General features: G+C 46.3%; 1 protein-coding gene across 2 annotated transcripts; it reads right to left on the bottom strand.

The window, feature by feature from the left end:
• Positions 1-3,192: 3,192 nt before the first annotated feature.
• DCAF7 (DDB1 and CUL4 associated factor 7) lies at positions 3,193-57,997 on the bottom strand. 2 transcript variants are annotated; one of them, XM_063960003.1, is made up of 8 exons: positions 57,728-57,997; positions 25,140-25,298; positions 24,921-25,032; positions 24,579-24,697; positions 16,689-16,898; positions 16,322-16,439; positions 5,935-6,101; positions 3,193-3,458 (listed from the first exon to the last, which is right to left on the bottom strand). In XM_063960003.1, exons 1-8 carry the CDS (start codon positions 57,863-57,865, stop codon positions 3,453-3,455), a joined length of 1,029 nt encoding a protein of 342 aa, XP_063816073.1. In that variant the 5' UTR covers positions 57,866-57,997; the 3' UTR covers positions 3,193-3,452. The 2 variants fall into 2 exon arrangements, with proteins under 2 accessions (XP_063816073.1, XP_063816072.1); XM_063960002.1 differs by lacking the exon at positions 3,193-3,458 and having other exon boundaries at positions 4,505-6,101; positions 57,728-57,996.
• Between the last annotated feature and the right edge of the window lie 14,092 nt (positions 57,998-72,089).

Consider the following 72,089-nt stretch of genomic DNA (forward strand, 5'->3'; position numbering starts at 1 on the left):
AGGTGACATCCTCATATTTGGCAATTGCTCCGCCTCCACACCAATAACGTCCTCATACATGTCGACACACACGTACCGACACACAGCAGACACACAGGGAATGCTCTATACGAAGACAGGACCCACTAGCCCTTTGGGGAGACAGAGGGAGAGTCTGCCAGCACACACCAAAAAGCGCTATATATGACAGGGATAGCCTTATGATTAAGTGCTCCCTTATAGCTGCTTTTATATTAATATATTGCCATTTATTTTGCCCCCCCTCTCTGTTATACCCTGTTTCTGTAGTGCAGTGCAGGGGAGAGACCTGGGAGCCTTCCTGACCAGCGGAGCTGTGACAGAAAATGGCGCCGTGTGCTGAGGAGATAGGCCCCGCCCCTTTTTCGGCGGGCTCGTCTCCCGCTATTTAGTACATTTAGGCAGGGGTAAATATCTCCATATAGCCTCTGGGGCTATATGTGAGGTATTTTTAGCCTTTTTAAAGGTTTTCATTTGCCTCCCAGGGCGCCCCCCCCCCAGCGCCCTGCACCCTCAGTGACTGCCGTGTGAAGTGTGCTGAGAGGAAAATGGCGCACAGCTGCAGTGCTGTGCGCTACCTTAAGAAGACTGCAGGAGTCTTCAGCCGCCGATTCAGGACCTCTTCTTGCTTCAGCATCTGTGAGGGGGCCGGCGGCGTGGCTCCGGTGACCATCCAGGCTGTACCTGTGATCGTCCCTCTGGAGCTTCATGTCCAGTAGCCAAGAAGCCAATCCATCCTGCACGCAGGTGAGTTCACTTCTTCTCCCCTCTGTCCCTCGTTGCAGTGATCCTGTTGCCAGCAGGAATCACTGTAAAATAAAAAACCTAAGCTAAACTCTCTAAGCAGCTCTTTATGAGAGCCACCTAGAATTGCACCCTTCTCGGCCGGGCACAAAAATCTAACTGGAGTCTGGAGGAGGGTCATAGGGGGAGGAGCCAGTACACACCACCTGACCTGTAAAAGCTTTACTTTTGTGCCCTGTCTCCTGCGGAGCCGCTATTCCCCATGGTCCTTTCAGGAACCCCAGCATCCACTTAGGACGATAGAGAAAAGGATTTACCGGTAGGTATTAAAATCCTATTTTTTCCTATCCTCCAGAGAAAAAGATGAGAGCAACCTTTTAGGGATCTGAAACTTCTTATCAGGATTAACCCATGGTTCTTTAAACAGGGTATTCAATTCCTTTGACACAGGAAGAATAACTGGACTTATTTTTTACATTAAAATAAGATTCCTCACACTCCTCTGACACCTTATCAGGAATATGCAGCCTCTATAAGAGCCTCTATTCCCTCTGACAGAGTTGCATCCCACCCCCCCCCCCCCCCACCCGAGTCCACCTCCCCCTCCTCCATGTCTGACCTGTCAGCGTCAGACTGCAGGATATGGGCCAGAAATCGCTTTTGCAGAAAAATGGGAGGGGATTGAAACGCCGTTTTGGGGACTGAGTCTCTGTTCATAAACTCATCCACAGTCTGGTTTAAGTATTGTGTCTCTTTCTCATTGCGGGACAATTTTGTAGAAAGAGTGATCATTCCTTTAAGAGAATTAACCCACTCCGGTTCAGCCCCGCTATGCTGTGAACCCCGAGTACCCAGTAGTGAGCCCCCTGGTGAAGAGGAACACTCTGCTGTACAAGAAACACACTCTGCCTGACAATGTAAATGTGACAGCACACACAGGAAAAGGTTAAGTACAAGCAACCTACAAAGAGCCCTTCAAGGAGACACAGAGTTGTTTGGAGCCAGCCCCAACCGTGCCCTTACCACTAATGTCAAGCTTAGCCAGGTTGCAGACTAAGTACCCTGATCGGGGACTTATACACTAATAGTTGTTCCCCCCCCCTGCCATGACCCCCCGCTACCGCTGAGGTCATTTGGAGTCACACCGGAGGAGCTGCGCGTCCGTCAGTTAGTGTCTGTGACCACTGCAGAGGGAAAATGGCACTGGTGAGCTGCTGGATCCTCTCATAGTGAAGCCCCGCCCCTTCAATGGCACGCAGTCTACCTGTTTTTTTTTATACTGGCTGAGGTAATTTTTGTGCTTAAAATGGAGAAGAACAGTTTTAAGGCTGTGCTTGCCAGTTTGGGTAGTGTACAGAGATACAGTTGTGTACTGCGTCTGGAGACTCATTCCGCCCATTTTAGAAGCTGTGCGTCTCCGTACCCTCGTGCCGCCATAATTGCCGGCGCAGTACTGGCCACTCTTCATTCTTCTGGCTGTTAGGGATGGCGGCGTGCTGCGGGAATGTACGCTCGCCGTGGAGGGGCTTGCGAATAGTTCCCCAAGGAGCTCAGGGTCATGTCAGCAGGGAACCGGGGAACGGGACCATTAACCCTTCAAGAGGTTGGGCCATTCCCCCCCTAAGTCCCACTTAGCAGGCAGGCTGGTGCCAACCAGCTCTGCCTGAAAATAACAAACAGAAAATAAATGCAGAAAACTCTTCAGGAGCTTCCTTCAGCATGACAGACACCTCCGGGCACATTTTCTAAACTGAGTCTGGTAGGAGGGGCATAGAGGGAGGAGCCAGCCCACACTATCAAATTCTTAAAGTGCCCATGGCTCATAGTGGACCCGTCTATACCCCATGGTACTAAATGGACCCCAGTATCCTCTAGGACGTAAGAGAAATTCTAGTAGATAAATAACATCAAACATGACTGGAGCCTACTTTTGTGGCCAAACTGGACATTGATCCTATTGCTGGACTTTTGTTCACAGTCAAGTTCAATGGTTGGTGACAAGAACTCAAACAAATCGGATCATAGATATTTACTGAGCTCTTTCAAGGCTGTACAGTTATTTATTTGCTGCACTGTCTAGATCCTAATAATACTAGTAGTAAGTAGGTAGAACAGTGGAGTTCTAAAAAAAGATCAATCCAGTCTGTTCAAGTTGTGGTCACTGACTCGAACACAGTTGAATGTAGATATAGGAAAACTTTCAAAGATTGCAGGCAGACCTCTAGTGAGCATGTGCCCCTTACTCTGACTGCAGTTACAAAAAATTAAACCACTATAGTGTAAACAGGCCTTTGATTATAACAACTAATAGCTGGCTGTGCATTCACACCAGGCAACTGGATCAAAGACTGATGACACAAAAAGGTTATATATACACAAGGATATACTAAGAAACACGCAGAGGAAAACCACAGAAAGTGAGACGCAGAATACAATTAAAACATTGAATTTTATTTAGAAGTGAGGTTTCTGCATAAAAGTTCTGTAAATCAGGATCAGAACATTCTGGAACCAGTCATGTTTCTTGCTTGGCAAAAGTAAGGTAATTTGTGAAAGCAACACAATTGCCTCCAAAGACTAAATGTTTTTTTTTACATCTTCTTAAAAGGGGAAATCCACTTATTTTTGAATCCATATCCTTCAGTCGATAAGATAATTTGCAAACATTCTTTATTCATTTGTTTGCAGTCTTATAGCTGGAAAAGAAAAAAAAACATTTGAAGTAATTAGTTTTAGTAGCATTTATTATCTTGGCCGTTGGCCAAGTTCTACTGTAGTGAATAAGGGAGGGAGGGGAAAGTGAGCTCAGACTACTGTCTTATTAAACTAAATAAATGTAAGCTAAACATTTCCAGCTCACAATTAAATATGTTGGAAGGAACAGTTTATTCTTCCACCAGATGGCAGCAATTAAGAAATCTCGTCAAACATTGAATGTAAATATATAAAATAAATAAAATTGTGGAGTTACCTTTTAATACCAAGCAAACGTTAGCAATAACCGATGGACGTGTATAAATATGTACACCAACCTATGCCCACAAGGGACACTTTTCCCCTATCCAAGGAACAATAGGCTCTAATAGTTTGCCCTGTCCCAACTCAGTGTCTATTATTGACTCTGCAAAATGTGTACATGAAACAGACACACTGGAGGTCTTTGTGTGGGCTAAACAAATATTCAGAAATAAGGACACTCAATATCCTAGTAACTTCACTTAGAGTAAGATACAGGAGTCGTGTTCCTGACAGTTGCAATTTTTACATCCTCTTAGCACCGTAACAAAGGATTATTGACCAGTAATGGGCAACTGGAATCTACAAATTAAGTCCCAGTAGACCTCATAATGAGTGTAACTATCCCCTTTTAATTCTCATGTGGTAAAGTGAGTGCGGGTCAGTCACACAGTTTATGTAGCAGGTTAATCTGTGATTGGATGGTGATATCAGACACAGGCCAGTCATATAGATGATGCAGAAGGTTACACAGAGCGGCTGGTGAGGTTTCATTCCAGCTTCACTAATCAGCCATCATTTACCTATTGCTCAAGAACATGTTTTTTATGCTTCTCCGCAGAGGTAAGGCCCATGGAAAAGGTCATTTAGTTGCATTATTGCAAGTTGGTTACTTGCAATTTGCAATATCACAGAATCATGCTCATAAATATTTGGCCCTAAAGCTGGCGCTTATGAGGGCAGGTATCAGACAGTAATGAACAAAATTGTAAAACTGTACTGAGACTTCAGATAAGTATATTACTTTTATTTCACATTTCAATAAGTCCATGTTTATATTCATTTTAGGTTTAAAAAAAAAAAAAAAAAAAAAAAAAAGTCCATCAGATTTAGAGGCTTGTGGAACTTTTACTAAATGCATTACTTATTCTAGCTCCCCTCTGTGGTTTTGTGTAATCAGTCAGTTGTTTATCTTCATTGTCCTTAGACACAAAGGGGGTATTCAATTGTTTGCAAAGTCAGTTGGGCGTCTTTTTTTTTTCTCATCTAGTAGACAGAAAAAAAAAAAAACAGACACCCAACCGACTTTTCAAACAATTGAATTCCCCCCAAAGTGGTTCTCTGATTCTATCCAGTGCAGAGTACAGAAATACACCGTGCCATATTCCAGGGCAAAAGAAATGAACAACTCTGCTAATATAAATCTGAAGCTAAAAAAAAAAACCCCATTGAATGACGAATATACCTTCCAGAATAAAAGCAAAAGTTTTGAATACATAACATTTAGCAATAACAGAACACAGCCCCCCCCCCCCCAAAAAAAAGTATTATGAAACAATATAGCAGGGAGCACGCATGTACTTCGCTTATATTGTTTTTCGATAAAAATCCATGGGTACTCCCATTGCCGGAATACATAACTCAAATGTAGGCTTTTGCTGCTATTTACATTGTGTGGTGTAGAGCTTTTACATAGGACGGTGACTTCAAACCTGTTGTGACACTACAAGGTACAGCATGCACTACACTTGTAGTTCCACAACAGATTATATACACTGCAGTTGGTAAAGTAACTTATTTTGTATTTGTATTGTGTATATGTCTGTCAGACACCTTGTTCCAACCAACAAAATTGTATACAGTGGAGATCAAATAAAATAATCACACACTTATCTTATTATATAGCCCACTGAAAAGGGCTCCATTTAAGAAAAGAAATGTATAGCCACAGGCATCACTTGATAACAATATATCAAGTCTACAAACACAAATATTAATGTGTTTACATAAGCATTATTACAGATGAGATGTTGCAAAAATGGCCCTTACCCTCAAGATAGTAACATTAAAACACAGCAAGAAGATACGTAACATCTAACAAGTTGTCTACACAGAGTAAAATAAAATACAGACTCCAGAAGGGGGAGTGTAATAAGAAATATCTTCTCACACCTCCTGTTTCAGGCTGGAGAGAAAAGCCTGATTTATTAAGCAGAGCTAATTCATTACAATATTTGGGATGAGTCACAAGGTGCCAATTTATGTAACTACATGAGCCTCTCTTGCACCTATGCATTAGCATTGCTTATAGATGGAAGACTCACAAACCAACAGGAATATATTGAACACTAATACTAAATATGTAAAAAAAAAATCCCAGACAATGGGATGGGATGGGTATGGGGTAAGGGGAGGTTGGAATAAATAAAGTCAGACTCGGAGGATCTCCAGGCAGTTGTTGTAACAGATGGCGATCCAGTCGGGTTGGGTGCTTGCCCACTGCACATTGTTGATTTCTCCCTCTGCTGTGTACGCCAGGATTGGATCCTCAATGGCACGTGGCATCTGTTGAATATCCCAAATTAGGGCCTGGTGATCATCAGCTGTGGGAGGAAATAAATACAAATAAAACCAGTTATGTCCCAAAGGTCTATGGGAGCATACAAATTTCAAGTGCAGCTCGGTTAGTAGCAAAGTATGAGATCAAGAGCTAATTTTTTCTAACTAGATCATAGGTATTAAAACACCTCTCTCATTTCTCTCTTTCTTTCTATAATATATATACAGATGTGTCCTTTTTTTACTGTGACTTCAGCTGCACCAAACAGCCTCTCTAGGCATACCAGGCTGTGGTGCACACAACAGAGGATGGGGGGGGGGGGGGGTGTCTGAGTACCCAGAACCCCCCTGACAATTTTTTTATTTTATTTTTGCATTAGCTGCTATATTGTTAAGTCAATACAACATTATTCCAAAGGAATCATGTGTTATTGGCTCCGTACCCTCCCAGAAGACCCACAAATAGAGGCATTTTGCCGCACGGGGGCAGGGCCTAATCAATGGTACCCGGTCCTTCCTGTAGCTGCTGCTTGGTGAGTGAGGTGGGGAAGGGGAGTGTGCGTGACATACAGTATACGTGTGTGATGAATGTGACATGTGTGTGTGTGTGTGTGTGTGTGTGTGTGTGTGTGTGTGTGTGTGAGTGTGAGTGTGAGTGTGAGAGAGAGAGAGAGAGAGAGAAATATATGTGTGTTTTTTTTATGGAAGCCCCCCCGCACCCCCCCCCCCCCCCAATATAAAATCCTGCGTTTGCTCCTACCAGGTACCCTGAAATCAGGCCATGTAAAGCCCCTTTTTGGTCACAATGGGGTATATTCAATTAGCAGCGATAACGGACTTTTCGCGTGAAACGCAATTACAGCCTATTCAATTTCTCTGACGTCCTAAGTGGATGCTGGGGACTCCGTAAGGACCATGGGGAATAGCAGCTCCGCAGGAGACAGGGCACAAAAGTAAAAGCTTTAGGATCAGGTGGTGTGCACTGGCTCCTCCCCCTATGACCCTCCTCCAAGCCCCAGTTAGGTTTTTGTGCCCGGCCGAGAAGGGTGCAATCTAGGTGGCTCTCCTAAAGAGCTGCTTAGAGTAAAAGTTTTGTTAGGTTTTTTATTTTCAGTGAGTCCTGCTGGCAACAGGCTCACTGCAACGTGGGACTTAGGGGAGAAGAAGTGAACTCACCTGCGTGCAGGATGGATTGGCTTCTTAGGCTACTGGACACTAGCTCCAGAGGGACGATCACAGGTACAGCCTGGATGGGTCACCGGAGCCGCGCCGCCGACCCCCTTGCAGATGCTGAAGAGAGAAGAGGTCCAGAAATCGGCGGCTAAAGACTTCCCAGTCTTCTTAAGGTAGCGCACAGCACGGCAGCTGTGCGCCATTGCTCTCAGCACACTTCACACCAACGGTCACTGAGGGTGCAGGGCGCTGGGGGGGGGGGCGCCCTGGGCAGCAATGAAAGTACCTATGCTGGCTAAAAATACATCACATATAGCCCCTGAGGCTATATGGATGTATTTAACCCCTGCCAGGTTGTCAGAAAAACCGGGAGAAGAGCCCGCCGGAAAGTGGGCGGGGCCTATTCTCCTCAGCACACAGCGCCATTTTCCTACACAGCTCCGCTGCTAGGAAGGCTCCCAGGCTCTCCCCTGCACTGCACTACAGAAACAGGGTTAAAACAGAGAGGGGGGGCATTTTGTGTGGCGATATTATAATATATTAAGATGCTATAAGGGAAAACACTTATTATAAGGTTGTCCCTGTATAATTATAGCGTTTTGGTGTGTGCTGGCAAACTCTCCCTCTGTCTCCCCAAAGGGCTAGTGGGGTCCTGTCCTCTATCAGAGCATTCCCTGTGTGTGTGCTGTGTGTCGGTACGTGTGTGTCGACATGTATGAGGACGATGTTGGTGTGGAGGCGGAGAAATTGCCTGTAATGGTGATGTCACCCCCTAGGGAGTCGACACCGGAATGGATGGCTTATTTATGGAATTACGTGATAATGTCAACACGCTGCAAGGTCGGTTGACGACATGAGACGGCCGGCAAACCAATTAGTACCTGTCCAGGCGTCTCAAACACCGTCAGGGGCTTTAAAACGGCCATTACCTCAGTCGGTCGACACAGACACAGACACTGACTCCAGTGTCGACGGTGAAGAAACCGACGTATTTTCCAGTAGGGCCACACGTTACATGATAAGGGCAATGAAGGAGGTGTTACATATTTCTGATACTACAAGTACCACAAAAAAGGGTATTATGTGGGGTGTGAAAAAACTACCTGTAATTTTTCCTGAATCAGATGAATTAAAAATTGCTAATATCTAAGAAATTATTGGCGTTATACCCTTTCCCGCCAGAAGTTAGGGCGCGTTGGGAAACACCTCCTAGGGTGGATAAGGCATTCACACGCTTATCAAAACAAGTGGCGTTACCGTCTCCAGATACGGCCGCCCTCAAGGAACCAGCTGATAGGAGGCTGGAAAATATCCTAAAAAAGTATATACACACATACTGGTGTTATACTACGACCAGCGATCGCCTCAGCCTGGATGTGCAGTGCTGGGGTGGCTTGGTCGGTTTCCCTGACTGAAAATATTGATACCCTTGACAGGGACAGTATTTTATTGACTATAGAGCATTTAAAGGATGCATTTCTATATATGCGAGATGCACAGAGGGATATTTGCACTCTGGCATCAAGAGTAAGTGCGATGTCCATTTCTGCCAGAAGATGTTTATGGACACGACAGTGGTCAGGTGATGCGGATTCCAAACGGCACATGGAAGTATTGCCGTATAAAGGGGAGGAGTTATTTGGGGTAGGTCTATCGGACCTGGTGGCCACGGCAACAGCTGGAAAATCCACCTTTATACCCCAAGTCACCTCTCAGCAGAAAAAGACACCGTCTTTTCAGCCTCAGTCCTTTCGTCCCCATAAGGGCAAGCGGGCAAAAGGCCAGTCATATCTGCCCAGGAATAGAGGAAAGGAAAAAAGACTGCAGCAGGCAGCCCCTTCCCAGGAACAGAAGCCCTCCACCGCTTCTGCCAAGTCCTCAGCATGACGCTGGGGCCTTACAAGCGGACTCAGGTGCGGTGGGGGGTCGTCTCAAGAGTTTCAGCGCGCAGTGGGCTCACTCGCAAGTGGACCCCTGGATCCTACAGGTAGTATCTCAGGGGTACAGATTGGAATTCGAGACGTCGCCTCCTCGCAGGTTCCTGAAGTCTGCTTTACCAACGTCTCCCTCCGACAGGGAGGCAGTATTGGAAGCAATTCACCAGCAGGTGATAATCAAAGTACGCCTCCTACAACAAGGAAAGGGGTATTATTCCACACTATTTGTGGTACCGAAGCCAGACGGCTCGGTGAGACCTATTATAAATCTGAAATCTTTGAACACTTACATACAAAGGTTCAAATCAAGATGGAGTCACTCAGAGCAGTGATAGCGAACCTGGAAGAGGGGACTATATGGTGTCCTTGGACATCAAGGATGCTTACCTCCATGTCCCAATTTGCCCTTCTCACCAAGGGTACCTCAGGTTCGTGGTACTGAACTGTCACTATCAGTTCAGACGCTGCCGTTTGGATTGTCCACGGCACCCCGGGTCTTTACCAAGGTAAGGGCCGAAATGATGATTCTTCTTCGAAGAAAAGACGTCTTAATTATCCCTTACTTGGGCGATCTCCTGATAAGGACAAAGTCCAGGGAACAGTTGGAGGTCGGAGTAGCACTATCTCGGGTACTGCTACAACAGCACGGGTGGATTCTAAATATTCCAAAATCGCAGCTGATCCCAACGACACGTCTGCTGTTCCTAGGGATAATTCTGGACACAGGGGCAGATGTATTAAGCTCAGTGAAGTGATAAAGTGGAAGGTAATAAAGGACCAGCCAATCAGCTCCTAACTGCCATGTCACAGGCTGGGTTTGAAAAATGACAGTTAGGAGCTGACTGGCTGGTGCGTTATCACCTTCCACTTTATCACTTCACCGAGCTTAATACATCTGCCCCACAGTCCAGAAAAAGGTGTTTCTCCCGGAGGAGAAAGCCAGGGAGTTATCCGAGCTAGTCAGGAACCTCCTAAAACCAGGAAAAGTGTCAGTGCATCATTGCACAAGGGTCCTGGGAAAAATGGTGGCTTCTTACGAAGCGATTCCATTCGGCAGATTTCACGCAAGAACTTTTCAGTGGGATCTGCTGGAAAAATGGTCCGGATCGCATCTTCAGATGCATCAGCGGATAACCCTGTCTCCAAGGACAAGGGTGTCTCTTCTGTGGTGGCTGCAGAGTGCTCATCTACTAGAGGGCCGCAGATTCGGCATTCAGGACTGGGTCCTGGTGACCACGGATGCCAGCCTGAGAGGCTGGGGAGCAGTCACACAGGGAAAAAATTTCCAGGGAGTGTGGTCAAGTCTGGAGACTTCTCTCCACATAAATATACTGGAGCTAAGGGCAATTTACAATGCTCTAAGCTTAGCAAGACCTCTGCTTCAAGGTCAGCCGGTATTGATCCAGTCGGACAACATCACGGCAGTCGCCCACGTAAACAGACAGGGCGGCACAAGAAGCAGGAGGGCAATGGCAGAAACTGCAAGGATTCTTCGCTGGGCGGAAAATCATGTGATAGCAGTGTTCATTCCGGGAGTGGACAACTGGGAAGCAGACTTCCTCAGCAGGCACGACCTCCACCCGGGAGAGTGGGAACTTCATCTGGAAGTCTTCCACATGATTGTGAACCGTTGGGAAAGACCAAAGGTGGACATGATGGCGTCCCGCCTGAACAAAAAACTGGACAGGTATTGCGCCAGGTCAAGAGACCCTCAGGCAATAGCTGTGGACGTTCTGGTAACACCGTGGGTGTACCAGTCGGTGTATGTGTTCCCTCCTCTGCTTCTCATACCCAAGGTACTGAGAATTATAAGACGTAGAGGAGTAAGAACTATACTCGTGGCTCCGGATTGGCCAAGAAGGACTTGGTACCCGGAACTTCAAGAGATGCTCACAGAGGACCCATGGCCTCTGCCGCTAAGAAGGGACTTGCTTCAGCAAGTACCATGTCTGTTCCAAGACTTACCGCGGCTGCGTTTGACGGCATGGCGGTTGAACGCCGGATCCTAAGGGAAAAAGGCATTCCGGAAGAGGTCATCCCTACCCTGGTCAAAGCCAGGAAGGAGGTGACCGCACAACATTATCACCACAGGTGGCGAAAATATGTTGCGTGGTGTGAGGCCAGGAAGGCCCCCACGAAGAAATTTCAACTCGGTCGATTCCTGCATTTCCTGCAAACAGGAGTGTCTATGGGCCTAAAATTGGGGTCCATTAAGGTTCAAATTTCGGCCCTGTCGTTTTTCTTCCAGAAAGAATTGGCTTCAGTTCCTGAAGTCCAGACGTTTGTCAAGGGAGTACTGCATATACAACCCCCTTTTGTGCCTCCAGTGGCACCGTGGGATCTCAACGTAGTTCTGGGATTCCTCAAATCACATTGGTTTGAACCGCTCAAATCTGTGGATTTGAAATATCTTACATGGAAAGTGACCATGCGGTTGGCCCTGGCCTCGGCCAGGCGAGTGTCAGAATTGGCGGCTTTGTCTCACAAAAGCCCATATCTCTTTTTCCATTCGGACAGGGCAGAACTGCGGACTCGTCCCCAGTTTTTCCCTAAGGTGGTGTCAGCGTTTCACCTGAACCAGCCTATTGTGGTACCTGCGGCTAATAGGGACTTGGAGGACTCCAAGTTGCTAGATGTTGTCAGGGCCCTGAAAATATATGTTTCCAGGACGGCTGGAGTCAGGAAAACTGACTCGCTGTTTATCCTGTATGCACCCAACAAACTGGGTGCTCCTGCTTCTAAGCAGACGATTGCTCGTTGGATTTGTAGTACAATTCAGCTTGCACATTCTGTGGCAGGCCTGCCACAGCCAAAATCTGTAAATGCCCATTCCACAAGGAAGGTGGGCTCATCTTGGGCGACTGCCCAAGGGGTCTCGGCTTTACAACTTTGCCGAGCTGCTACTTGGTCAGGGGCAAACACGTTTGCAAAATTCTACAAATTTGATACCCTGGCTGAGGAGGACCTGGAGTTCTCTCATTCGGTGTTGCAGAGTCATCCGCACTCTCCCGCCCGTTTGGGAGCTTTGGTATAATCCCCATGGTCCTTACGGAGTCCCCAGCATCCACTTAGGACGTCAGAGAAAATAAGAATTTACTTACCGATAATTCTATTTCTCGTAGTCCGTAGTGGATGCTGGGCGCCCATCCCAAGTGCGGATTGTCTGCAATACTTGTACATAGTTATTGTTACAAAAATCGGGTTATTATTGTTGTGAGCCATCTTTTCAGAGGCTCCGCTGTTATCATGCTGTTAACTGGGTTCAGATCACAGGTTGTACAGTGTGATTGGTGTGGCTGGTATGAGTCTTACCCGGGATTCAAGATCCTTCCTTATTGTGTACGCTCGTCCGGGCACAGTATCCTAACTGAGGCTTGGAGGAGGGTCATAGGGGGAGGAGCCAGTGCACACCACCTGATCCTAAAGCTTTTACTTTTGTGCCCTGTCTCCTGCGGAGCCGCTATTCCCCATGGTCCTTACGGAGTCCCCAGCATCCACTACGGACTACGAGAAATAGAATTATCGGTAAGTAAATTCTTATTTTTCCTGGAAAATTTATTGGTGATCATTTTTTCACTAATTTCACTTCACCTACACTGAAGCAGGTGAAAAAAGTTGGGAAAAGTCACTATTTTAAGGTAAAAATGTTTGGATATGGTACAGAACTCCTGGGACACCCCCCTTAATGACTAATTAGGCACGTTGAGGTTTTTATTTTTAATTGGCCAATAAGGACATGTAATTTTTGGGGTGAAAAAGTACAAAGTAAAGGAAATTGGGGTTCAAGGTATGGAACAGGTATATTGGGGTGCTTTATGAGTGGGACAGGTGTTTTTAGGCTTGCAGATGGGAGTAATCGGTCTGTTTCCACTTTTTTTTTTAAAGTACCCTAAAATGACCCAAATATATACTTATACCCATTTTCATGTACCCCAAATTTAATGAGCATTTATTTTGCTAAAAAAATAAATAAAAAAAAACTTGCTTTCTATCATTTTTTTTAATTTTTTAAAAAATGCATATAACAGCCATTTCACACAATTTAAGTCCCCAAAAACTCTCTAATGTGATCTCGAATACACTTCTCTTCTGTTTTCTTATGTTAGTTTAGCATTTTTTGGGGTACAGGCTGATTTCCCCATTTTCACCTGCACTTTTCACTGCAAGAATTTTCAGGTGAAACCAGTTTGGAATTAAATAGGTCGAAAAACGGAGCGTTTTCGCGGCAATTTTCGCCCGATTGCCGCAAAAAATTTTCGGGTGGAAAATTGCCGCCAATTTGCGGATAATTGAATACCCTAGAATGTGTCTTATTCGCATAGACAGCCACAGCTTTACTTGAGCCAAGCTCCATTGTGCTTTATCTGTGACTATTTACATGTGTAAAACCAATGCCTGTGCAGTTAAAGTTGTAACCTAGCATATTTGGTACACTTGGCTGGCTTTTGTTGCATCTATAATGTGCCGAGGATGCAAAATTTTAAGAAAAATAATAGAATACACTACATAAGAGTGTCCCTATATTTTAGATATATATTTTAAAATGATAGAGATATATATATATATATATATATATATATATATATATATATATATATATAAAAAATGATATACCGTATATACTCGAGTATAAGCTGACTTTTTCAGCACTTTTTTTTTTTTGTGCTGAAAAAGCCACCTCGGCTTATACTCGAGTCAGTGGCAGTGCAGTGTGACAGGCAGGTCAGTGGGAAGGAGGGACACGGAGCGCACAGCGCGCGCCTCTCCTGTGTCCTTCCTGCATCTCCGGCGGCAGCAGCGGGTCTATTAAAGGAAGTACCCGTTCGTGACCTCTGATCACGAACCGGCACTTCCTTTAATAGACCCGCCGCGGCCGCCGGAGATGCAGGAGGGACACAGGAGAGGCATGCGCTGTGCGCTCCGTGTCCCTCCATCAGAAGACAGCGCGGGATCGACGGAGGGGTAAGTAACAGGCACTGAGGGGGCATATGTGGCAGCATGAGGGGCATATCTGGCAGCATGAGGGGCATATCTGGCAGCATGAGGGCATATCTGGCACTGAGGGCTGTGTACGGCTAGAGCTGCATTTCCCACCCTAGGCTTATACTCTAGTCAATAAGTTTTCCCAGGTTTTTGTGGTAGAATTAGGTGCCTCGGCTTATATTCGGGTCGACTTATACTCGAGTATATACGGTATATATATATATATATATATATATATATATATATATATATATATATATATATATATATATATATATATATATATATATATATATATATATATATATAAAGCAGGGGAGTCCCGCACTCTCACCCAACACAGGTAGTTGCTGGGGTGCCAATCAAAGCCTGGCCCATACGGGGTCAGACTAATAGTACAATACAGAGTACATCCACCAAAGTGGATGACAGATAGCACTCTCCAGACTTGCTTAATTTCTCAAAAAAAAAAAAATTTATTCAAAAATAATAATGGTTCCTTAGTCCATAATATACAGAGATGGAAAGGGCTCACCAGCGTTTCGGTCCTCGGCTGGGACCTTCTTCAAGGTAATTGCACATTACCAGATAATCCAACAAAGTCACAATATCAGCAAAGTTAATCAAGGAACCAGGAGCACTGCAATATGCCTCCCAGGTCCCCTATAAATGCCCATATGCAAATTAGTCAATTCCATACACCGGACGCGTCAGATTACGTCACTTCCGGTCCGCACGTTCTGATATTAGGACTGTTACCATAATCTATGCGTTTAGCATGCTTAGACGAATACACCATTGTATAAACATTGTGTTTATTCGAATAACTTGTTGCCGTTGGGACAGCCATGATTAATTACCAGGTCTCCGTTATGCCCATCATATGCAGGACTATATGTTACCTGCATATTGTTTTTGTCTTTAATTACACACAGCACCACTACCACTTATGAATATAATCACCTATGAATCATTTTCCTTATCACTTAAAAAGTGTGGATTGCGACATTTTGAGTGCACTAATGTGGTCTGTGTCACGGTCTAAGTATCCCGATTGTTACTATAATCTATGCTAATACCATGCTTACTCTGTTTAAGTTTGAATACACCTGGTCTGTATTGTGTGTATTCTAATGATGTGTTGCCGTTGGGGACAGTTATGATTAATTACCAGGTCTCCGTTATGCCCATCAGTATGCAGGATTATATTTAACCTGCACATTGTTTCTGTTTATAATTACATACAGTACCGTCCCTATGACCACTTCCGGCAAACGGGAGTATTGAGCAGAGACGAGACGTTGCTATGGTTACCACTGATAACATTATGTGACTGATGCGGCATGAGCCGGCGCGTGCGGCGTCACCATGGTTACCGCTACTTCCGGTAAACCGGGTGTGACGTAGCGGTCTCTAACATTTGGCCACGATATCCCTATGTAACTGCCATTTGTTTTCAACATCACCGTGACCATGTTAACCACATTGCACCCACTGATTTACTATGGTTGTTTATGTTTTGTATATTCACGATCGGACGCCGACGCGACGTCACTTCCGGTGCGGACCGGAAGTGACGTAATCTGACGCGTCCGGTGTATGGAATTGACTAATTTGCATATGGGCATTTATAGGGGACCTGGGAGGCATATTGCAGTGCTCCTGGTTCCTTGATTAACTTTGCTGATATTGTGACTTTGTTGGATTATCTGCTAATGTGCAATTACCTTGAAGAAGGTCCCAGCCGAGGACCGAAACGTTGGTGAGCCCTTTCCATCTCTGTATATTATGGACTAAGGAACCATTATTATTTTTGAATAAATTTTTTTTTTTTTTTTTTGAGAAATTAAGCAAGTCTGGAGAGTGCTATCTGTCATCCACTTTGGTGGATGTACTCTGTATTGTGTGTATATATATATATATGTATATATATATATATATATATATATATATATATATATATATATATATATATATATATATATAAAATTATACATATATTTTCTTATTTTTAAGTTACATAAATACCAACACTGAAGAAAAAAAATAAAAAATACTACTAGATTTTAATTAACATCCAGTGACTAGGGCACATCTATCCTGTGTGTCACATCTACGACAACTATAGGAAGGATCCTGCCTAACAATTACAGTTTTACTTCGATACTTACCTGCAGTACAGATGTGACATGAGGAATGCGGGGCCCAGGCAATACCGTTCACACAGGCACGGTGGTTATTTAGCCTGGCCACTGGGGTACAGGGCACTCGCACATCCAGAATCACTACCTGTTGATGAATAAAAGGAATATAATAAATAAACCTCAAACAGAGGGCTGTAAACTATTCCAATCAATCTTGGTATAGATTCAAAATTGGTAGATTTTATTTCTGTAATACTGTAGATTAAAGCCTTCAAATTCATCTTAAATGATTTTATTTCAACTACACACTTTAGAACATGGATATATCCTACTGTAGCTTTTTCCTCATATATCCTTACTGTCTGCACCCTTGAGGTGGTCATGTGACTCTTACCTCCATTCCATCCATGGCCATGGTTGCAAGATAATTGGGGTCCTGCTTGTTCCAGCACAGTCTGAGCAGAGGGTGATGTTGGGGGTCTTCATAGATAATGGTGCTGTGCTCCAGATGGCGCAGGTCAAACATACGTACAGAGCCATCAGCTCCGACTGAGGCAAACATGTCCCGACCACCTCCCGCCCGACTAAATGCAATGTCATACACCTGTAACACACAATGCACATTGAAAATGAAGTTTTTCAAACAAACCAATTGTGACTGCCAGGACAGGGCAAATACCAGATATCAGGAAGCCCATGAACAGTATATGGGGTGACAGTCACAGTTCATACTACCAAGTTATCCGTTAACTCCTCTAGCAAATATGATTCTATGGTGTTCCTTACCTGGCATGGACAGAAAGCAGTAAAAATAATATCCAAGCAACTGGACATCTCACGTGTTGCAAACCCCATACACCTCATCTTCTCTCCATACTAGTTAAAAAGGACTTTAGAATGCTTAATTTTAAAATTAGAATGTTACAAAAAAATGAAAAAAATAAAAATAAAAAAAATAGGATTTTAGTACCTACCAGTAAATCCTTTTCTCCTAGTCCGTAGAGGATGCTGGGGACTCCAAAAGGACCATGGGGTATAGACGGATCCGCAGGAGCTTGGGCACACTATAAAGACTTAAACTGGGTGTGAACTGGCTCCTCCCTCTATGCCCCTCCTCCAGACCTAAGTTAGAAAACTGTGCCCATAAGAGACGGACATTTCGAGGAAAGAATTTATCATTTAAACAGAGTGAGTGTAATACCAGCTCACACCACGAACATACCGCAAGACATGGCCTTCAACAGAATACCAGCCCACGGTATGAAAACCATACAGCCATATGCTGAGAGAATATGTAACACAACCCGTGTGTCAACCCAACCAATAATAAGAAACCACATGCCAAGGCATGAACAACGTCAGCAATAGCCTGAACAAAGTGCCACCAAAATCAATAACTGCAGAGACAGTACGCACTGGGACAGGCGCCCAGCATCCTCTACGGACTAGGAGAAAAGGATTTACTGGTAGGTACTAAAATCCTATTTTCTCTTACGTCCTAGAGGATGCTGGGGACTCCAAAAGGACCATGGGGTCTATACCAAAGCTCCAGAACGGGCGGGAGAGTGCGGACGACTCTGCAGCACCGATTGAGCAAACATGAGGTCCCCATCATCCAGGGTATCAAACTTGTAGAGCTTAGCAAAGGTGTTTGAAACCCAATCAAGTAGCCGCTCGGCAAACTTAACCCGCCGAGACACCTCGGGCATCCGCCCAATAAGAGTCCAACTACCTAGTAGAATGGGTCTCCCCCAACTTTGGTCATGGCAATGAAGCCGTAGAGCTAGCACGCCGAATCGTATCACAGATCCAGCATGTAACAGACTGCAGAGACGCAGGCGCCCCAAGCACGCTGGGAGCATACCGGACAACCAGAGCCTCTGTTACACCAAACTGAGCCCAATTGGCGACATAAATCTTTAAAGCCCTGACTACATCGAGAGACTTTGAATCAGCCAATGCTGAAGTTACCACAGGCATCAAAATAGGCAGGTTTTTGATAAACACCGAAAACCCTTTTCGGCAGAACTACTATCCGAGTTCTCAATTCTATCCACTTGGAAGATCAAACAGGGGCTCTTGTGAGACAAAGCCGCTACTTCCGACAACCGCCTCGCAGTCGCCCAAAGTGGAAAAGCATGACCACTCTCCAAGAGAGAAAATTTTACACAACCATTAATAAAGGTTCCAATCAGTAAGACACAAGAAACTCAACCCCACGTCAAGATCCCACTGTGCCAATGGGGGCACAAATGTAGGTTGGATGTGCAGTACTCTTCACGAAAGTCTGAACTTCAAGAAAGGTGGCCAACTCTTTTTTTTTTTTTTAAGAATATTTTTAAGACCAAAACTGCCCTGAAACCCAAATATGGTGGCAAGGCTATACAGTTACTTCTTTTCTAGCCTGAAGTGTGGAAATGAGCTCACTGGGAATACCCATTCGGACTAGGATAAGGCGTTCAACCGCCACGCCGTCAAACGCAGCCGCGGTAAGTCCTGATACACGCCCGGATATTATTGTAACAGTTCCTCCCGTAGAGGAAAAAGGCCAGGGATCTTATATGAACAAATCTTGAAGAACTGGATACCAAGCCCTCCTTGGCCAGACCGGAACAATGAAGATCGCCTGAACCTCTGTTCTTCTTACGTTTATCACCTTCAGCAGAGTGAAAGCGGAGGGGACACATATACTGAAAACACCCAAGGTGTCACGAGGTCGTCCACTGCTATCGCTTGAGTGACCCTTGACCTGGAATCCTATTCCTGAGGTCTCTCGTTGAGGCGAGACGCCAACATGCCCAATTGAGACACTCCTCAAAGACTTGTCACATCTGTGAAACTTCTCGATGACGACAGTCTCTCTCCCGGATGGAGAGCGCGTCTGCAGAGGAAATCTATTTCTCCTTCGTTTACGTCCGGAACGAAGACTGCTAATATAACGTTTACCAGTCTTTCCACTCAGCGGAAACTATTTCAGCTTCTGCCATTGCCGCTCTGTTCCTTGTTCCGCCCTAGCGACTTACTTACGCCACTGCTGTCAAGTCGTCCGACAGAATTAACACGGGCAGATCACGAAGAATATGTTCGTTGAAAACCGCTCTTAATTCAAGAAAGCTTATTGTAGACCAGCTTCGCAGCTTGACCTTTTCCTCTGGAAATACTTCCCATGTAAGGACTGCTCCCCAGCCTCGGAGATCTGCATACATGGACACCAGAATCTAATCCTGGATCCGGAACCTTTGTCCCTCTAGGAGGTGAGAACTGAGCAGACACCACAGGAGTGATATCCTGGCCATTAGAACTATATTCCGGCGCATGTGCCGGTGAGACCCGGACCACATTCCCAACAGGTCCCATGAAAACCACTCTGGCATTCGACCTGCTCACCGAAAAGGCCTCTTAGGCCGCACCCAACTTCCTCATTGACGGAACATATTGGAGTGGCACCACAAATCTGATCCGACTCAGGATCCTCAGACCTCTTTTCCACAGGAAAACACAGAACCTCAACCGTTCAGTATCTACCCAGATACTACCTCCGACATCTGCGTCGTTGGGAACAACAGCCCTTCCCTGTGTTGAAGAACAATCAGAGAGAAACAACGATTTGCACCACTTGTTTCTTGACCTCGCCTCAATCAGGCGAACATCTCAGTACAGAATAACAATGGCTCTTACTATTGAAAGAAAACCATCATACTACCATCACTCCAGTGAAATGGCCAAGACAATCCTGGCCATCCCTCCAGGTAATCTGAATGCGTAGGACACCACATGTAATCTTTTTTTTTTTATTTTTTTTTAATAACCGGTACAGGAGGACAAGGCCCTGAACCTGACGCCCCCCCTGGTATGGCGTCGCGTACTACCTCCCCTTCCAGAGGGGAAACGGCAATATCCATTAGAAAATCAGTGAGGGGAAACATCTGTAACTCCAGAATGTCCCCCTTTGGATTCTATAAGTAACTCACCGGTCCTAGTCTATCCCCAGACTAACGGATAGTAGTAACTGAGTCCTCACCGGAGCGGGGTCCCGCCATACAGACTCTGCGACCTGTGGTAGAAACAGAAACGACATCCTCTTCTGCAAACCTAACAAGGCTGCAGAACTCTTACCTTTCACAGGCTGTACGGAAAGGGAAAAAACAAAAAACTGTATTTAACCGATTAAAATGACTGCATCACCCAAAAGAATGCGTCACCAACTGTTGCCAGGGAATCTAACTCCCGAAGTTAGACTTACCAGGAATATCCACCGAGATTGGCTGAACTGAGGCATCCCCCACAACCAGCGGTACACCGTCCCAGGGAAAAACTCATGTAACTCTCAGAGTCAGCCTCAGCAGTCCCCACTACCTGTATACGTACGGCAGTCTGCCGCAAATTTATAGAGAAGATCCAACATAAGGAACCTCCCCTCTCTCTTTAGGGTAAATCTATTTTATGACTTACCGAACACAAACACTCCCTCACGTGCCTGTAATGCAAAAAACCCCACAGCATAGAAAAATAATCATAGGTTCGCTTCTTCTCCCCTTAGTCCCTCGCTGCAGTGAGTCTGTTGCCAGCAGATCTCACTGTAAAATAAAAAACCTAAATATACTTTCTTTCTAGGAGCTCAGGAGAGCCCCTAGTGTGCATCCAGCTCAGCCGGGCACAAGAATCTAACTGAGGTCTGGAGGAGGGTCATAGTGGGAGGAGCCAGTGCACACCAGGTAGTCCTAAAGCTTTCTGTAGTTGTGCCCAGTCTCCTGCGGAGCCGCTATTCCCCATGGTCCTTACGGAGTCCCAGCATCCACTTAGGACATCAGAGAAAAGAATAACCCTTCGGACTTCTGGAGAAGGTGCGAGTCACGGCCAACCTAGAGCTTTATCAACAGAGCGACCAGCACATGAGAAGGAATACTATTACTTCAGTATTCATTATAAATCATAATATGAATTTACATATTGTAATACACATATAGCCACATATCCTAAATATATATATAACATACATATAAATCGGATTGTTCCGAGCCTTCTGGTCCCCAGTGACAATGTGTTCTGAACGTGTATGACCATGTACTGAAAAGCCCCAGTTGTGGATCTACCAGAAAACATTAGTGTCGACAGAAAACCCCAGTATTCGTCGACAGCAGAGATTAGTAACCAGGCAAAATTACCGTCTTGCTACCCCAAGCGGTCCGAGGGAAGCAACGTACAACTGTACATACACAGGTATAAGACAGATACAGCATGTACAGTTACCCCCGGTGACAACAGTTGGTGCCGACAGGGTCACCCACATACCATTGTGCCTCCCATATAATATTTACTTTTTATGTTGTAGCAAGTACCCACGTGCGTCGGCAATGCCGACAGTGAACCCCATAGATGTTTATAACAGAACACTCACGCCTGTCGACACAAGTGTACTAAAATGCGTATATCTGACAGGGGGCACACAGAAAATCCACACAAGAATGATTTTATGGTCATTCCTAACTCAACTAGTGTTATATAAGTGTAACATAACACTAAAACACTGTGCCCCCCGCCCTTGTTTGTGCATTACATACTTCTTGGCGGGGACAGAGAGAAAATGGCGCTGACCCTGTATGTGAGAGAGCTAAGCCCCGCACCCCTCGGCGCGCTATAGCTCCAATATATTATATATAGACAGGTCGGGCACCGTATATAGTGTAAAGACACTATATACTATCAGAAACTAATGCTGCTCAGGGCAACCCCCCGTGCGCCCTGCACCCAAGATAACCGTCGGCGTGTGGGAGCACCCGCAGCTATCAAATGGCGGGGTTATCGCGTGGGGCGCCCGGGACCCATAAATTATATATATATATATATATATATATATATATATATATATATATACACACACATATATATATACATATACATATATACATATACAGGTCGAGTCTCCCTTATCCAAAAAATGCTTGGGACCAGAGGTATTTTGGATATGGGATTTTTCCGTATTTTGGAATAATTGCATACCATAATGAGATATCATGGCAATGGGACCTAAATCTAAGCACAGAATGCATTTATGTTACATATACACCATATACACACAGCCTGAAGGTCATTTTAGCCAATATTTTTTATAACTTTGTGCATTAAACAAAGTGTGTCTACATTCACACAATTCATTTATGTTTCATATACACCTTATACACACAGCCTGAAGGTCATTTAATACAATATTTTTAATAACTTTGTGTATTAAACAAAGTTTGTGTATATTGAGCCATCAAAAAACAAAGGTTTCACTATCTCACTCTCACTCAAAAAAGTCCGTATTTCGGAATCTTACGTATTTCGGAATATTTGGATATGGGATACTCAACCTGTATATATACATATATATACACACACACAAATGGAAGAAGAGGACTGCGGCACTCAGGGACGTTTTGAAAAATCACTGTATTAGATTCAATACATCATTGCATCGACGTTTCTGGGATTTTAACCCCTTCCTCAAGATGTGGTAGAGACAAATATATATATATATATATATATATATATATATATATATATATATATATATATATATATATATATATATATATATATATATATATATATATATATATATATACACACACACACACATATACATACACCAGGGAAGTCCCGCACTCTCACCCAACACAGGTAACTGCTGGGGTGCCAATCAAAGCCTGGCCCTGTATGGGGTCAGACTCATAGTACAATACAGAGTACATCCACAAAGAGTGGAAGACAGATAGCACTCTCCAGACTTGCGTGATTAATACCAGAAAAATTTATTCAAAAAAATGGTTCCTTATGCTTCCATAACAAACAGAAAATGAAAGGGCTATATATAAACTGTTATCTATATATATGCTGCCCAGGGCGCGCCCCCCCCCCCGCTCCTGTGTAAGCCGGCGGCGGGGTATCAAAGGCGCGTAGCGCGCTATAACATGCTGGCGGGGGAATGAGACACGGTGCCCACCGAAAATGCTTTCAAGGCCAGTCTTAAGAAATCAGTAAACTGCCGCCCAAGGCGCTCCCCCCCCCCCCCCCCTGCGAGCCGTTGGTTTGTGGGTGCATGGAGCGCAGCGCGACCGCTGTACCTCCGTTACTGAAGTCTTCTGATCTTCACATACTCACCCGGCTTCTTTCTTCTGGCTTCTGTGAGGGGGTTGACGGCGCGGCTCCGGGAACAAGCAGCTAGGCGAACCAAGTGATCGAACCCTCTGGAGCTAATGGTGTCCAGTAGCCAAGAAGCACAGCCCTTGTACTAAGAAGTAGGTCCTGCTTCTCTCCCCTCACTCCCACGCTGCAGGGAGCCTGTAGCCAGCAGGTTTACCTGAAAATAAAAAACCTAACAAAGTCTTTTAGAGAAACTCAGGAGAGCTCCCCTAGTGTGTGTCCATTCACTCCTGGGCACAAAGTCTAACTGAGGTCTGGAGGAGGGGCATAGAGGGAGGAGCCAGTTCACACCCAGTTTAAGTCTTTATAGTGTGCCCAAGCTCCTGCGGATCCGTCTATACCCCATGGTCCTTTTGGAGTCCCCAGCATCCTCTAGGACGTAAGAGAAAGAAGAAAAAAAAGGAAAAAAAAAAAGATAAGAGGTCACTGCTTTGTCTTTCTTCTCCATGTTCTAGAATCTAGATAATGTAATGTAGGAATAAAATTACAATTATGGATGTAATTCCCTCTCTTCTCCCTTGTCTGTGTACGTCTACCCAGGCTCTTCCACTGATGTTAGAATAGTCAGCACTTAAGGTCACCAATTTATGCAAACAACATTATTGGAGATGAAAACAATTCCTAAACAGTGGCTACAGCATACAGCAGCCAATCCCGCACCAACATTTATTTAGCTCAGGTTTGAACATGAAAGCAAACATCTGATTTTCTGCTAAATCAGTCTGTTTTGCACACCATACAATATTCACTATCGTCCACACATACATCAACACATTAAGTAAGCCACAGAAATCACCAGGAATAGATAAAAGATGCTTGAGCTTCTGTCTAAATACTTAAATCAAACCAACAGATTACATGTGATGCAATAGCGAATGAAAACCCCACTTATATAATCTGACTTCAAGAAGTCACCTCTCATGTTGATTCTGAAAATACGGACGGATATTAATAGCATGGAAACTCAGTAAGGAACACACCTTTATTTCTTATGTTATGTGAACTGTAAAATGTAGAGAAAAAAAACACTTCATCAATAGGATCCACTCATATATACACGGCTAGCACCATTTCTATATAAATAGCAAGGTCTTCTCACCTCTTTGTCGTGAGCAATAAGCTGTGTTTTCACATGACCAGATACCAAGTTCACCCTGCCCAGGACTTGCCCAGTCTCCAAACCCCAGATGGTGCAAGTTGTGTCAATGCTGGAAGTTCCTGTGAACAGGAAAAGTATTTTAGCATTCTGCAACCTGCCGACAATAATGAGGTTTAAACTTGAACTGTGCTAAAAACTAGTGTTGGAATATTATTTTCATACGCCATCACAAAAAAGCTTTTTGGTCTCCTTTATCTTAACCATTATAAGACATTTTGATGAAGCTCCAAAACACAACAAATACCAGTCTTACACAGTTGCCCAAACCTACAGAATTCTTACCCAATAAATTGGGGTCCACCTCATTCCAATCAAATGAAGTTAGGGGGGCACAAAAATCTGAGTTTTTGTTATTGTTGAGCAAGCATTCCAGGCGCGTCTCTGTCTCTCCGACCTACATCAAAAACAAACAAAAACAGGGCATAAATGCACAATTTCACAACTCTGTTTTAGACCGAATTAAAATAAATAAATAAAAATCTTTATGTCAGATTTAATCACCCTCCAGACACGCAGATAATCCCCACTCGTAGCCAGCAGGTCAGGGTACACCCCCTTGGTGTCAGGAATCCACATAAGCTTTGTGGTGGGGTATGGGTGATCAAAGGTGTTCCTGCAGATAAACTCCGAGCTCTCCTCATCCAGACCGACCAACTGCACCTGTGCAGAAAGATACAACACTTGCTTACCACTTGCCAGCTTTTTTTTTTTTTTACATAAAACAAAAACAAACAAAAAACCCCAAAACTTTTCATTGTCTAATTGTTAAAAAATAAAAGCTAAAAAAATGGCAACAATCTTTAACAGAGTGAAAAATACCATTTGCATTTCCTTTTCAGAAAAAAAGATACCTTAAAGTTATATATACAGGTCTAATATGCTAAATCCGGAATGCTCAGGACTAGGAGCATTCCAGATATGGGGATTTTCCGGATAACAGAATACCTGTTATCCGACAAGTCCGGCACGTCAGCGGTGGGTCTTGGGTTTAGTGATGGTGAGGGAATGACTGCAAAGCCACTCCCCCACCTGTCTGTGATTGGCCCCGGACTCCAGTGACGTCATGACATCACTACTGGGCCGAAATATTACAGTTTACAGAATATTTTGCGTAACGGGTATTCGAATAACGGATACCCGACCTGTACTTTAAATTCGTCTCACCATTTCAGGTGGACAGTGGTGTGACAGTAACAGCAGCTCCGGGAAAATGATACATCAATAGAGATGTCCAGGTAGACGTCAAAGCCACAGATGATTCAAGTGGAAATAGTAAGGAATGCTAATTTAGGCTTGTTTAACATTACAGCTGCTGTTTGCACTCCATAAATTAAAGCTACCTATCTTCGGTAACTTTGAAAATCCGTCAGATTGTAAAACCATTACAGTGATCGCGCTGATCCAAAAAAAAAAAAAAAAAAAGTGGGTCCCAGGGACCTCTCACTTTCAAATATTGGGGTCCTACCGGTCTTTTTCTGGGTCCCATTGGAATGAAGGTTTTTATTAATCTTAATCTTGTTTAGACACTACAAAAGTGTTGCAAGGTGGGGGGATGGGGTGACAGTGCTGCTGGGCTGTGTAGCATGCAGAACACCCTGCACCAGAGCTGTAACTAGACATTTTGGTGCCCTTAGGCAAAAAGTGAATTGGTGTTCCACCTTACTAGACCGTAAAGGCAGTGCGCCGCAAAATTTGATGGGCGTGGCTTCATGGGGAAGGGGCGTGACCACATAATAGTGCCAATTGACATTACACCACACAGTAGTGCCGCTTATACAGATTGCACCAGGTAGAACTTCCTATACACACTGCGCTAGGTAGAGCACGTTATACATCTTGCACCAGGTACAGCACATTATACACTTTGCTCCAGGTACAGCTCGCTATACACTTTGCTCCAAGTAGAGCACATTATACACGTTGCGCCAGGTAGAACACGTTATACACATTGCACCAGGTAGAGCACTTTATACACATTGCGCCAGGCAGAGCACTTTATACACATTGCGCCAGGCAGAGCACTTTATACACATTGCGCCAGGCAGAGCACTTTATACACATTGCGCCAGGCAGAGCACTTTATACACATTGCGCCAGGCAGAGCACTTTATACACATTGCGCCAGGCAGAGCACTTTATACACATTGCACCAGGCAGAGCACTTTATACACATTGCACCAGGCAGAGCACTTTATACACATTGCACCAGGTAGAGCACTTCATACACATTGCGCCAGGCAGAGCACGTTATACACATTACGCCAGGCAGAGCACTTTATACACATTGCGCCAGGCAGAGCACGTTATACACATGACGCCAGGTAGAGCACTTCATACACATTGCGCCAGGCAGAGCACATTATACACATTACGCCAGGCAGAGCACTTCATACACATTGCACCAGGCAGAGCACGTTATACACATTACGCCAGGTAGAACACTTCATACACATTGTGCAAGGCAGAGCACGTTATACACATTACGCCAGGTAGAGCACTTCATATACATTGCGCCAGTTAGAGCGCATTATTATACACATTGCGCCCATTAGAGCTCATTATACAGAATGCGCCCGGTAGAGCACGTTATATACATTGCACCAGGTAGAGCACGTTACATACATTGCACCAGGTAGAACACTTAAGACACATTGCACCAGGTAAAGCACGTTATACACAATGCGCCCGGTAGAGCATGTTACACACAGTGCGCCAAGCAGAGCACGTTACACAGGTTGCGCCAGGCAGAGCACGTTACACAGGTTGCGCCAGGCAGAGCACGTTACACAGGTTGCGCCAGGCAGAGCACGTTACACAGGTTGCGCCAGGCAGAGCACGTTACACACTATAGCCACCATTTCGGACCCCCAGTTGTCGTCCCCAGACACCGTGATCACGGTTGTCAGTGGAGGGGGTATCAGATGGGTGTGTGTATAATGGGCACTGTGAACACGTTGTGGGGAGTGCGTATGATTGGCAGTGTGTGTGTGTGTAATGGGCAATGTGTGGATATTGGGTGTGTGTATAATTGGCACTGTGTGAGTGTGTATAATGGCCAATGTGTGGGTAATGGGGGGGTGTAATGGGCACTGTGTGGTTGGTGGGGTGCATGTGATGGCACTGTGTGGCTTTGGAGGGTGTGGGTATATAGGGGTGGGGTAACTATGCTGGTTAATGTGTGAATTTGTGTTGGTGTATGCTGGGCACTGCCCTCACCCCCAGTGTTTTAATCGTTAGCTGTTGCCATCCCTCTCAAACCCCTCCAATAGCCGGGCTTCCGGGAGGACTGTTAGACGGGGAGGAGGAGCTGTTGGTGCCTTTCACTCCCGTATGCAGCTGCGGCACCCGGCATACTCAGGCGGACCGAACTGCAGCGTTAACAAGCTTTCTCGGCGGCTACCTGTCTCCTCCCCATCCCGGCGTTGCTATGCACTTCTCCCCCTCACCGCCGTGGCCACTCAGGATGCTGGGGCATGCGCCGGTGAATTCCAAGGCTAGGCGCGGCATCCGCAACGCCGAGTTCTGAGTGGCCGCGGCGGTGAGGGGTAGAAGTGAATAGCAGCGCCGGGATGGGGAGGAGACAGTTGGCCGCTGAGAGAGCTTGTTAACGCTGCAGTTTGGTCCGCCTTCTGAGTATGCCGGGTGCCGCAGCTGCATACGGGAGTGAAAGGCACCAACAGCTCCTCCTCCCTGTCTAACAGTCCTCCCAGAAGCCCGGCTATTGGAGGGGTTTGAGAGGAAGACTATTGTGATTGGCCGCTGGACCTGAAGACCTAAAAGGCACCACAGGATTGGCCGCTGGACCCAGAGACTTCAAAGAAGCCACAAGATTGGCAGCGGGACCCGGCGGAGAGATCAAAGGAGCTACAGGACTGCCTACAACGGAGCGCGTCCCCAGGGACGCACTCATTTTGTAAAAGCGAGTCCCCGATCCTCATTATGGGGTAAAATATGCGCTATAGCGCGTTTTTGCGATCACTACATTATGACCCGGGGATAGATTTACTAACTCTACAGAACCTTCAAAAGAAGAATAGGGCCCATCAGATCACAGTTATCCCTAAAGAGGAGAATACTGCTATGGGCACCTTCTCCAACCATCTTTACTCTGCTTAATACATCTCCCTCTAAGGCTGTGTACACATGGTGCAATATTGCTTTTGATTTTGACTATATAGTCAAAATTGTAAGAAAATAATTTGCATATCGCGCCGTGTGTATAGTTCTTGCGATGCCGATGCGCGGTCGCGCAGGATCGGCATCGCAAGGAAAACTAGACTGCGCAGGCAGCCCAATATTGATTATAGCGGCCGGGCTCCGGCCACGTCGAATAGTCAATGTCGGGCTTACAGCGCATCGCGCCGCGTGTACACAGTTTTAGACTGTGAACTACACTGGAGCAGTAACGGATATAGAACATTTATCTCTGTATTAAAGTTTACACAAGTTTTACACTGTCCTCAAGACACCCCAATGGTCCAGGCTTTAAGTCCGTGCTTGGCTACACGTTGCTTAATTAGCACCTCAGTCAATTTGATTTAACCATCTGTGCCGAGTCATGGATATACCTAAAACATGGACCATTGGGGTGCCTTGAGGACCGCATTTGAGAACCTCTGACAGAGGAAAAAGTATTCAAACAAGCGCATAACATTTTGGGGGGAAAAATAGAAGTGGTATGACCCATATCAATCAATTAGATGCTGCCTTGCCTAGAGAGCATATCAAATTAAAGTAAACAGAGTGGTTAAAGCTCCTTTTTCTGTGCAACCATTTTCATTAATGCCACTTAAAAATATTGTTTTAGATCTGCAAAAAAGGTCCAAAATGTACAATACTGTGTATCAAGAGTTTGGCTATACCTCACCTAGTTTTAAGCCTCCTGCACAGCTGTTTTTTTTTTTTCCAGTTAATGACTATTTCAGGCTACATAGCAAAATGATGATCGTCACTACCTGTTTGGTATGATTAGTTATTCATACACCTGACCATAATCCTGACTTTGTGCAAGTGTACCTAGAAGAATTGATGCGGTTTTGAAATCAAAGAGTGGTCACACAAAATATTGATACAATTTAGATTTCTCTTCTGTTCATTCACTTTGCATTTTGTTAACTGAGAAAAATAAACTATTAACACTTCTATTTTTTTAAAGCAATCTAACGTTGCAGCATTTATCTATGCCTGCCTAAAACTTTTGCACAGTACTGTATCTTTTTTTTCTTATAGCTTGCAGAGAAAAAGGAGTTCATTGGGCCCCATACACTAGTACGATTTTACATGATTTCATACAATTCCGATATATCCGTCTGATATATTGTATGAAATTGTGTACAATCGTATGTGTTTTAGAGCGTATCCAATCTGATGTGCGTCCCCGTGGCTGTCAGATAGGATCCCCTAGGTCGTTGGTGCTGCACTAATGATATATCGGAATTGGATGGAATCGGATGAAAAGTGTGTTTTTTTGTGCATGTGATGTATCGCATGCGGTGTTATCACAGGGAAGTTTGACTGGCGTTCTCAGGACACTCCCAGCCCCCGCAGCCCTCTATCCAGCCCATCAGATATATCTCATGGTACAATTGTATGCCGTACGATATATTGCATGCGATGTATAGCGGCTTCATCAATCGCATGCGATATATCTTATGCAAAAATAGCACAAAAGTACCAAATCGTATGGAATCACTCCCGGGAAGCTCCCAGGGGAGTTCAAGGGAAATTACATCCGACTTCAGCCTCAGACATATCGTTGTAGTGTATGGGGCCCTTAATACTTTCCTAGCAGAATTGTAAGGAAAATATGTATAACTTGAATTCCTTTTTCATTATTAAACAAACTTTTTTTTTAGAAAGTTTGGTTTAGCAAAATATTAAAAACTGTAGTAAACAATACGGAAAAATAAGAAAAAAAAATACGCAATTTAAGATCTATAAAAGACCTTCGAAAGTGAATTTGTTTCATGAAACTTGCATACTGTGCACAATTGCACACACCCTGGAAACGTGAGATTCAGATTAGAACTGCCAGTTTGCAGTACTCTAGTACATGAAAAAGTAGGAAACCATCTGGTCCCAAAAAAGGGCCAACTGAGATAGCAAGGTCATACAGAAAGCTGCTTATGGTCAAAAGGACTGGAGGTTTTTAAAAGGTGTCAAACGGCTTATTTTTGTACTTTTTATTAATGGTTAAAAAATTATAGAAAACCTTTTCTTCATCTATTTAAAGTCTTTCCAGAATTTTGGCGGTAGGCTACAGAAAAGGTCTATAGTAATTTTTCTGTGCCTTTATTTACATTTGTAAAAAAGCTGGAGTAAACGCTTTTAGATCTTACCTGTCAGCTCAACCCCCCCCCCCCCCCCCAAAAAAAAAAAAACCCTCTTCCATCAATACAAACACCTCCACCAATCTGTCCCTCATCATATAAACCCATTTACTGAGCTTTTCAAGAAAAAAAAAATTCACCTGAGAACTAAATTTATTGGCCAAAATATGCTATTAAAATCCCTTCAGTTGCATAATACAGGTTGAGTCTCCCTTATCCAAAATGCTTGGGACCAGAGGTATTTTGGATATAGGATTTTTCCGTATTTTGGAATAATTGCCTACCATAATGAGATATCATGGTGATGGGACCTAAATATAAGCACACAATTCATTTATGTTTCATATACACCTTATACACACAGCCTGAAGGACATTTAATACAATATTTTTAATAAATTTGTGTATTAAACAAAGTTTGTGTACATTGAGCCATCAGAAAACAAAGGTTTCACTATCTCAGTTAACTCAAAAAAGTCTGTATTTCGGAATATTCCGTATTTCGGAATATTTGGATATGGGATACTCAACCTGTACTTCATTAGGATGGGGTGCTCCAGAGGTTCTGCACTGTGTCCTGACATTTTTACCTTGAATAAAGATTTTCCTTAACTTTTCACCTGCTCAGGAGGCTGTGCACAAAAAATAAGATTTTACTTACCGGTAAATCTATTTCTCGTAGTCCGTAGTGGATGCTGGGGACTCCATAAGGACCATGGGGAATAGACTGGCTCCGCAGGAGACAGGGCACTTTAAGAAAGAATTAGGATACTGGTGTGCACTGGCTCCTCCATCTATGTCCCTCCTCCAGACCTCAGTTAAGGAAACTGTGCCCGGAAGAGCTGACCGTACAAGGAAAGGATTTTGGAATCCATGGTAAGACTCATACCAGCCACACCGTATAACTCGTGATAAACTTACCCAGTTAACAGTATGAACAACAACAGAGCATCAAATAACCTGATGCAACCAAACATAACCCTTATTTAAGCAATAATAAGAATTTACTTACCGATAATTCTATTTCTCGGAGTCCGTAGTGGATGCTGGGGTTCCTGAAAGGACCATGGGGAATAGCGGCTCCGCAGGAGACAGGGCACAAAAGTAAAGCTTTCCGATCAGGTGGTGTGCACTGGCTCCTCCCCCTATGACCCTCCTCCAAGCCAGTTAGGTACTGTGCCCGGACGAGCGTACACAATAAGGGAGGAATTTTGAATCCCGGGTAAGACTCATACCAGCCACACCAATCACACCGTACAACTTGTGATCTAAACCCAGTTAACAGTATGATAACAGCGGAGCCTCTGAAAAGATGGCTCACAACAATAATAACCCGATTTTTGTAACTATGTACAAGTATTGCAGATAATCCGCACTTGGGATGGGCGCCCAGCATCCACTACGGACTCCGAGAAATAGAATTATCGGTAAGTAAATTCTTATTTTCTCTATCGTCCTAGTGGATGCTGGGGTTCCTGAAAGGACCATGGGGATTATACCAAAGCTCCCAAACGGGCGGGAGAGTGCGGATGACTCTGCAGCACCGAATGAGAGAACTCCAGGTCCTCCTTAGCCAGGGTATCAAATTTGTAGAATTTAGCAAACGTGTTTGCCCCTGACCAAGTAGCTGCTCGGCAAGGTTGTAAAGCCGAGACCCCTCGGGCAGCCGCCCAAGATGAGCCCACCTTCCTTGTGGAATGGGCATTTACATATTTTGGCTGTGGCAGGCCTGCCACAGAATGTGCAAGCTGAATTGTATTACACATCCAACTAGCAATAGTCTGCTTAGAAGCAAGAGCACCCAGTTTGTTGGGTGCATACAGGATAACAGCAAGTCAGTTTTCCTGACTCCAGCCGTCCTGGAACATATTTTCAGGGCCCTGACAACATCTAGCAACTTGGAGTCCTCCAAGTCCCTAATAGGTGCAAGGCACCACAATAAGCTGGTTCAGGTGAAACACTGACACCACCTTAGGGAGAGAACTGGGGACGAGTCCGCAGCTCTGCCCTGTCCGAATGGACAAACAGATATGGGCTTTTTTGAGAAAAAACCACCAATTTGACACTCGCCTGGTCCAGGCCAGGGCCAAGAGCATGGTCACTTTTCATGTGAGATGCTTCAAATCCACAGATTTGACTGGTTTTAAACCAATGTGATTTGAGGAATCCCAGAACTACGTTGAGATCCCACAGTGCCACTGGAGGCACAAAAGGGGGTTGTATATGCAATACTCCCTTGACAAACTTCTGGACTTCAGGAACTGAAGCCAATTCTTTCTGGAAGAAAATCGACAGGGCCGAAATTTGAACCTTAATGGATCCCAATTTGAGGCCCATAGACACTCCTGTTTGCAGGAAATGCAGGAAACGACCGAGTTGAAATTTCTTTGTGGGGCCTTCCTGGCCTCACACCACGCAACATATTTTCGCCACATGTGGTGATAATGTTGTGCGGTCACCTCCTTTCTGGCTTTGACCAGGGTAGGAATGACCTCTTCCGGAATGCCTTTTTCCCTTAGGATCCGGCTTTCCACCGCCATGCCGACAAACGCAGCTGCGGTAAGTCTTGGAACAGACATGGTACTTGCTGAAGCAAGTCCCTTCTTAGCGGCAGAGGCCATAAGACCTCTGTAAGCATCTCTTGAAGTTCCGGGTACCAAGTCCTTCTTGGCCAATCCGGAGCCATGAGTATAGTTCTTACTCCTCTACGTCTTATAATTCTCAGCACCTTAGGTATGAGAAGCAGAGGAGGGAACACATACACCGACTGGTACACCCACGGTGTTACCAGAACGTCCACAGCTATTGCCTGAGGGTCTCTTGACCTGGCGCAATACCTGTCCCGTTTTTTGTTCAGACGGGACGCCATCATGTCCACCTTTGGTATTTCCCAACGGTTTACAATCATGTGGAAAAAACTTCCCGATGAAGTTTCCACTCTCCCGGGTGGAGGTCGTGCCTGCTGAGGAAGTCTGCTTCCCAGTTTCCATTCCCGGGATGAAACACTGCTGACAGTGCTATCACATGATTTTCCGCCCAGCGAAAAGTCCTTGCAGTTTTTGCCATTGCCCTCCTGCTTCTTGTGTCGCCCTGTCTGTTTACGTGGGCGACTGCCGTGATGTTTTTCCCACTGGATCAATACCGGCTGACCTTGAAGCAGAGGTCTTGCTAAGCTTAGAGCATTATAAATTTACCCTTAGCTCCAGTATATTTATGTGGAGAAAAGTCTCCAGACTTGATCACATTCCCTGGAAATTTTTTCCTTGTGTGACTGCTCCCCAGCCTCTCGGGCTGGGCTCCGTGGTCACCAGCATCCAATCCTGAATGCCGAATCTGCGGCCCTCTAGAAGATGAGCACTCTATAACCACCACAGGAGAGACACCCTTGTCCTTGGATATAGGGTTATCCGCTGATGCATCTGAAGATGCGATCCGGACCATTTGTCCAGCAGATCCCACTGAAAAGTTCTTGCGTGAAATCTGCCGAATGGAATTGCTTCGTAGGAAGCCACCATTTTTACCAGGACCCTTGTGCAATGATGCACTGTTTTTAGGAGGTTCCTGACTAGCTCGGATAACTCCCTGGCTTTCTCTTCCGGGAGAAACACCTTTTTCTGGACTGTGTCCAGAATCATCCCTAGGCACAGCAGACGTGTCGTCGGGATCAGCTGCGATTTTGGAATATTTAGAATCCACCCGTGCTGTTGTAGCAGTATCCGAGATAGTGCTACTCCGACCTCCAACTGTTCCCTGGACTATGCCCTTATCAGGAGATCGTCCAAGTAAGGGATAATTAAGACGCCTTTTCTTCGAAGAAGAATCATCATTTCGGCCATTACCTTGGTAAAGACCCGGGGTGCCGTGGACAATCCAAACGGCAGCGTCTGAAACTGATAGTGACAGTTCTGCACCACGAACCTGAGGTACCCTTAGTGAGAAGGGCAAATTTGGGACATAGAGGTAAGCATCCCTGATGTCCCGGGACACTATATAGTCCCCTTCTTCCTGGTTCGTTATCACTGCTCTGAGTGACTCCATCTTGATTTGAACCTTTGTAAGTGTTCAAATTTTTTTTTAGAATAAGTCTCACCTAGCCTTCTGGCTTCAGTACCACAATATAGTGTGGAATAATACCCCTTTTCTTGTAGTAGGAGGGGTAATTTAATTATCACCTGCTGGGAATACAGCTTGTGAATTTTTTCCCATACTGCCTCCTTGTCGGAGGGAGACCTTGGTAAAACAGACTTCAGGAGCCTGCGAAGGGGAAACGTCTCGACATTCCAATCTGTACCCCTGGGATACTACTTGTAGGATCCAGGGGTCCTGTACGGTCTCAGCGCCATGCTGAGAACTTGTCAGAAGCGGTGGAACGCTTCTGTTCCTGGGAATGGGCTGCCTGCTGCAGTCTTCTTCCCTTTCCTCTATCCCTGGGCAGATATGATCTTATAGGGACGAAAGGACTGAGGCTGAAAAGACGGTGTCTTTTTCTGCAGAGATGTGACTTAGGGTAAAAACGGCGGATTTTCCAGCAGTTGCCGTGGCCACCAGGTCCGATGGACCGACCCCAAATAACTCCTCTTCCTTTATACGGCAATACACCTTTGTGCCGTTTGGAATCTGCATCACCTGACCACTGTCGTGTCCATAACATCTTCTGGCAGATATGGACATCGCATTTACTCTTGATGCCAGAGTGCAAATATCCCTCTGTGCATCTCGCATATATAGAAATGCATCCTTTAAATCAGGGGTGTCAAACTCATGGCCCTCCAGCTGTTGTGGAACTACACATTCCAGCATGCTCTGCCACAGTTGCAGCCATCCCTAATACAAAATAGATGGCAAGGCATGCTGGGATGTGTAGTTCCACAACAGCTGGAGGGCCGCGAGTTTGACACCCCTGCTTTAAATGCTCTATAGTCAATAAAATACTGTCCCTGTCAAGGGTATCAATATTTTTAGTCAGGGAATCCGACCAAGCCACCCCAGCTCTGCACATCCAGGCTGAGGCGATCGCTGGTCGCAGTATAACACCAGTATGTGTGTATATACTTTTTATGATATTTTCCAGCCTCCTGTCAGCTGGTCCTTGAGGACGGCCCTATCTATAGACGGTACCGCCACTTGTTTTGATAAGCGTGTGAGCGCCTTATCCACCCTAAGGGGTGTTTCCCAACGCGCCCTAACTTCTGGCGGGAAAGGGTATACCGCCCATAATTTTCTATCGGGGGGAACCCACGCATCATCACACACTTTATTTAATTTATCTGATTCAGGAAAAACTACGGTAGTTTTTTCACATCCCACATAATACCCTCTTTTGTGGTACTTGTAGTATCAGAAATATGTAACACCTCCTTCATTGCCTTTAACGTGTGGCCCTAATAAGGAATACGTTTGTTTATTCACCGTCGACACTGGATTCAGTGTCCCTGTCTGTGTCTGTGTCGACCGACTAAAGTAAACGGGCGTTTTAAAACCCCTGACGGTGTTTTTGAGACGTCTGGACCGGTACTAATTGTTTGTCGGCCGTCTCATGTCGTCAACCGACCTTGCAGCGTGTTGACATTATCACGTAATTCCCTAAATAAGCCATCCATTCCGGTGTCGACTCCCTAGAGAGTGACATCACCATTACAGGCAATTGCTCCGCCTCCTCACCAACATCGTCCTCATACATGTCGACACACACGTACCGACACACAGCACACACACAGGGAATGCTCTGATAGAGGACAGGACCCCACTAGCCCTTTGGAGAGACAGAGGGAGAGTTTACCAGCACACACCAAAAACGCTATAATTATATAGGGACAACCTTATATAAGTGTTTTCCCTTATAGCATCTTTTTTATATATTTCTAACGCCAAATTAGTGCCCCCCCTCTCTGTTTTAACCCTGTTTCTGTAGTGCAGTGCAGGGGAGAGCCTGGGAGCCTTCCCTCCAGCCTTTCTGTGAGGGAAAATGGCGGTGTGCTGAGGAGATAGGCCCCGCCCCTTTTTCGGCGGCCTCGTCTCCCGCTCTTAACGGATTCTGGCAGGGGTTAAATATCTCCATATAGCCTCCGGAGGCTATATGTGAGGTATTTTTAGCCAAAATAGGTATTCATTTGCCTCCCAGGGCGCCCCCCTCCCAGCGCCCTGCACCCTCAGTGACTGCCGTGTGAAGTGTGCTGAGAGGAAAATGGCGCACAGCTGCAGTGCTGTGCGCTACCTTTAGAAGACTGAGGAGTCTTCTGCCGCCGATTCTGGACCTCTTCTTACTTCAGCATCTGCAAGGGGGCCGGCGGCAAGGCTCCGGTGACCATCCAGGCTGTACCTGTGATCGTCCCTCTGGAGCTGATGTCCAGTAGCCAAGAAGCCAATCCATCCTGCACGCAGGTGAGTTCACTTCTTCTCCCCTAAGTCCCTCGTTGCAGTGATCCTGTTGCCAGCAGGACTCACTGTAAAATAAAAAACCTAAGCTAAACTTTTCTAAGCAGCTCTTTAGGAGAGCCACCTAGATTGCACCCTTCTCGGCCGGGCACAAAAATCTAACTGGCTTGGAGGAGGGTCATAGGGGGAGGAGCCAGTGCACACCACCTGATCGGAAAGCTTTACTTTTGTGCCCTGTCTCCTGCGGAGCCGCTATTCCCCATGGTCCTTTCAGGAACCCCAGCATCCACTAGGACGATAGAGAAAACTATATACAAGTATTGCAGAAGAAGTCTGCACTTGGGACGGGCGCCCAGCATCCACTACGGACTAGGAGAAATAGATTTACCGGTAAGTAAAATCTTATTTTCTCTAACGTCCTAGTGGATGCTGGGGACTCCGTAAGGACCATGGGGATTGTATCAAAGCTCCCAAACGGGCGGGAGAGTGCGGATGACTCTGCAGCACCGAATGAGCAAACACAAGGTCCTCCTCAGCCAGGGTATCAAACTTGTAGAACTTGGCAAAAGTGTTTGAACCTGACCAAGTAGCCGCTCGGCAAAGCTGTAATGCCGAGACCCCTCAGGCAGCCGCCCAAGAAGAGCCCACCTTCCTTGTGGAGTGGGCTTTTACTGATTTTGGAAGCGGCAATCCAGCCGCAGAATGAGCCTGCTGAATCGTGTTACAGATCCAGCGAGCAATAGTTTGCTTTGAAGCAGGAGCACCCAGCTTGTTGGATGCATACAGGATAAACAGCGACTCAGTTTTCCTGACTCTAGCCGTTCTGGCTACATAAACCTTCAAAGCCCTGACCACATCCAGCAACTCGGAATCCTCCAAGTCACGAGTAGCCACAGGCACCACAATAGGTTGGTTCATATAAAAAGATGACACCACTTTTGGCAGAAATTGCGGACGAGTCCGCAATTCTGCCCTGTCCATATGGAAAACCAGATAGGGGCTTTTATGTGACAAAGCCGCTAATTCTGACGCACGCCTAGCCGAAGCCAAGGCTAATAGCATGACCACCTTCCACGTGAGATATTTTAACTCCACGGTTTTAAGTGGCTCAAACCAGTGTGATTTCAGGAAACTCAACACCACGTTAAGATCCCAAGGTGCCACTGGAGGCACAAACAGGGGCTGAATATGTAGCACTCCCTTTACAAACGTCTGAACTTCAGGAAGAGAGGCCAGTTCTTTTTGAAAGAAAATGGATAGGGCCGAAATCTGGACCTTAATGGACCCCAATTTTAGGCCCAAAGTCACTCCCGACTGTAGGAAGTGAAGGAAACGGCCCAGCTGGAATTCCTCTGTAGGGGCATTCCTGGCCTCACACCAAGCAACATATTTTCGCCATATACGGTGATAATGTTAAGCCGCCACGTCCTTCCTAGCCTTTATCAGCGTAGGAATAACCTCATCCGGAATGCGTTTTTCTGCTAGGATCCGGCGTTCAACCGCCATGCCGTCAAACGCAGCCGCGGTAAGTCTTGGAACAGACAGGGCCCCTGTTGCAACAGATCCTGTCTTAGAGGCAGAGGCCATGGGTCCTCTGTGAGCATTTCTTGTAGCTCTGGATACCAAGTCCTTCTTGGCCAATCCGGAACAATGAGTATTGTTCTCACTCCTTTTTTTTTATGATTCTCAGCACCTTGGGTATGAGAGGAAGAGGAGGAAACACATAAACCGACTGGAACACCCACGGTGTCACTAGTGCGTCTACAGCTATCGCCTGAGGGTCTCTTGACCTGGCGCAATACCTCTGTAGCTTTTTGTTGAGGCGGGATGCCATCATGTCCACCAGTGGCAGTTCCCATCGCCTTGCAATCTGCGTGAAGACTTCCTGATGAAGTCCCCACTCCCCCGGGTGGAGGTCGTGCCTGCTGAGGAAGTCTGCTTCCCAGTTGTCCACTCCCGGAATGAACACTGCTGACAGTGCTCGTACGTGATTCTCCGCCCATCGAAGAATTCTGGTGGCTTCCGCCATCGCCACCCTGCTCCTTGTGCCGCCTTAGCGGTTTACATGAGCCACTGAGGTGATGTTGTCTGATTGAATCAGCACCGATTGGTTGCGAAGCAGGGTCTCCGCTTGACTTAGGGCGTTGTATATTGCCCTTAGTTCCAGGATATTGATGTGAAGGCAAGTCTCCTGACTTGACCACAGACCCTGGAAATTTCTTCCCTGTGTAACTGCCCCCCACCCTCGGAGGCTTGCATCCGTGGTCACCAGGACCCAGACCTGAATGCCGAATCTGCGGCCCTCGAGAAGGTGAGCACTCTGCAGCCACCACAGAAGAGACACCCTGGCCCTGGGGGATAGGGTGATCAGCCGATGCATCTGTAGATGCGATCCGGACCACTTGTCCAACAGATCCCATTGAAAGGTCCTCGCATGGAACCTGCCGAAGGGAATGGCCTCGTATGACGCCACCATCTTTCCCAGGACTCGCGTGCAGTGATGCACCGACACCTGTTTGGTTTTAAGAGGTCTCTGACCAGTGTCATGAGTTCCTGAGCCTTCTCCGTCGGGAGAAAAACCTTCTTCTGGTCTGTGTCCAGAATCATGCCCAGGAAGGGCAGACGCGTCGTAGGAATCAGCTGCGACTTTGGAATATTCAGAATCCAGCCGTGCTGTTGTAACACTTCCCGAGAGCGTGCTACGCTGATCAGCAACTGCTCTCTGGACCTCGCCTTTATGAGGAGATCGTCCAAGTATGGGATAATTGTGACTCCTTGCTTTCGCAGGAGCACCATCATTTCTGCCATTACCTTGGTAAATATTCTCGGTGCCGTGGACAGACCAAACGGCAACGTCTGGAATTGGTAATGACAATCCTGTACCACAAATCTGAGGTACTCCTGATGAGGTGGATAAATGGGGACATGAAGGTAAGCATCCTTTATGTCCAAAGACACCATAAAATCCCCTTCCTCCAGACTTGCGATGACCGCTCTGAGCGATTCCATCTTGAAACTTTTCAGGTATATGTTCAGGGATTTTAAATTCAATATGGGTCTGACCGAACCGTCCGGTTTCGGTACCACAAACATTGTCGAATAGTAACCCCTTCCCTGTTGAAGGAGGGGAACCTTTACCACCACCTGCTGGAGATACAATTTGTGAATTGCAGCTAACACTATTTTCCTCTCTATGGGGGAAGCTGGCAGGGCCGATTTGAGGTAACGGTGAGGGGGCATCACTTCGAATTCCAGCTTGTATCCCTGAGACACAATCTCTATAGCCCAGGGATCCACCTGTGAGTGAACCCACTTGTGGCTGAAATTTCGGAGACGCGCCCCCACCGGGCCTGGCTCCGCCTGTGGAGCCCCAGCGTCATGCGGTGGATTTAGTGGAACCCGGGGAGGACTTCTGTTCCTGGGAACTAGCTGTATTGTGCAGCTTCTTTCCTCTACCCCTGCCTCTGGCAAGAAAGGACGCACCTCGGACTTTCTTGCCTCTATGTGATCGAAAGGACTGCATTTGGTAATGCGGTGCTTTCTTAGGTTGTGATGGAATATATGGCAAAAAATTTGACTTTCCAGCAGTAGCTGTGGAGACCAAGTCCGAGAGACCGTCCCCAAACAATTCCTCACCCCTGTAAGGTAAAACCTCCATGTGCCTTTTTGAGTCGGCATCGCCTGTCCATTGCAGAGTCCACAGGACCCTTCTGGCGGAAATCGACATTGCATTTATTCTAGAGCCCAGTAGGCTGTCTCTTTGGGCATCTCTCATATATAGGACAGTGTCTTTTATATGCCCCAGGGTCAGAACTATTGTATCCTTGTCCAAGGTATCAAGTTCCTCAGATAAGGTATCTGTCCATGCTGCTACAGCACTACACATCCAGGCCGACGCAATTGCCGGCCTTAGTAGGGTACCTGAATGTGTATAAATGCACTTCAGGATACCCTCCTACTTTCTATCCGCAGCATCTTTTAGGGTGGCCGTATCCTGTGACGGCAGGGCTACCCTCTTGGATAAGCGTGTTAAAGCTTTGTCTACCCTAGGGGAGAATTCCCAGCGTAACCTGTCCGTTGGCGGGAAAGGATACGCCATAAGCATCCATTTGGAAATCTGCAGTTTTCTATCTGGAGATTCCCAAGCCTTTTCACATAACTCATTTAACTCATGTGAAGGAGGAAAGGTTACCTCTTGCCTTTTTTCCCCATACATATAAACCCTCTTGTCAGGGACTGGGGTTTCCTGTGAGATGTGTAACACATCTTTCATTGCTATAATCATGTAGCGGATGGCTTTAGCCATTTTAGGCTGCAACTTTGCATCATCGCCATCGACACTGGAGTCAGAATCCGTGTCAACAATTTGGGATAGTGGGCGCTTCTGAGACCCTGACGGCCTCTGCGCTGTAGGATCAGGCATGGGTTGAGACCCTGACTGTCCCAAGGCTTCAGCTTTATCCAACCTTTTATGTAAGGAATTAACATTATCATTTAAAACCTTCCACATATCCATCCAATCGGGTGTCGGCGCCGTCGTCGGCGACCCCACATTCATTTGTACCCGCTCTGTTTCCACATAGCCTTACTCGTCAAACATGCCGACACAAGCGTACCGACACCACACACACAGGGGATGCTCTATTTGAAGACAGTTCCCCCACAAGGCCTTTTGGAGAGACAGAGAGAGTATGCCAGCACACACCCCAGCGCTATATTACCCAGGAGTCACACAGTAACTTAGTGTTAACCCAGTAGCTGCTGTATATACTGTTTTTGCGCCAAATTTATGTGCCCCCCCTCTCTTTTTACCCTCTTTCTACCGTGATTCTGCAGGGGAGAGCCTGGGGAGCTTCCTCTCAGCGGAGCTGTGGAGAGAAAATGGCGCTGGTGAGTGCTGAGGAAGAAGCCCCGCCCCCTCAGCGGCGGGCTTCTGTCCCGCGTTTTGAGTGTAAAATAATGGCGGGGGCTCATGCATATATACAGAGCCCAACTGTATATATGCTGCTTTTTGCCAAGAGGTACCCAATTGCTGCCCAGGGCGCCCCCTCCCCCCCCCCTACACCCTACAGTGACCGGAGTGTGTGGGTTTAGTGTGGGAGCAATGGCGCACAGCTGCAGTGCTGTGCGCTACCTCATATGAAGACTGGAGTCTTCTGCCGCCAATTTAGAAGTCTTCTTGCTTCTCACGCCGGCTTCCGTCTTCTGGCTCTGCGAGGGGGACGGCGGCGCGGCTCCGGGATCGGACGACCAAGGGTGCGTTCCTGTGTATGATCCCTCTGGAGCTAATGGTGTCCAGTAGCCTAAGAAGCAGGACCTATCTTCTAGTGAGTAGGGCTGCTTCTCTCCCCTCAGTCACACGTAGCAGAGAGTCTGTTGCCAGCAGATCTCTCTGAAAATAAAAAATCCTAACAAAATACTTTCTTTTTTAGCAAGCTCAGGAGAGCTCACTAAGGTGCACCCAGCTCGTCTGGGCACAGATTTAAACTGAGGTCTGGAGGAGGGACATAGAGGGAGGAGCCAGTGCACACCAGTATCCTAATTCTTTCTTAAAGTACCCTTTCTCCTGCGGAGCCCGTCTATTCCCCATGGTCCTTACGAAGTCCCCAGCATCCACTAGGACGTTAGAGAAATATAAGCTAGTCCACAAAATGTCCCAGAAGAGGGAACCGTAGGATCCCTCTGCCGTGCTTCCCATTCATGCATGCATAAGTGTATTAGCGCATATAGCCCCAGAAACTGAAAGTAAAGCAGTTTCTAATGTGATCACTTTATGTTTTACAACTCAAAATTTGTCTGGCAAATCATTAAGAATATAACTATTCCCAAACAAAATGACAGATCTGGAAATGTATTCCTTCCCACTGAAATACAATCCAAAATACAGACTTTTTTAAAACCTGACAATTAACTTTGGCCTTAAATTTTTGTCAAAAAGGAAGTGAGGTCGGTAAATAGTTATAGGACAAAAAATGTAGCTTGAAATGAATATAATGTTTTTTATCCCAGCTTTCTATGACTTTTCCGAGCCGATATATTACATTTAAACCAAACATCCACAACAGTGAAAAAGGTCATACACCATGGGGTCAATTCTATTCTCTGACAGTTGAATAGCGCCGGGAGTTTGCTCCCGGCGCTATTCAATACAGCGACGAGTGACCCTCAATTGTCAGGAATTCTTCTCTCATACCCGGGGGATGAGAGAAGAAACCCGACAAAACTGCTGCCTCACGGCCAGTGCGAGGCTGATTCTGTCGGGAATCAACCTCGCGCCGGGGAGTTAAGTCGGAGAATGCCCGTTCTCCGGACAATTCAACCTGTTTAGTCGGCAAGAACGGGCCATCGCCGACTTAGCTGGAGCTGAATTGAATAGCGTCGGGAGCTAATTCCCGGCGCTATTCAACTGTCGGAGAATAGAATTGACCCCCTTGATTTAAAAATGTCCGCCATCTTCATATGAAGTTAAATAAAAAAAATAAAGTAATCGTGGTTTCTGACTACTAACTTACAGGGGTCATCACACACACACAAAGAAGCAAGGTGCGCCAGGGTGGGTGCCCTGTAGACCTTATGGACCTCGAAAAACAAAGTTAACAAAAGGTAAGTCTACCATGACTCTCCTCTTATTCGGGATCCATAGAGCTCCACAGGGGAGACCATGGGGCTGTCCCAAATCAGTTGTTCAATCCAGAGTATCAAAGGCATAAAACCTGAGAAAGGTGTGGACAGAAGACCACGTGGCCGCCTTGCACGATTGTTCGTTGGATGAGCCACGGTGTGCTGCCCACGAAGGACCCACAGAGCGAGTTGAATGAGCAGAGACTATGGCCAGCAGAGGAAGGTCAGCCTGCATGTATGCCTGCGAGATACTCATGCGAATCCAACAGGCCAAAGTCTGTTTGTCGGCTGGCCAGCCCCTCTTGTGGAAGCTGTAGGGGACAAAGGGGGTATCCGATTTTCTGATGAAAGTGGTATGATCCACGTAATTACGGAAAGCACGGACCACATCCAGGGAGGCCTCCCTTGCCGAGAGATTCGGGGAGAGGAAGGCTGGCACCACGATTTCCTGGTTAAGGTGTAAATGGGACACAACCATGGGAAGGTATCCAGGTCGAGTTCGAAGAACAACCCTGTCCGGATGAAAAAAATCAGAAAAGGGAGAGCTCCACTAAATCTGACACCCGACGGGCAGACGTAAAAGCCAGAAAGAATATAGTCTTCGCTGTGAACCACTTGAGATCCCCTGAATCCAGAGGTTCAAATTGAGGTTCCTAAAGTGTGTAGAGAACCACTGACAAATCCCAAGGAGCCACTGGAGAGACAATGGAAGGCTGAACATGGAGGACACCATGAAGAAAGGTGCGAACATCTGACAGTGGAGCAATCCTGCACTGGAACCAGACTGACAGCAGAGATGTGCATTTTGAGAGAGAAGCCAGACTGAGGCAGAGATCCAATCTAGCCTGAAGAAAGGCAAGCAACCGGGATACCGTAAACACCAGGGGGTCGTATTGTCTGGCAGCGCACCACTGGAAGTTCGTATGACACCCAATACTGGCAGAGGCCGGCTTCCACACGGAGCATGGTTTGAACCACAGAGCGAGAGAAACCTTTGGACCTTGGGATGGATGACTCATGAGCAACTCCATCAAAGATAGACGGGCTAGGTCCGGGTGGAAACAGACCCTATAACAGCAAGTCTGGTTGTAGAGGAAGTGGAAAGGGAGCGTCTATGGAGAGACTCTGAAAATCGAAGAACCATTCCCGGGATGAAGACCGCTGATATTTAATTATTTTATTTATTAAGTTTCTTATATAGCGCAGCAAATTCCGTTGCGCTTTACAATTGGTATGGCCGGAAGATGCATTCGGCTCATTGGAAAATGTGAGTTACTTTGTGCATCACCAACTGGCTGCAAGTGCAATCCTGATGGTTGAGGTAGACCACTGCTGTGGCGTCATCGGACTGAATCTGGACTGCCCAAAGCAGATCCTGCACTAGAGTGAGGACTCTGTAGACCGCTCGGAGCTCCAGAACATTGATTGTGCCTCATGGGAAGCAGTCAGGATCATGGCTGTCGGGAACCCAGCAGTCAGAATACTGATGCCGGGATCCTGACACTAGTCTGAATGCAGACACCGACATCCAGAAAGGGAGCAACATCCCCGGCACCGGAATGCCGACAGCCAGGATCCCGAATGAGGAAACACCACGGCACTGCAGAGGTAAGCCGCGGGGGAGGTTAGGTTTAGGCTGCGTCCTGGGGGGGGGTTAGGGTTAGGCTGCGGGGAGGGTGCTTTAGGGTTAAGCACCCCACTCAGAGGGATAGGCTTCGGGGAGGTAGGGTTAGGTTTAGGCACCTCTGGGGGTGCGGGGGGAGTGTTTAGGGTTATGGCTGCGGGTAGGGAGGTTTAGGGGTGCGAGGAAAGGGTAATACACCCTTTACTCAGCCCTGTCTATTTTCAAATTTGGTATCCCAGCATCAGTATTTCGAACGCCGGGATCTCATACTGATCCCCGCCCCACCCGGAGACTGGCATCAGTGGTTAGAAGTACCCAGGATTGGACTAAACGTGCTACGTGGGAATGCCCCGGCGGGGTAGTCTCTCACTTGCCGCACTCAACAGCTGGAACTGGGTAGAAAGAAGTTAGCCGCTTAGGTAGCGAAAACTTTTTACCACGATTATTCCATGCTTCCCGTCTGAGCTTCGTAAGATGTTCAGAGCGGGGACATTAATCCTTGACTACCTTTTGGCGCTTAAAGAGCAGAGACTGTTTAGATTCAGGAGCAGGCCTCTATTTGAAGGATATGCAACAGCTCTTACAATGGCAGATACATCCAAGGAAGACCGACTCTCCTCTTCCCTGAGAGAGAGAGATATCAGCACACTCTGCTACGTCAGACGATACCTCTGAAGCAGTGTGCATAGACAGATGATGGGATAGTACGCCAAGTGACCAATCAGGGCAAGGGCTAGCTGCCCTGTAACATCTGTTGGAAAGCCGTGGAGATCTGAGCCAGGCTCTGTACAGAGGTAGAAAGCACATCCACCCAGGGGGAAGATGGGGCTGGGACTGGCATAGCCAGAGTCATTGGTATGAGGGGATGCACCTGCTGAGGAAAACCCACAGGGAGTGTAATCGCAGGGGTTGGAGGGAGTTGTAATCGCAGGTAGTCAGCTATTTGGCCCAGTAACTGTGAAAAAGAACCCCAGGAGGGTTCTTGCACAGGGGCAGGTGGTGCTGGATGGAGAGATGTTAGCGCTGTATAACCTGGCTCCTTAGAGAGGTAAACAGGGAGACTGGACCCAGCGTTCCCGGAGACCTGTAGCTGCACTGAAGATGGCTGCTGTGGGTCTTTGACGGGGAAGAGGGTGGAGGAGGAGCAGCTCAGCAGCGGAAAAGACCGCAGTGGAATGGAGCCCGAAGCTGGGGGAGGGGCCACAGGCAGACCTCCCCTATGCTGGTGTTACCCACCGGTACTCTGGCCTCCTGAAATCAGTGCCTGTGCCAGTAAAAAGCCCTGGGGGTCTAGTGGAGTTCAGGGTCCACACCAGCTCCTCCGGTTTTGTCTCCCAGGACTGGGGGAAAGACTGCTAACAAGGCGTGGGTTTAACTGCCCTCCGATGTCAGCTCACAGTCCTGGGGTCCCCAGAGTGACCTATACTAGCCGTCTCTCCCCGTGCCCCACCGGAAGTACATGGCCTGCGGCCGGAGTTTCAGCACCTGAAGGTGTTGTTGGAGCATCAGCGCTGGCATCCTAAGGACAGCCTAGCGCTGCTGCCAAGAGTTGTAATAAAAGAAAGATTAAAAAAATAAATAAACGCAAAATAAAAGCTTGTGGCTGCTTCTAAGTTTCAACTTTTTAAGCAGGGAGCCTGAGCATGGAGGCGTGGTATAGGGAGCTTAACTATTTGGTTCCCATTCCTATACCACCACCTACAACCATTATCTCCCCTGTGAAGCCCTATTGAACCCGAAGAAGAAAGCCTGTTATTACCGTGCGATAAATCATCACATCTAATAGGATACCACCCTTTGGGGGAATCCACTTAGCCGCAGGGAATCCAAATACAGATTGCAGCCAATTCAATCAACGAGGTTTAACCTGCACGTTGACACAAAGGGTGAGTTTTCCTCGCAAAATGTTAGAGCTAAAAGGCAGTCCTCTAAGGTTAACATGTGGGATTACACACAGTACATGGGAATCAATGGGTTAGTGCACATTAACCCAGAGTTTACCGCATGGTAAAAAGGCTCTTTCATGGAACATCTGAGCATTAAACCCTGAGCTTTTACCAGCGCAGCAAACTCTGCGGCTAATTAGACTCCTCTTAATGTGGTTTATAAAATGGATTACTGTAAAGGCAGTATCAGTGTACATTTGATACCTGCATTATGTACACTCTTATTTCTCTTACGTCCTGGATGATGCTGGGGACTCCAAAAGGACCATAGGGTATAGACGGGATCCGCAGGAGACATGGGCACACTAAAAAGACTTTGACTGGGTGTGAACTGGCTCCTCCCTCTATGCCCCTCCTCCAGACCTGTTAGATTCTGTGCCCAGGAGAGACTGGACACACACTAGGGGAGCTCTACTGAGTTTCTCTGGAAAGACTTTATGTTAGGCTTTTTTATTTTCAGGGAGACCTGCTGGCTACAGGCTCCCTGCTTCATGGGACTGAGGGGAGAGAAGTCAGACCTACTTCTTCTGAGTTAAGGGCTCTGCTTCTTAGGCTACTGGACAACATTAGCTCCAGAGGGTTCGATCACTTGGTGCGCCTAGCTGCTTGTTCCCGGAACCGCGCCGTCACCCCCCTCACAGAAGCCAGAAGAAAGAAGCCGGGTGAGTATTAGAAGAACAGAAGACTTCAGACGGCAAAAGACTTCAGTAACGGAGGTACAGCACAGCGGTCGCGCTGCGCTCCATGCCCCCACACACCAACGGCACTCACAGGGTGCAGGGCGCTGGGGGGGGAGTGCCCTGGGCAGCAAGCTACTGAGGGTCTTTTTCACTGGCAAGAGATACATATTCGGTGGCCGGGCACCGTGTACGATACCCCTGCCAGTATAAAAGAATTCAAATTTAAGCGGGACTACAGCGCGCCAGGAAGGGGCGGGGCTTAGCCGCACAGCTTACCAGCGCCATTTTTATCTCTTCACAGCCGCTGCAGAGACGCTGGCCCGGACCTCCTCGCTCCCCACAAGTACAGGGGGGCAAAACCGGTGGTGGGGGGGGCGGCACAGACTATTTGGTGCCATATTTGTATATATATATTACAGCGCAGCCAACATATAATTATTTCTTTAGTAGTATATGGGCACTGGGGTGTGAGCTGGCATACTCCCTCTGTGTTCTCTCTACAGGCTTCCCTGTAGGTCTGTCCCCTTTTTGGCCGGTGTGAGTGTGGGTGTGTCGGTACTGTGTGTCGACATGTCTGAGGCCGAGTGTTCCTCCCCGGAGGAAGTTACTGGGGGCGCGGAGAAAAATTTGGTAATGACTGTCGGCACAGCCGACTGCGGATTGGGTGAATATGTTGAGTACATTGAATGCAAACGTGGCATTATTGTCTAAGAGGCTAGATAAATCTGATTCTCAGACACAAACATGGAGAAAATCCATGGAGGACGCTTTGTCTCAGGTACAGACCCCCTCAGGGTCACAAAAACGTTCATTTACCCAGATGGCAGATACAGATGCCGACACAGACTGATTCCAGTGTCGACTTCAATGAGGCTACTTTACATCCGAAAGTAGTTAAGAGTATTCAGTACATGATTGTGGCTATTAAAGATGTTTTACATATTTCTGAAGAGCCCCCTGTTCCAGATAAGGGAGTTTGTTTGTATAAGGGAAAAAAGCCTGAGGTGACTTTTCCCCCCTCTCATGAACTGAACGCTCTTTGTGAAAAGGATTGGGAGTCACCTGACAAAAGGTGGCAGATTCCCAAGAAATTTTTTATGGCATATCCTTTCCCCTCCGAAGACAGGGAGAAATGGGAGTCGTCTCCCAATGTGGACAAGGCTCTGTCCCGACTGTCCAAAAAGGTGGCGCTTCCGTTTCCTGATACGGCTGCCCTCAAGGATCCGGCGGATCGCAAGCAGGAGACGACATTGAAGGCCATTTTCGTTACTACTGGTGCACTCCTCAGGCCTGCTGTGGCGTCGGCGTGGGTGAGTAGTGCTATTGCTAAGTGGGCTGAGAATTTAGCTTCTGACATGGATACCCTTGATAAGGATAACATTCTTTTGACTCTTGGTTATATCAAGGACGCTGCAGATTACCTAAAGGATGCGGCGAGGGATATTGGCCTCTTGGGATCAAGAGCCAATGCCATGGCGACCTCGGCCAGGAGGGTGCTGTGGATTCAATGGAATGCGGATGCCGACTCCAAGAAATATATGGAAGCTCTCCCTTTTAAAGGTAGTGTCTTGTTTGGGGACGGCCTTGCTGACCTGGTGTCTACCGCTACTGCGGGTAAGTCATCTTTTCTTCCTTATGTTCCCACACAACAGAAAAAGGCGCCCCATTATCAGATGCAGTCCTATCGGCCTAATAAATACAAAAAAGGAAAGGGCTCGTCCTTCCTCGCTCCAAAAGGGTAGAGGAAGGGAAAAAAGGTCACCTGCTGTGTCTGGCGCCCAGGACCAAAAGTCCTCCCCCGCCTCTACCAAGTCCACCGCATGACGCTGGGGCTCCCCTGCGGGAGTCCGTGCCGGTGGGGGGCCGTCTCCGATTCTTCAGTCAGGTCTGGTTTCAATCGGCCCTGGATCCTTGGGTCTTAGACATAGTGGCCCAAGGGTACAAACTAGAGTTTCAGGAGATGCCCCGCCGCTTTTTCAAGTCGGCCTTGCCAGTTTCTCTTCCAGAAAGGGAAGTGGTAAATGCTGCGATACAAAAGCTATGTCAACAGAGGGTCATTGTCCCGGTTCCCACGTCCCAACGGGGTGAAGGGTTCTATTTGAGCCTCTTTGTCGTGCCGAAGCCGGACAGCTCGGTCAGACCGATTCTGAACCTAAAATCCGTCAATCCATACTGGAAAATTTTCAAGTTCAAGATGGAATCTCTCTGAGCTGTGATCTCCAGCCTAGAAGGGGGGGATTTTATGGCGTCAGTCGACATAAAGGATGCCTACTTACACATCCCGATATATCCTCATCAGGCCTAAGATTTGCGGTGCAGGATTGTCATTACCAATTTCAGACGTTGCCGTTTGGGCTTTCCACGGCCCAGAGGGTCTTCACCAAAGTGATGGCGGAAATTATGGTACTCCTACGCGAGCAGGGGGTCTCAATTATCCCGTACTTGGACGATCTCCCGATAAAGGCGAGATCAAAGGAGCAGTTGCTAAGAAATGTGGAACTTTCCCTGTCGGTTGTGCAACATCATGGTTGGATTCTAAATTTGCCAAAGTCTCACTTGATTCCGACAACTCGGCTGCCCTTCTTGGGCATGATTCTAGACACGGAACTACGGAAGGTGTTTCTTCAAGCGGACAATGCTCTGGAAATCCAGACCATGGTCAAGGAGCTTCTGAGACCGGCAAGAGTGTTGATTCATCAATGCACTCGAGTGCTAGGGAAGATGGTTGCAGCTTACAAAGCCATTCCGTTTGGCAGGTTTCATGCCCGGGTGTTTCAGTGGGATCTGCTGACCAAATGGTCCGGGTCTCACCTGCACCGGAAAATAAGCATCTTCCAGGACCAGAATTTCTCTCCTGTGGTGGCTGCAAGGTTCTCACCTTCTAGAGGGACGCAGGTTCGGAATCCAGGATTGGATCCTGCTGACCACAGATGCAAGTCTCCGAGGCTGGGGTGCAGTCACACAAGGAAGAAGTTTCCAGGGAAAATGATCAAGCCAGGAGTCTTGTCTCCACATAAATGTTCTTGAGTTAGGAGCCATTTACAACGGCCTCCTGCAAGCGAAGAACCTTCTTCAAGGTCTCCCTGTCCTGATCCAGTCGGACAACATAACAGCGGTGGCGTACGTAAACCGCCAGGGTGGAACAAAGAGCAGGGTGGCAATGGCGGAGGCCACAAGAGTTCTCCGCTGGGCGGAACAGCACGTGAGCGCTCTGTCAGCAGTCTTCCTTCCGGGCGTGGACAACTGGGAAGCAGACTTCCTCAGCAGACACGATCTCCATCCAGGAGAGTGGGCCCTTCATCAGGAGGTATTTGCAGAAGTGACAAGGCGTTGGGGAATTCCTCAAATAGACATGATGGCGTCTCGCCTCAACAAGAAGCTTCTGAGGTATTGTTCCAGGTCAAGGGACCCCCAAGCCAGTGCAGTGGACGCCCTGGTAACTCCGTGGGTGTTTCAGTTGGTCTATGTGTTCCCTCCTCTTCCTCTCATTCCAAGAGTGTTGAAGATTATAAGACGAACAAGGGTTCAGGCAATACTCGTCGTTCCAGATTGGCCTCGGAGGGCCTGGTATCCGAATCTTCAGGAATTACTAGCAGAAGATCCTTGGTCGCTTCCTCTAAGAGAGGACCTGTTACTGCAGGGGCCATGCGTGTTTCCGGACTTACCACAGCTGCGTTTGACGACGTGGAGGTTGAACGCCAAATCCTAGCTCAGAAAGGTATTCACGGGGAAGTCATCCCCACTCTCCTTAAGGCTAGAAAGGAGGTCACGGCAAAACATTATCACCGTATTTGGAGAAAATATGTGTCGTGATGTGAAACCAAAGCAGCTCCTGCGGAGGAGTTTCACTTGGGTCGTTTCATCCATTTTTTGCTGGCAGGCGTGGATGCAGGCCTGAAATTGGGTTCCATCAAAGTGCAGATTTCGGCTTTATCTATTTTCTTCCAAAGAGAATTGGCCGCCCTCCCTGAGGTTCAGACTTTCATGAAGGGAGTGCTGCATATCTATCCTCCGTTTGTGCCTCCAGTGGCCCCGTGGGATCTTGAAGTGGTCTTAGTTTCTTATGTCTCACTGGTTTGAACCTTTGCGAAAGGTTGAGTTAAAGTTCCTCACTTGGAAAGTGGTCATGCTTTTGGGCTTGGAGTCTGCCAGACGAGTGTCAGAATTGGCAGCTTTGTCTCATAAGAGCCCATATTTGATTTTTCATGTGGATAGAGCGGAATGGAGGACTCGTCAACAATTTCTGCCGAAGGTGGCTTCTTCGTTTCACATAAATCAACCTATTGTGGTACCTGTGGCTACGGAGGCTGTTGCAGTCCCAAAGTCTCTTGATGTCGTAAGAGCTTTAAAAATTTATGTCGCCAGGACGGCTCTTGTTAGGAAAACGGAAACACTGTTTGTCCTGTATGCTTCCAACAAGATTGGAAATCCTGCTTCCAAGCAGACTATTGCACGCTGGATTTGTAATACGATTCAGCATGCTCATTTTTCGGCTGGGTTGCCATTGCCGAGGTCAGTAAAGGCCCATTCTACCAGGAAGGTGGGCTCGTCTTGGGCGGCTGCCCGAGGGGTCTCGGCACTTCAACTTTTCCGAGCAGCTACGTGGTCGGGTTCAAACACTTTTGCTAAGTTCTATAAGTTTGATACCCTGGCTGAGGAGGACCTCATTTTTGCTCATTTGGTGCTGCAGAGTTGTCCGCACTCTCCCGCCCGGTCTGGAGCTTTGGTATAGACCCCATGGTCCTTTTGGAGTCCCCAGCATCCTCTAGGACGTAAGAGAAAATAGGATTTTAATACCTACCGGTAAATCATTTTCTCGTACTCCGTAGAGGATGCTGGGCGCCCATCCCAGTGCGTACTGTTACTTGCAGTTGTTATTGGTTGTTGTTTTCGGTTACACAATAGTTGTGTAGCGGTTATGTTCAGCTTGTTGCTGACTTTTCGTTCATACGGTTATCTGGTATTCCTGCTAATCCAGTTGTACGGTGTGTTGGTGGTGTGAGCTGGTATGTATCTCACCCTTAGTTAACAAAAATCCTTTTCCTCGAAATGTCCGTCTCCCCTGGGCACAGTTCCTATAACTGAGGTCTGGAGGAGGGGCATAGAGGGAGGAGCCAGTTCACACCCAGATTAAGTCTTTTTAGTGTGCCCATGTCTCCTGCGGATCCCGTCTATACACCATGGTCCTTTTGGAGTCCACAGCATCCTCTACGGACTAGCAGAAAAGGATTTACCGGTAGGTATTAAAATCCTATTTTTATTATTTTATTACCAGTTATTTATATAGCGCACACATATTCCGCAGCGCTTTACAGAGAATATTTTGGCCATTCACATCAGTCCCTGCCCCAGTGGAGCTTACAATCTATGGGGGTCATTCCGAGTTGATCGCTAGCTGCCGTTGTTTGCAGCGCAGCGATCAGGCTAAAAATCTGCATTTCTGCGGATGCGTATGGGCCGCAATGCGAACGCTCGTCGTACGGGTACAAAGCCCATTGTGTTTGTGCACCGGTTTTAGCAAAGTTTTCAGTCACACTGACGGTCGCAAGAAGATTGACAGGAAGTGGGCGTTACTGGGTGTCAACTGACCGTTTTCAGGGAGTGTTTGCAAAAACGCAGGCGTGGCTGGGCGGGTGTATGACGTCAAATCCGGACACGAATAGGCTGAAGTGATCGCAAGCGCTGAGTAGGTTCAGAGCTATGCTGGAGGAAGAGAGATGCAGATGCACACACTTAGCACTAAGAACACTGATAGTAAAAATTATTTAAATAAACCCTCACAATTAACATGGGGTATAATTGAAGTTCTTAGCACACATTTGCGCAAATATGCGGGCCCATGTACCGCGGACAGGTGACTTCATCACATGGGTCCCTAACACTCCTAATACTATCCCATTCTATAAATTTATTCGGGACTTACCTCTAAATAGGGCCTTATCAATGTGTGATCTGAAATGCAGGAACCCAGCTAATTAAAACACCTGAGGGTGAATGGGAGGAGTGACAATACCAGACGAAGGAAGCCTTGCCTTCTAGTGTACAATATATACACAAATATAGTGGGAAAAGGGGGAGGGGGCCTGGATTGCACATCCCCCCCTAGGTTCAGAGCTACTCTGAAACTGCACAAACTTTTTTTGCAGAGCTCGGCTGCACATGTGTTCGCACTTCTGCTAAGCTAAAGTACACTCCCCAGTGGGAGGCGGCATAGCGTTTGCATGGCTGCTAAAAACTGCTAGCGAGCGATCAACTCGGAATGACCCCCATTATTCCTTACCATATGTACACATGCGCACACACATTCATGCTAGGGTTAATTTTGTTGGGAGCCAATTAACCTACCAGTATACACTCTTCATGATACTTGCTTTATACACATCATGCAGTGTCTTGGATGTTACATGTTTATTAATAAATTAGTTAGTTGATGCTGCTAAATATACATTTGTTGTCCAGACAGTGTGTCTATGCTTAGTTTACTATACTCTGTGCCATGTCTATACTTCATCTATATTATGTTGTCATGGTGATTGTATCATGTGGGCACTTTGTTTACAAACTATTCTGTGTCCTTACATGCTTTGGGCAGCTTGTTTCCCTAGTAATGGGGTGGTGCTAAGGCAGAAGAAGTCTAGCCACTGATTGTCTATGACAGAGGTTCCCAAACTGTGTGCCGTGGCTCCCTGGGATGCCTCGGGACACTTGCAGGGGTGCCCTGGGTTGGTGGTTCAGGACCAATTCAAATTATTCATGGTCAATAAAATAGGCAAAACCAGTGCTGGTGGCTGCCAGTCATAAAATGTGGCCAAACAGAAGCAAATCTTGTCCCTCACCACACAACTGACCTTAAGGGTGACATATAAACGCGATCTACTTAATGTAATATTTCTTTCTAAATTTTTCAATAAGAAATTTTTGGCCTAGGGGTGCCATGAAAAAAAATCTGATATTCTAGGGCGCCGTGATTCAAAAAAGTTTGGAAACCACTGGTCTATGACTCTCCTAACCATTTCCCAAGGTCCAAGTAATCGTATCCCATGATGCAACGCATGGCACACCAATTTCTAGTTGCATGCATTATGCAGATTTTGACCAAAACATGGGTCATTGGCACTGAAATATGTAATCTGTATATGTTTCTAGTTGATTTATATGACACTTTTAAGCTTTAGATTAATTCTATTTGGGTGTTTCTATGCTCGCCAATTTATCTGGATTAATTTTTGGGGGGGGGGGGGGTTATACAGGAATTTAAGTGTATGGCAATGTTGTATACTGTGCCTTGACAAAGGTTCGGTGGGGACTGGAATATTAGTGTTTTTTCTCTGCTGCTACTGGCGAGTGTATCCCTGCTATTTGTTATGTTCTGACTGGAGTGCAAGCTTGGTCGGTTTAAACAGTGGTATTTTTTTTGTGTTTTTCTATTATGCTGTAACTGCAGGTCAAGATGCCATGACTTCATAAAAAGTCTATTATACTCAAAAAGTATTTTTTATTCAAAATAAAATGCAAGTGGCATGGCCAGCGCTAATGCGTAACACTTGCTTTTTGTGTGTTTCTGATAAGTGCTTTTGCCATTTTGTATTACTATTCAGATTTAATTATAGTAAGTAATAAGTAGACTAATGCTTAACATTAACTTCTTGTTCTTTTTCAATTTCATCTATTTCTGAGTGCACTTTGTATGTATTAATACGTTTAGTCTATCTACATATAGGGGTCAATTCTATTCGGCAACTAAAGAATAGCGCCGGGAATTAGCTCCCGACGCTATTCAATTCTGCTACTAGTTGCCCGCAATTGTCGGGAATTCTTCTCTCATCCCCGGGGGATGAGAGAATAAACCCGACAAAAGTGCTGCCTCGCGGCCGGCGCAAGGCTGATTCTGTCGGGAATCAGCCTCGCGCCGGGTAGTTAAGTCGGAGAATGCCCGTTCTCCCGACAAAACTACCTGTTAAGTCGGCGAGAACGGGACATCGCCGACTTAACTTTAGCTGAATTGAATAGCGTCGGGAGCTAATTCCCGGCGCTATTCTTTAGTTGCCGAATAGAATTGACCCCATAGTCAGATGTAATAGGAATAATAAGTTTCAGATGTAATAGGAATAATAAGTTGTCAAAATTTGGTTTTATTGAAAGATGGAAAATAAATCAAATCATGGCTTAATAACATTATTAATGTTAGGCTTTATGACATTAATGCACAGAGGGGAAACCACCATCAGGAACAGTGTAATGCTGGGTACACACTGCATGATACATTGCCCTGTCCGAACACACTGCACAATGCAGAAATAGGACAGTTGTCTTGAATTTTTCCTGTTCAATCTCAAATACTGAATGTGCTGTGTAAAATATATCAAGTCTAAAATATGATGAAAATCCATGGCACTACCTTACTTAACACAGCAGGTACATTTAATTTCTTGTAGATTCTTCTTGGGCACGATATATACATATAAAAGGATGTATACATATACTGCATACATTGGGGGGGTCCACACTATTCAAGGTACGCAGAGTGATTCAACTGTTGCTTTTTCGGCGCACACAAACATACATTTCTGCTCGCTGTCTCCTGAGGTGGCAAGCAGAAATGTGCAAAAAGTCGGCTATTTGGCCACCCTAGCGTCACTTTTCACTCTGGGTTTTTCCCGCAGTTGCAGAGCTCTTCAAATGGGACACTGATGTCTACGAAAATCACAGCGTCTTTCTCTTGCACCTCCAGAGCAAATCTTTTTTCCCTGAAATCGTTATTTTTAGGAAAATTAATTTGGCGGCACCCTCATACCTAGATGGGGGTGTCTCTTGCATACTATCCTATATTTTAAAAATATTTTTCAATTGTCTATTATTCTTTGGTTATTTGCTTCTTTCTAAAAATGCGCATGGTCATAAGTGCAATAGTGAAATATTTTTTGTATATTCCGGTTCCCTAAAATACTATATTATTTGGTCTGTATACTAAGGCTCCAGGAGAGGAAATTTCGTACTCAGCGCAGGAAGGGATTCTTCACTGTAAGGGCAATACGTATATGGAATTCACTGCCAGAGAAGGTTGTAATGGCGGACTCAGTCAATGCGTTTAAAAATGGGTTAGATAAATTTCTAACGGAAAAAGATATCCGAGGATATAGGGCATTATTCAATTAGTGTCGGATCCTCTCTGAATGCCGGCAGCGGGGCGAGCGCTAATAGTCCCCTTGCGGGCTCGGTGGTTCACCGTAGGTTCTATTCCCACTCTATGGGTGTCGTAAACACCCACAAGTGGGAATAGCCCTGGTGAACCAGGATTCCGGCTGGCGGCACAGTTGGCTGTCGGGATTTCAGCGTCGGTATCCTGAACACCGGGATCCCGACCACTGGCAAATGGACTGCATCCCCTCAGTGTAAATACACAACTAAACGGGTACCGAGGTAATAAACAGTACGCGATATATGCTTACTACACAGCCACCGTGCAGCAGGGCCGGGGTAGCGCTAGCGATGGGCACAGCAGCCGCCGCTGTTACCTTATTATTATATTCCTCCACAAAACTCCCCAGGGCAAGACGGAACCTCTTGTCTGGTCTCACGCTCCAGTTCATGGCGTACACGGTCCATGGCGCCTCGTACTTGTAGATTTCCTTCCGCTTCCCGTGCAGGGACATGGCGGCGAGAGCGGAGACCGTTACCGACACACACGATCACCGAGACGTCGGTCACGGCGGCACCAAACTGCGCATGCGCACTCGACGGCCGCCGACTCGTCGCACAGTAGCTTACAGAGACAGCCAATCAGAAAGCAGGACAGCGACACAGAAATAAACATTCCGAAGGGATGGAGACAAGGCTGATTGGTAGCAACTAAACTTTCAGTAGTTTGATTCGATGTTCCTCTTACTAGGCGGGGCTCAACACAGGGGATTCTGATTGGTTAAATGTGCGTGTCGTGCCTCTCTTTCGCGTAGTACTAGTACTATGCGATTTGTGTTGTGTGGTAGCGGAGGCGGAGGCAGGCGCAGTGACCGAGCTTTAGGTAGAAGAATGCCTTTGTCCTCTTTATGCTGTTTTTCCGGATTCAGGCTTCGCCAAAATGGGTTCTGCAATGGCGACAAAGATTAACTCACCCTACGGCTGTGGTAGATAATAACTGTAAGGAGGAGAGGGGGGAGAAACACCCTAAATAAAAAGAGAAGTTCTTTCTACAGGTGAGATAGAGCAGGGCCGAAACTAGGAGTTTTGGCACCCAGGGCGAGCCATTAACTTAGCGCCCCCCCCCCCCATCGCATTCAAGTGCGTGTGTGTGTATATATATATATAGTAGCAAAAGGTGCGGCACTGAAGGTGCGGCATTTGAAACGCAGGACCGGGTGTGTCTCTTAATTACAGAGAATCAGCTTCAGTGCCGCACCTTTTGCTTCTGTATCTACTTACACCTGTGAGGGCACCAGCGAAGTAATTCATACTGCACTGGGAGTGCAGTATGAATTACGGTTACACAATGTGTATATTCTATCTATATATATATATATATATATATATATATAATCTCAACTTCATAAGGGCAAAGGGTATAGCTAGGCATTTTTATACTTTTTATTTTGGGCTACGGATGAAGGAGGAAAGGAAAATAATAACCCATATATTAATACATACATAAAATCACACACCAATACAAAAATAAGAATTTACTTACCGATAATTCTATTTCTCATAGTCCGTAGTGGATGCTGGGACTCCGTCAGGACCATGGGGAATAGCGGGCTCCGCAGGAGACAGGGCACATCTAAAAAAGCTTTTAGGTCACATGGTGCGTACTGGCTCCTCCCCCTATGACCCTCCTCCAAGCCTCAGTTAGGTACTGTGCCCGGACGAGCGTACACAATAAGGAAGGATCTTGAATCCCGGGTAAGACTCATACCAGCCACACCAATCACACCGTACAACTTGTGATCTGAACCCAGTTAACAGTATGATAACACAAACGAAGTAGCCTCTGAACAGATGGCTCACAACAACAGTAATAACCCGATTTTTGTAACAATAACTATGTACAAGCATTGCAGACAATCCGCACTTGGGATGGGCGCCCAGCATCCACTACGGACTATGAGAAATAGAATTATCGGTAAGTAAATTCTTATTTTCTCTAACGTCCTAGTGGATGCTGGGACTCCGTCAGGACCATGGGGATTATACCAAAGCTCCCAAACGGGCGGGAGAGTGCGGATGACTCTGCAGCACCGAATGAGAGAACTCCAGGTCCTCTTTAGCCAGAGTATCAAATTTGTAAAATTTTACAAACGTGTTCTCCCCTGACCACGTAGCTGCTCGGCAAAGTTGTAATGCCGAGACTCCTCGGGCAGCCGCCCAGGATGAGCCCACTTTCCTTGTGGAATGGGCCTTTACAGATTTAGGCTGTGGCAGGCCTGCCACAGAATGTGCAAGTTGGATTGTACTACATATCCAACGTGCAATCGTCTGTTTAGACGCAGGAGCACCCAACTTGTTGGGTGCATACAATGTAAACAACGAGTCAGATTTTCTGACTCCAGCTGTCCTTGAAATATATATTTTTAATGCTCTGACAACGGCCAGTAACTTGGAGTCCTCCAAGTCGCTAGTAGCCGCAGGCACCACAATAGGCTGGTTCAAGTGAAATGCCGAAACCACCTTAGGGAGAAATTGAGGACGTGTCCTCAATTCTGCCCTGTCCGAATGGAATATCAGATATGGGCTTTTGTATGACAAAGCTGCCAACTCCGAAACTCTCCTGGCTGAAGCCAGGGCCAACAGCATGGTTACCTTCCATGTAAGGTATTTTAAATCTACCGATTTTAAAGGCTCAAACCAATGAGATTTGAGAAAATTTAGAACCACGTTCAAATCCCACGGTGCCACTGGAGGCACTATTGGGGGTTGTATATGTAGTACACCTTTGACAAAAGTTTGTACTTCAGGCACTGACGCCAATTCCTTCTGGAAGAAAATTGATAAGGCCGAAATTTGAACTTTAATGGACCCCAATTTGAGGCCCATAGACAATCCTGCTTGCAGGAAATGTAAGAATCGACCCAATTGAAATTCTTCCGTTGGAGCCTTCTTGGCCTCACACCACGCAACATATTTTCTCCAAATGCGGTGATAATGTTGTGCGGTCACTTCTTTCCTGGCTTTAATTAAAGTAGGAATAACTTCCTCAGGAATGCCCTTCTCTTTTAGAATCCGGCGTTCAACCGCCATGCCGTCAAACGCAGCCGCGGTAAGTCTTGGAACATACAAGGTCCCTGCTGAAGCAGATCCCTTCTTAGAGGTAGAGGCCACGGATCCTCCGTGAGCATCTCTTGAAGTTCCGGATACCAAGTTCTTCTTGGCCAGTCCGGAGCTACCAGTATTGTTCTTACTCCTCTTTTCCGTATAATTCTCAGTACCTTTGGTATGAGAGGCAGAGGAGGGAACACATACACTGACTGGTACACCCACGGTGTTACCAGAGCGTCCACAGCTATTGCCTGAGGGTCTCTTGACCTGGCGCAATACCTGTCCAATTTTTTGTTGAGGCGAGACGCCATCATGTCCACCTTTGGTTTTTCCCAACGGTTCACAATCATGTGGAAAACTTCTGGATGAAGTCCCCACTCTCCCGGGTGAAGGTCGTGTCTGCTGAGGAAATCTGCTTCCCAGTTGTCCACTCCCGGGATGAACACTGCTGACAGTGCTACGACATGATTCTCCGCCCAGCGCAGAATCCTTGCAGCTTCTGCCATTGCACTCCTGCTTCTCGTGCCGCCTTGTCGGTTTACGTGGGCGACTGCCGTGATGTTGTCGGACTGGATCAACACCGGCTGACCCTGAAGCAGCGATTTTGCCAGGCTTAGAGCATTGTAGATCGCTCTTAGCTCCAGTATATTTATGTGAAGAGACGTCTCCAGGTTTGACCACACGCCCTGGAAGTTTCTTCCCTTTGTGACTGCTCCCCAACCTCGTAGGCTGGCATCCGTAGTCACCAGGACCCAGTCCTGTATGCCGAATCTGCGGCCCACTAACAGATGGGCAGTCTGCAACCACCACAGGAGAGACAACCTTGTTCTCGGTGACAGTGTTATCCGCTGATGCATGTGCAGATGCGATCCGGACCATTTGTCCAGCAGATCCCACTGAAATGTTCGTGCATGGAATCTGCCGAATGGAATCGCTTCGTACGAAGCCACCATCTTTCCCAGGACTCTTGTGCATTGATGTACTGACACAGTTCCTGGTTTTAGGAGGTTCTTGACAAGTTCGGATAACTCCCTTGCTTTCTCTTCCGGGAGAAATACCTTTTTCTGAACCGTGTCCAGAATCATGCCCAGGAACAGCAGATGTGTTGTCGGGGTCAATTGAGATTTTGGAAGATTTAGAATCCACCCGTGTTGCTGAAGCACTACTTGTGTTAGCGCTACACCGACTTCCAGCTGTTCTCTGGACTTTGCCCTTATCAGGAGATCGTCCAAGTAAGGGATAATTAATACGCCTTTTCTTCGTAGAAGAACCATCATTTCGGTCATTACCTTGGTAAAGACCCGAGGGGCCGTGGACAACCCAAACGGCAGCGTTTGAAACTGATAATGACAGTCTTGTATCACGAACCTGAGATACCCTTGGTGTGAGGGGTAAATCGGGACATGTAGATAAGCATCTTTTATGTCCAAGGACACCATGAAGTCTCCTTCTTCCAGATTCGCTATCACTGCTCTGAGTGACTCCATCTTGAACTTGAATTTCTTTATGTACAGGTTCAAGGATTTCAGATTTAGAATAGGCCTTACCGAACCGTCCGGTTTCGGTACCACAAATAGTGTGGAATAATACCCCTTTCCCTGTTGTAGGAGGGGTACCTTGACTATCACCTGCTGAGAATACAGCTTGTGAATGGCTTCCAAAACCGACGTCCTTTCTGAGGGAGACGTTGGTAAAGCAGACTTTAGGAACCGGCGAGGGGGAGACCTTTCGAACTCCAGCATGTAACCCTGAGATACTATCTGCAGGACCCACGGGTCCACTTGTGAGTGAACCCATTGATTGCTGAAAATCTTGAGTCGACCCCCCACCGTTCCTGAGTCCGCTTGTAAAGCCCCAGCGTCATGCTGATGGCTTTGTAGAAGCCGGGGCGGGCTTCTGTTCCTGGGCAGGGGCTGCTTGCTGCCCTTTCTTACCCTTTCCTCTGCCTCGCGGCAGATAAGACTGTCCTTTTGGTCGCTTTTTATAGGAGCGAAAGGACTGCGGCTGAAAAGACGGTGTCTTTTTCTGTTGGGAGGGGGTCTGAAGTAAAAAAGTGGATTTGCCGGCAGTTGCCGTGGCCACCAGGTCCGAAAGACCGACCCCAAACAATTCCTCTCCTTTATATGGCAATACTTCCATATGCCTCTTGGAATCCGCATCACCTGACCACTGTCGCGTCCATAAACTTCTTCTGGCAGATATGGACATCGCGCTTACTCTTGATGCTAGAGTACAAACATCCCTCTGAGCATCTCGCATATAAGGGAAAGCATCCTTTAATTGCTCTAGAGTCAATAAAATACTGTCCCTATCCAGGGTATCAATATTTTCAGTCAGAGAATCCAACCACACTACCCCAGCACTGCACATCCAGGCTGAGGCTATTGCCGGTCGCAGTATAACACCAGTATGTGTGTATATACTCTTCAGTGTAGTTTCCAGCCTCCTATCTGCTGGATCCTTGAGGGCGGCCGTATCAGGAGACGGCAACGCCACTTGCTTTGATAAACGTGTGAGCGCCTTATCCACCCTAGGGGGTGTTTCCCAGCGCGCCCTAACCTCTGGTGGGAAAGGGTATAATGCCAATAACTTCTTGGAAATTAGCAGTTTTCTATCGGGGTTAACCCACGCTTCATCACACACGTCATTCAATTCCTCTGATTCTGGAAAAAATACAGGTAGTTTTTTCACCCCCCACATAATACCCCTTTTTGAGGTACCAGCAGTATCAGAGATCTGCAAAGCCTCCTTCATTGCCGTGATCATATAACGTGTGGCCCTATTGGAAAATACGTTTGTTTCTTCACCGTCGACACTAGATCCATCTGTGTCGGTACCCGTGTCGACTGACTGAGGTAAAGGACGTTTTACAGCCCCTGACGGTGTCTGAGACGCCTGAACCGGTACTAACTGGTTAGCCGGGCGTCTTATTTCGTCAACTGACTTTTGTAATGTGCTGACATTATCACGTAATTCCATAACTAAAGCCATCCATTCCGGTGTCGACTCCCTAGGGGGTGACATTACCATCATCGGCAATTGCTCTGCCTCCACACCAACATCGTCCTCATACATGTCGACACACACGTACCGACACACAGCAGCCACACAGGGAATGCTCTAATCGAAGACAGGACCCCCTAGCCCTTTGGGGAGACAGAGGGAGAGTTTGCCAGCACACACCAAAAGCGCTATAAATGTATATAAACAACCCTAGAAGGTGTTGTTTACTATATATGCGCTCTTAATATATAAATATCGCCAATTTATGCCCCCCTTCTCTTTGTTACCCTGTTTCTGTAGTGCAGTGCAGGGGAGAGACCTGGGAGCCTTCCTCACCAGCGGAGCTGAGCAGGAAAATGGCGCTGAGTGCTGAGGAGAATAAGCTCCGCCCCTTTTTCGGCGGGCTTTTCCCCGGTTTTTAAGAAACTGGCCTGGGTTAAAATACATACATATAGCCTTAATGGCTATATGTGATGTATTTATTTTGCCACTAAAGGTAATTATATTGCTGCCCAGGGCGCCCCCAGCAGCGCCCTGCACCCTCCGTGACTGAGTCAGTGAGCCGTGTGACAACAATGGCGCACAGCTGCCGTGCTGTGCGCTACCTTCAAGAAGACTGAGGAGTCTTCTGCCGCCTGCTTTCCGGACCTCCGTTCTGCCGTCTCTTCAGCGTCTGTAAGGGGGATCGGCGGCGCGGCTCCGGGACGAACCCCAGGCTGACCTGTGTTCCGACTCCCTCTGGAGCTAAGTGTCCAGTAGCCTAAGACTCCAATCCATCCTGCACGCAGGTGAGTTGGAAATCTCTCCCCTAAGTCCCTCGATGCAGTGATCCTGTTGCCAGCAGGAATCACTGAGATTGAAACCTAAAAAAAAACTTTTCTAAACAGCTCTTTAGGAGAGCCACCTAGATTGCACCCTCTCGGACGGGCACAAAAACCTAACTGAGGCTTGGAGGAGGGTCATAGGGGGAGGAGCCAGTACGCACCATGTGACCTAAAAGCTTTTTTAGATGTGCCCTGTCTCCTGCGGAGCCCGCTATTCCCCATGGTCCTGACGGAGTCCCAGCATCCACTAGGACGTTAGAGAAATACATACTGTCACGCACACATACATTCACTCACATACATACATACATATATATAATCACACACCTGTACACACATGTATACTGACACATATGTATACAGTGACACACAAGCACACATACAGATGGGATGTAGTTATGTGACCGCCGGTCACAATACTTCCCCCTATATCCCGCCCCCTCACAATCCCGACGGTCGTCATGCCGACCAACAGGGACCACTCCCACCCCAGCGTGGCGAGCGCAGCGAGCCCGCAAAGGGGCTTGCTGTGCTCGCCACCCCCCCCCGACGGCATTCCGCTCCCGGGATACCAGCGTCGGTATGCCCGGTCACGCATACCACACCCATACATATGTAGTCACACACCTATTCACATACAATCACACGAGGCTGAAGTTAGCTTCTTATTCGGCCAGCTTCTTATTCACTTCTTATTCAAGCTCCAGCTTCTTATTCACTTCTTATTCGAGCTCCAGCTTCTTATTCAGATCATTCAGTTTTGCAAGGGTCAATGAGTCTTGGGCAACACATTTGACGCCTGAAATTCACAGAGTAGGGTCCCTTTCATATGACCCACCTGTATTATGGCTTGCCCAACGCTGGTTTGGGCATGAAATACGCTGGCAAAGTGGGCACATACACAGTATTATGAATTACTAATTTGAATAAGTAGCTGTAGTTTTGCAAGGTTTAACGAGTCTCGGGCAAGAATTTTGACACCAGAAATCAACTGAATCGGGTCACTTGCATATGACTCACATGGATTTTGCCTTGCCCAACACTGGTTTGGGCATGAAATACGCTGCCCAAGTGATCACCTTAACACTCTCATTTTCTATTATGAATAAGTAGCTGTAGTTTTGCAAGGGTTAACGAGTCTCGGGCAAGAATTTTGACACCTGAAATCAACTGAATCGGGTCACTTGCATATGACCCACATGGATTTTGCCTTGCCCAACACTGGTTTGGGCATGAAATACGCTGCCCAAGTGGGCACCTTAACACTATCATTTTCTATTATGAATAAGTAGCTGTAGTTTTGCAAGGGTTAACGAGTCTCGGGCAACAATTTTGACACCAGAAATCAATAGAGTCGGGTCACTTGCATATGACCCACATGGATATTGCCTTGCCCAACACTGGTTTGGGCATGAAATACGCTGCCAAAGTGGGCACATACACAGTATTATGAATTACTAATTTGAATAAGTAGCTGTAGTTTTGCAAGGGTTAACGAGTCTCGGGCAACAATTTTGACACCAGAAATCAATAGAGTCGGGTCACTTGCATATGACTCACATGGATTTTGCCTTGCCCAACACTGGTTTGGGCATGAAATACGCTGCCCAAGTGGGCACCTTAACACTATCATTTTCTATTATGAATAAGTAGCTGTAGTTTTGCAAGGGTTAACGAGTCTCGGGCAACAATTTTGACACCAGAAATCAATAGAGTCGGGTCACTTGCATATGACCCACATGGATATTGCCTTGCCCAACACTGGTTTGGGCATGAAATACGCTGCCAAAGTGGGCACATACACAGTATTATGAATTACTAATTTGAATAAGTAGCTGTAGTTTTGCAAGGGTTAACGAGTCTCGGGCAACAATTTTGACACCAGAAATCAATAGAGTCGGGTCACTTGCATATGACTCACATGGATTTAGCCTTGCCCAACACTGGTTTGGGCATGAAATACGCTGCCCAAGTGATCACCTTAACACTCTCATTTTCTATTATGAATAAGTAGCTGTAGTTTTGCAAGGGTTAACGAGTCTCGGGCAACAATTTTGACACCAGAAATCAACTGAATCGGGTCACTTGCATATGACCCACATGGATTTTGCCTTGCCCAACGCTAGTTTTGCCATGAAATACGCTGCCCAAGTGGGCACATTCACAGTATTATGAATTACTAATTTGAATAAGTAGCTGTAGTTTTGCAAGGTTTAACGAGTCTCGGGCAAGAATTTTGACACCAGAAATCAACTGAATCGGGTCACTTGCATATGACTCACATGGATTTTGCCTTGCCCAACACTGGTTTGGGCATGAAATACGCTGCCCAAGTGATCACCTTAACACTCTCATTTTCTATTATGAATAAGTAGCTGTAGTTTTGCAAGGGTTAACGAGTCTCGGGCAAGAATTTTGACACCAGAAATCAATAGAGTCGGGTCACTTGCATATGACCCACATGGATTTTGCCTTGCCCAACACTGGTTTGGGCATGAAATACGCTGCCCAAGTGGGCACCTTAACACTCTCATTTTCTATTATGAATAAGTAGCTGTAGTTTTGCAAGGGTTAACGAGTCTCGGGCAACAATTTTGACACCAGAAATCAATAGAGTCGGGTCACTTGCATATGACCCACATGGATATTGCCTTGCCCAACACTGGTTTGGGCATGAAATACGCTGCCAAAGTGGGCACATACACAGTATTATGAATTACTAATTTGAATGAGTAGCTGTAGTTGTGCAAGGGTTAACGAGTCTCGGGCAACAATTTTGACACCAGAAATCAATAGAGTCGGGTCACTTGCATATGACCCACATAGATTTTGCCTTGTCCAACACTGGTTTGGGCATCAAATATGCTGCCCAAGTGGGCACATACACAGTATTATGAATTACTAATTTGAATAAGTAGCTGTAGTTGTGCAAGGGTTAACGAGTCTCGGGCAAGAATTTTGACACCTGAAATCAACTGAGTCGGGTCACTTGCATATGACTCACATGGATTTAGCCTTGCCCAACACTGGTTTGGACATGAAATACGTTGCCCAAGTGGGCACCTTAACACTAAAATTTTCTATTATGAATAAGTAGCTGTAGTTTTGCAAGGGTTAACGAGTCTCGGGCAAGAATTTTGACACCTGAAATCAACTGAATCGGGTCACTTGCATATGACCCACATGGATTTTGCCTTGCCCAACACTGGTTTGGGCATGAAATACGCTGCCCAAGTGGGCACCTTAACACTCTCATTTTCTATTATGAATAAGTAGCTGTAGTTTTGCAAGGGTTAACGAGTCTCGGGCAACAATTTTGACACCAGAAATCAACTGAATCGGGTCACTTGCATATGACTCACATGGATTTTGCCTTGCCCAACACTGGTTTGGGCATGAAATACGCTGCCCAAGTGATCACCTTAACACTATAATTTTCTATTATGAATAAGTAGCTGTAGTTTTGCAAGGGTTAACGAGTCTCGGGCAAGAATTTTGACACCAGAAATCAATAGAGTCCGGTCACTTGCATATGACTCACATGGATTTAGCCTTGTCCAATACTGGTTTGGGCATGAAATATGCTGCCCAAGTGGGCACATACACAGTATTATGAATTACTAATTTGAATAAGTAGCTGTAGTTGTGCATGGGTTAACGAGTCTCGGGCAACAATTTTGACACCAGAAATCAATAGAGTCCGGTCACTTGCATATGACTCACATGGATTTAGCCTTGCCCAACACTGGTTTGGACATGAAATACGCTGCCCAAGTGGGCACCTTAACACTATCATTTTCTATTATGAATAAGTAGCTGTAGTTTTGCAAGGGTTAACGAGTCTCGGGCAAGAATTTTGAAACCTGAAATCAATAGAGTCGGGTCACTTGCATATGACTCACATGGATTTTGCCTTGCCCAACACTGGTTTGGGCATAAAACACGCTGCCCAAGTGGGCACCTTAACACTCTCATTTTCTATTATGAATAAGTAGCTGTAGTTTTGCAAGGGTTAACGAGTCTCGGGTAACAATTTTGACACCAGAAATCAACTGAATCGGGTCACTTGCATATGACCCACATGGATTTTGCCTTGCCCAACGCTAGTTTTGCCATGAAATACGCTGCCCAAGTGGGCACATTCACAGTATTATGAATTACTAATTTGAATAAGTAGCTGTAGTTTTGCAAGGTTTAACGAGTCTCGGGCAAGAATTTTGACACCAGAAATCAACTGAATCGGGTCACTTGCATATGACTCACATGGATTTTGCCTTGCCCAACACTGGTTTGGGCATGAAATACGCTGCCCAAGTGATCACCTTAACACTCTCATTTTCTATTATGAATAAGTAGCTGTAGTTTTGCAAGGGTTAACGAGTCTCGGGCAAGAATTTTGACACCAGAAATCAATAGAGTCGGGTCACTTGCATATGACCCACATGGATATTGGCTTGTCCAATACTGGTTTGGGCATGAAATATGCTGCCCAAGTGGGCACATACACAGTATTATGAATTACTAATTTGAATAAGTAGCTGTAGTTGTGCAAGGGTTAACGAGTCTCGGGCAACAATTTTGACACCAGAAATCAATAGAGTCCGGTCACTTGCATATGACTCACATGGATTTAGCCTTGCCCAACACTGGTTTGGACATGAAATACGCTGCCCAAGTGGGCACCTTAACACTATCATTTTCTATTATGAATAAGTAGCTGTAGTTTTGCAAGGGTTAACGAGTCTCGGGCAAGAATTTTGAAACCTGAAATCAATAGAGTCGGGTCACTTGCATATGACTCACATGGATTTTGCCTTGCCCAACACTGGTTTGGGCATAAAACACGCTGCCCAAGTGGGCACCTTAACACTCTCATTTTCTATTATGAATAAGTAGCTGTAGTTTTGCAAGGGTTAACGAGTCTCGGGCAACAATTTTGACACCAGAAATCAACTGAATCGGGTCACTTGCATATGACCCACATGGATTTTGCCTTGCCCAACGCTAGTTTTGCCATGAAATACGCTGCCCAAGTGGGCACATTCACAGTATTATGAATTACTAATTTGAATAAGTAGCTGTAGTTTTGCAAGGTTTAACGAGTCTCGGGCAAGAATTTTGACACCAGAAATCAACTGAATCGGGTCACTTGCATATGACTCACATGGATTTTGCCTTGCCCAACACTGGTTTGGGCATGAAATACGCTGCCCAAGTGATCACCTTAACACTCTCATTTTCTATTATGAATAAGTAGCTGTAGTTTTGCAAGGGTTAACGAGTCTCGGGCAAGAATGTTGACACCAGAAATCAATAGAGTCGGGTCACTTGCATATGACCCACATGGATTTTGCCTTGCCCAACACTGGTTTGGGCATCAAATATGCTGCCCAAGTGGGCACATACACAGTATTATGAATTACTAATTTAAATAAGTAGCTGTAGTTGTGCAAGGGTTAACGAGTCTCGGGCAAGAATTTTGACACCTGAAATCAACTGAGTCGGGTCACTTGCATATGACTCACATGGATTTAGCCTTGCCCAACACTGGTTTGGGCATGAAATACGTTGCCCAAGTGGGCACCTTAACACTATAATTTTCTATTATGAATAAGTAGCTGTAGTTTTGCAAGGGTTAACGAGTCTCGGGCAAGAATTTTGACACCTGAAATCAACTGAATCGGGTCACTTGCATATGACCCACATGGATTTTGCCTTGCCCAACACTGGTTTGGGCATGAAATACGCTGCCCAAGTGGGCACCTTAACACTCTCATTTTCTATTATGAATAAGTAGCTGTAGTTTTGCAAGGGTTAACGAGTCTCGGGCAACAATTTTGACACCAGAAATCAACTGAATCGGGTCACTTGCATATGACTCACATGGATTTTGCCTTGCCCAACACTGGTTTGGGCATGAAATACGCTGCCCAAGTGATCACCTTAACACTATAATTTTCTATTATGAATAAGTAGCTGTAGTTTTGCAAGGGTTAACGAGTCTCGGGCAAGAATTTTGACACCAGAAATCAATAGAGTCCGGTCACTTGCATATGACTCACATGGATTTAGCCTTGTCCAATACTGGTTTGGGCATGAAATATGCTGCCCAAGTGGGCACATACACAGTATTATGAATTACTAATTTGAATAAGTAGCTGTAGTTGTGCATGGGTTAACGAGTCTCGGGCAACAATTTTGACACCAGAAATCAATAGAGTCCGGTCACTTGCATATGACTCACATGGATTTAGCCTTGCCCAACACTGGTTTGGACATGAAATACGCTGCCCAAGTGGGCACCTTAACACTATCATTTTCTATTATGAATAAGTAGCTGTAGTTTTGCAAGGGTTAACGAGTCTCGGGCAAGAATTTTGAAACCTGAAATCAATAGAGTCGGGTCACTTGCATATGACTCACATGGATTTTGCCTTGCCCAACACTGGTTTGGGCATAAAACACGCTGCCCAAGTGGGCACCTTAACACTCTCATTTTCTATTATGAATAAGTAGCTGTAGTTTTGCAAGGGTTAACGAGTCTCGGGCAACAATTTTGACACCAGAAATCAACTGAATCGGGTCACTTGCATATGACCCACATGGATTTTGCCTTGCCCAACGCTAGTTTTGCCATGAAATACGCTGCCCAAGTGGGCACATTCACAGTATTATGAATTACTAATTTGAATAAGTAGCTGTAGTTTTGCAAGGTTTAACGAGTCTCGGGCAAGAATTTTGACACCAGAAATCAACTGAATCGGGTCACTTGCATATGACTCACATGGATTTTGCCTTGCCCAACACTGGTTTGGGCATGAAATACGCTGCCCAAGTGATCACCTTAACACTCTCATTTTCTATTATGAATAAGTAGCTGTAGTTTTGCAAGGGTTAACGAGTCTCAGGCAAGAATGTTGACACCAGAAATCAATAGAGTCGGGTCACTTGCATATGACCCACATGGATTTTGCCTTGCCCAACACTGGTTTGGGCATCAAATATGCTGCCCAAGTGGGCACATACACAGTATTATGAATTACTAATTTAAATAAGTAGCTGTAGTTGTGCAAGGGTTAACGAGTCTCGGGCATGAATTTTGACACCTGAAATCAACTGAGTCGGGTCACTTGCATATGACTCACATGGATTTAGCCTTGCCCAACACTGGTTTGGGCATGAAATACGTTGCCCAAGTGGGCACCTTAACACTATAATTTTCTATTATGAATAAGTAGCTGTAGTTTTGCAAGGGTTAACGAGTCTCGGGCAAGAATTTTGACACCTGAAATCAACTGAATCGGGTCACTTGCATATGACCCACATGGATTTTGCCTTGCCCAACACTGGTTTGGGCATGAAATACGCTGCCCAAGTGGGGACCTTAACACTCTCATTTTCTATTATGAATAAGTAGCTGTAGTTTTGCAAGGGTTAACGAGTCTCGGGCAACAATTTTGACACCAGAAATCAACTGAATCGGGTCACTTGCATATGACTCACATGGATTTTGCCTTGCCCAACACTGGTTTGGGCATGAAATACGCTGCCCAAGTGATCACCTTAACACTATAATTTTCTATTATGAATAAGTAGCTGTAGTTTTGCAAGGGTTAACGAGTCTCGGGCAAGAATTTTGACACCAGAAATCAATAGAGTCCGGTCACTTGCATATGACTCACATGGATTTAGCCTTGTCCAATACTGGTTTGGGCATGAAATATGCTGCCCAAGTGGGCACATACACAGTATTATGAATTACTAATTTGAATAAGTAGCTGTAGTTGTGCATGGGTTAACGAGT

Source organism: Pseudophryne corroboree, chromosome 3, assembly GCF_028390025.1.
Source record: "Pseudophryne corroboree isolate aPseCor3 chromosome 3, aPseCor3.hap2, whole genome shotgun sequence".
In the NCBI taxonomy this organism is placed as follows: Eukaryota; Metazoa; Chordata; class Amphibia; order Anura; family Myobatrachidae; genus Pseudophryne; species Pseudophryne corroboree.

Coding starts and splice junctions, on each gene's coding strand:
- DCAF7 (XM_063960003.1), bottom strand. CDS start 57,865: ATGTCCCTGCACGGGAAGCGGAAGGAAATCTACAAGTACGAGGCGCCA. Junction 16,440..16,688: donor TGGCCATGGATGGAATGGAG/GTAAGAGTCACA, acceptor ATTCATCAACAG/GTAGTGATTCTGGATGTGCG. Junction 6,102..16,321: donor ATGTCACATCTGTACTGCAG/GTAAGTATCGAA, acceptor TTCCTCCCACAG/CTGATGATCACCAGGCCCTA.